The sequence below is a fragment of the Delphinapterus leucas genome, chromosome 11 (assembly GCF_059928025.1).
Source record: "Delphinapterus leucas isolate spDelLeu-1000000601 "Yukka" chromosome 11, BTC_Dleu_Yukka2, whole genome shotgun sequence".
Classification (NCBI taxonomy): Eukaryota; Metazoa; Chordata; class Mammalia; order Artiodactyla; family Monodontidae; genus Delphinapterus; species Delphinapterus leucas.
The window spans coordinates 60,490,257-60,544,973 of NC_143139.1; the positions used below are offsets into that span (position 1 = coordinate 60,490,257).

Sequence of the window (54,717 nt, forward strand, 5' to 3'; positions counted from 1 at the left end):
TTAATACTGGAGTATGTTTGGGGTATATTTTTAAGAGTCTAATTATTCTAGAGTCAGAATTCCATGGGTGCTCCACAAGATACCAGAAAGTTCTCCACGGGGTAGGCAGTGTTCACAAATCAGAGTCATCAGACACAAAGATAGGGGATACAAATGGGGCTATGAAATCATCGGAATAAATACAATTTCAAGAAGATATTAAGAACTCAGTTCTTGTAGTTTAGGGCATAGCAGAGCCTGGGGGCCCCTATGTGAAGAAAATCCCTCCTGTGTTTGGCATCTGAGTGACTCACCCAGCAAACCATCCACTGCGTGCAGCAAAAAGGAAATGAATCATGAAAGCTTCTGACCTTTGCCCTTGTCATCCCGGTACAGGGAAACCACCCACAGACAGTCTCAGCAGAGCTGGAGACAGGGAAATCAAACAAGGCACACAAAAATTATGCAAATCTATTGGCAGAGGAGAACAAGACAACCAGGTCTGGATAATGAAGCTCAGAGGTTGAGGATACAGGATAAGCAGTGATTTTCTGATACAAAAAAAACCTAGCAGTTGAACTGGGTACAGGGAAACCCGGTACAGGGAAACCACCCACAGACAGTCTCAGCAGAGCTGGAGACAGGGAAATCAAACAAGGCACACAAAAATTATGCAAATCTATTGGCAGAGGAGAACAAGACAACCAGGTCTGGATAATGAAGCTCAGAGGTTGAGGATACAGGATAAGCAGTGATTTTCTGATACAAAAAAAACCTAGCAGTTGAACTGGCATTGAGGACAATTCGGCAGGGTCCACTGGCCTGTTTTCAGCAGTTATTAGAACCCCTTCCATTTGTAGCTAGGATGGGGGTGGAAGGGACAGCATGGAGGAGAGCAATGACCTGGATGCCCCTTGGAATCTCCATCTTTTTTTTTTTTAATTAATTAATTAATTTATTTATTTATATTTGGTTGCATTGGGTCTTCGTTGCTGCGCGTAGGCTTTCTCTAGCTACGGCGAGTGTGGGCTACTCTTCGCGGTGCGCAGGCTTCTCATTGGAGTGCCTTCTCTTTGTTGCGGAGCACGGGCTCTAGGCACGCGGGCTCAGTAGTTGTGGCTCGCAGGCTCTAGAGCGCAGGCTCAGTAGCTGTAGTGCACAGGCTTAGTTGCTCCACGGCATGAGGGATCTTCCCAAACCAGGGATCAAACCCGTGTCCCCTGCATTGGCAGGTGGATTCTTAACCACTGCGCCACCAGGGAAGTCCCGGAATTTCCATACTAAGTTTGGCATTTGGAGAATTTGCTTGGCTTGCTTAGAAGAAGTACACCAAACTCACACGAGTATGAAAGTTGGAATGAATTTGACAATCATTTACATTAAAGAAGATGGGAGCCCAATGAATGCATTCAGAAAGGCAAAGAGTTTATAGAACTGGCAGAGGAGTCCTAACACAATCTGAAGAATAATCTACAGTAGTAGCCCGGTACTTCAGGTGGTGATTTCATTTTTAAACAAAAGCAGGACGCCTTCAAAATGCTAATCTAGAAGCTGAATAGAGTTCATCCAAAAACGTGCACAGAGTAGAAAGGAAACACCTAGAGACAAGAAGAAAGGTCTCTACTGGCCTACATTACTGAACACAAGTACATTCAAGGGCTGTCCATGGAGGCGAGATTGCTCTCAGCCTCTCTGCTCACCCATCAAAGGAATAAGTGACTACCTGCTGAGCTGTAGAGTTCAAAGTCATTTCCCTCCACTCCACGGTGCTTTCTAATGCAATCTCTCTCCTCCTATGGGTCTAGAAATGGTAGTACAGCTTCCTACTACCTCATTGTATTAAAAGAATATACCATCCCTCCAAAAACATCACCCAAGTTTTTGCCCTCAGGATGAACTTGGCTAAGAAACCTTGCCCTGGCTGATTAAGAACATGGAAATTAGGCACTCATATGTCACACAGCTTAAATCAAAGCTCTGACCTCTGCTTGGGGACTCAAGTTGATAGAAGACACTGGATACCAAATGATGTTCCAGTCACAGGTCAGGAACACAGACTGGGGTTGACCTTAGAGCCTTTCCTCTCCCTACCACCTCCACTTCCCAGTCTGGCCACTTTCATATTCTCTCTTCACACCCACTGCAACATTATCCTACTTTATTAAATTAGAGAAAGGAGATTAGTCCCTACTAGGTAGACGGTCAGGATTTCTTGGTCTGTGCCCTGTTACTGCCTTCAGCAGTTACTGGTAGAAATGGAAGTGATTCAGTCCTCTCTCAGAGCACAGACTTAGAATATGATCCTTTGCACACTGTTAAATGATTTACATAAAATTGGTATCAGGGCGTCCCAGTAGCATCTTACCACTCCCTTTATGAACTTCTATCCCCATTTCTTCAGTATTTACAACTAACAAACTAGTATATTTTCTGTGATAATAATAAAATTTTTTTAAAACAGCTACCATCTGTACAATACTCACCACATGCTAAAGGTTTTACAGACATTAATCCTTTTAATCTTCAGAGTAACCTTATTATGATAGGTACTATTTGCATCCCTACTTTATAGATGGGAAACCACAAATTAGAGCGATTGTGTCACTTGCCCAAAATCAAGCCAGTAAGGGAAGTTGCCAGGGTTTAAGCCCAGAGCTGTTCAACTTCAGAATCTGAGCTCTTCACCATCACGTGATGGGCCCTAGGAGGCTGGGGTAGAAGAAGAAAGAAGTGAATTGTATTTGTTGCCTCATGAATTTTGCTCACCTTTTCCTTACATTCAGGTACATAATTACAGCAGGCAGTAGAGGGGAAACATAAGAAACATATTTCCATGTGAACATCCCACCTGTCATCTGTAAGCATTTTTTATATTTCTTTCTTATGTGTAAGAAATGAGAAAGAAAGACACCTAGCAACAGAAGTCCTAGCAGTTTCTAGCCTGATTTCCCTATTCCTTGATAATGGGAAATTTGACCTTTCTGAAAAGATGATCTTTCAAGCTTGACCAATAAAAGCCCCATCAGAAACACCTCATCAAGCACACGTTGAAAGGGGTCAATCGAGTTCAGCTTCCCATGTGGAATTCATGTTCCGACCTTCTGCTGGGAGCAACAGTAAACAGAAGACAAATGACTCGCATCTTCTGCCTCCACGCTTAACCTGAGCTAACCTAACAACAGTGTGCTGTGCAACCGGCATATGCGTTTCGATTATAACAACCACTGTGTAGTGATCACGGAAGAATTAGATAGTCTGCCTTTAATGAGTACCTGTTCCCCATAGCTTGGCATTTAATAGCTAGTCTATTGCTGATGTATATAGTACAGTTGGTTTCTGATTTAGGGCCTCACTATGCTCAAAACAATATTTTCTTTTAATTAGCAGCTTAGAGATTTAGGATCTGTTTTGGCTAATCAGGGTTCTGACTTTGGGAGTAGAGAAAGAATATTGCCACGACAATCCAACTTTTAGATTTCAAATGAGTTATCACAATAGTTGGAAATATTCCAGAGAAACTAAAATTTATCTTTGGAAGAGAAAAAAAGGAATTGTCTTGATTCTCTTCTGATTTGGTTTAAACCCCATATTGTATCAGAAGTTTTGCCCTTAAGAACACAGGTTTTAGAATCAGACAGATCTGGTTCAAACCCTGCTTCCCACACTTACCACCTCTAACTTAGGCAAGTTATTTCTCTCTGTATGGACCAGTCTCCACCTATAAAATGGGTTGTGAGAACTAAATGCATCCTCTCTGAAAAAGACTAGCACAGTGCCTGGCACAGAATGGGAGCTTAATTCGTGGCAGCTTACGAAAGAAAGGAAGGAAGGAAGGGAGGGAGGGAGGGAGGAAGAAAGAAGTCTGTGTTATTTTTCCAGTCAACCAGTTTGAAAACTGTCGATGCCAATGACAGGATGACCTATGCAGCAAGCAAGGTAAGTTGTAGCAGCACAGTGAAGATTCATCACAAAAATACTGGCTACAGAGCAGATTTTGCTGTAAGAAAAGTCCCTTTAGGATCTGTTCACAGGGGCCTTAAGGCACTTCTTTCCAAGACAAATTCACCCATATCACATTCCAACAGACCTGACAGGGGACACCAGTGGCTGAAGACTGAGAACTCGCCCCTTCACTGAGCTCTAGAGGGAGAATTTACCAAGATAACCAACAATAACTGGCATCAAAGAAAAAGGCTTTTGAATTCAAACCCAGCTAATTGGCAGAAAGAGAGGATCAAACAAAGGAAGCCCAAGAACCATTTGGAACTAGAGTCCGAGTTCCAGTTAAGCCAGAACCATTAAACAACGTAAAGCAGGTGACTTGAACCACGTAGGTCTTCTACATCCAGAAATCTGGATCAAATAACGTCTTCCCCAAATAAAGCCGGGAAGCTTTCGAGTGGAGTTTGATAATCTTGAAACAAAACATTAATGGCGATTGTTACATATTTTATCCTAGCTGGCAGTCTCATCTCGGACTTGGCAAGGGGAGAGTCACCAAAACTTCCCCAAATGAAGTTGCATTATTAGGGGTGCACAACTGATTTCTGAATGAAACTGAGAAACCCACAAGTGACATAATGAAGGTTAAAAAAAACAAAACACAACGACAACAAAAAAACTCCATTCTGAGCCTTGTCGATTAGAGTCCGAACAAAAATGCAAGCCAAATCTCAGTATATAACAAGCCATAAGTAATGAAATTGGGGAGGGGAAAGGGTGGGGGGAAAGTAACAAAATGAGCCAAAGAGAAAATTGCCAAGTTCTCACAGAATCTACAGAGAATGGGAGGAGAAAACATAGCGGCTGAGAGAAAGATTCAAGGAAACTGTGGGAAAATGCGAAAGTGCCTTGAGGAGAAGCCAAGTTTTAGTGGGTGGGAGAGATGAAATGATAACATCTGCTGGCTGCCTCAGCTCTGACAGGAAGAATCAGGAGCCTCCTTAAGACCCTGAAGGAAGGAGAGGGCCTCTGGAGCCAGCCAAGTGGCTGTAGATGGGAAGAGCCTCAGTCACCTCATGGCCATGGGCTAAGGACTATGGTGGTGAATAACGACCATGCCAACAATAAACATAATAAGATTTGTTCAGTCCCTCCAGAGAGATTTTGTTTTCTTCTGAGGTCATCTGTAGGGAGAGTAACTCCCATATCTTTTTCTCACAACTACTGTGTGCGGAGAGAAGGTGGCAGGAAGGGCTGAGCTGGCCGGGCTGCAGGAGACTGAGGTGGTGGCAGTATTCAGCGACTCAGCTGGACCTTGGCAGCTGGAAGCATGGAGACACGACACGCGGCTCCGCTCCACCATCTGCCATCTGAGGGCTCGGAGGGCCTGTCTTCGCCTGGGATTCGAGAGATCGCCGCACACCGGCAGCTGCTCTTAGCGATGAGCTTCCAAGGATGATCGCGATCCTCAATAAAGCCCCCCAAAGCAGGGCGAAGAGCGTCGATTTCTTCTAAACAGCCATTCCTCACGCTTGCTTTCATTTCCCTTTGGCACTCGGGTGAAAGGGTACAATTCCAGACTGTGCTGTTTGAAAAGGCGCGTCTGACTGCTGACTTGACATTTCCACTCGATAACTAATAGCCATCGCAGGCTGAACTGCCTATCCTCCCCTCCCCCGCTCCAAAACGCTTCCGCTCCACCGTTAAGTTCCCCCCTTTCATTCAGCGCAGTCCCTTCTCTCTGGCTCGCACCCCACCTCCAGTCCCCCAGCAGGCGCGGCTGGCTCCCTATGAGAATAGACCCAGACTCTCGCCACCTCTCACGCCCTCCACGACCTCTCCCCTGGATTTTCGCAACAGCCTCCAAACTGGCCTCTGTGCTTCTGCTCCTGTCCTCCTCCGTGAAACACAGCAGGCCAGCTGGTTCTTCTAAACTTTAAGAAAGATCACAGCACCTCTGTGCTCAGACCCTCCAAGGATGCCCAGTCTCAGCTGGAGTAAAAGTTAAAGTTTTCCCGGTGGCCAAAAAGGCCCTGTGCACTCAGGCCCCCAGAGCCTCTCTCTCTCTCTCTCTCTTTTTTTTTTTTTTTTAACATCTTTATTGGAGTATAATGGCTTTACAATGGTGTGTTAGTTTCTGCTGTATAACAAAGTGAATCAGCTATACGTATACGTATATACCCATATCCCCTCCCTCTTGCATCTCCCTCCTACCCTCCCTATCCCACCCCTCTAGGCGGTCACAAAGCACCGAGCTGACCTCTCTATGCTATATGGCTGCTTTCCACTGGCTATCGATTTTACGTTTGGTAGTGTATGTATGTCAGTGCCACTCTCTCACTTTGTCCCAGCTTACCCTTCCCCCTCCCCGTGTCCTCAAGTCCACTCTCTCCGTCTGCGTCTTTATTCCTGTCCTGCCCCTAGGTTCTTCAGAACCAGTTTTTTTTTTAGATTCCATATATATGTGTTAGCATATGGTACTTGTTTCTCTCTTTCTGACTTGCTTCACTCTGTAGGGCCATCCACCTCACTAAAAATAACTCAGTTTCGTTTCTTTTCATGGCTGAGTAATATGCCAGGACATGGCAGCAACCTAAGTGTCCATCGACAGAGGAATGGATAAAGAAGATGTGGCACATATATACAATGGAATATTACTCAGCCATAAAGAGCCTCTCTTACTTGGTCTATTTCTACTTTCCCTTTTTCTCCCTCCACTCCAAACACTGGCCTCCTTTTACTCCTTCAAATACGTGAGGTAGTGTTGAGTCGCCAGATTTAAGAAATAAAAGGACATTTTTTTAGTATGAGTATGCCCCACAAACTGCAGGGCACGTATTTATATTTCTAAATTATGTACCATGTATCTGACATTCGTATTTCCTGTATTTTCTCTGGCAAGCCCAAGCGTACCTCCACCTCAAGCCCTTTGTACCTGCCTATCCCCAATGCCTGGATACCCTTCCTCTGATATGTGTGTGACTCACTTCCTCACCTTTTGTTCAAATATCGCCTGGGGGACGCTGGCACTGGTCACATGAAAAATTACAATCTGCTTCTTCCTATCCCTTTCCTCTCTTTCATTTTCTCTAAAATATACTTCTGCATTGTTGGTCTCCCCCAACTAAAACAGAAGCCCCATGAGGGAAGGGTTGGTTTTTCATTGTTGTTCTGCTTTGTTCACTGCTGCATCCCTAGCACCTAGAACATCACCTGACACCTAGTAGACCGTCAATGAATATTGTTTGAATGAATGAATGAACAAATGAAAAAACCTCTCTAAGCTGCCGAGAATGAAACGGCCAACACCAAGTTGCCACTGATTCAAGGATTTTTAGAATCTACCCTCCACCCACTTTGAGATGACTAAAAGAAGCTCGCCCCATTCCCAGGAGAGCCACCCCAGAATAAATCACCTTTCTTGGCTCCGCACAACAGGGAATGTCTCGTTTGATATCGATTTTAAATAGGAAAATGCCAAACTTCACAGAATGTATAACAGTGCATTAGCTTACCCTGCTTAGCACTTTACAGTTTACAAAATACCCTCACCACATGAACTCCTTTTTGAAGACCTTAAATGTAACAGAACCAAATTCAAGAGAACCAAATAGTTTCACAATGGAAAAATGTGGTTTCCATCATAATAATTACAGTTGCAAAGACAGTAATACCCAACCCAACCCAAAATAACTCAGTACAATCTCTGTCTTATTCACCCTGCTGAAAATGTCCTCTTTAGAATCCGGCTGAAACTGTTACTATTGTGATTAATAACTTGTGAAAATATATTTGCAGTGGATAACAGCCTGACTTTGTATCTGTGTGTGTGGTTTTAAGAGACAAACAGCCTGCATCACCTACCCTGAATAAGGTGAGCCCAATTAATTATGGAACATGTGACGGTTTTATAATCATCAAAGTCTCTTCAGTGTTTATGTTAGAGCATGAGAAAAGTATGCATTGCTGTGTGCTTCAGGGTGAGCCAGTATACAGCCCCTCTAATTTTCAAGTGGAGGGAAAAAAAGCCACTTAGAAACTTAACTCATTCACATCCTGTAAGCCAGGTTCCTCGAGTCCTGGAGAAAGCTGGTGAACACAGGTGTGTCCCTTAGGCTGTTAGTGCAGCAGCGGTTTGCAGCCTCAGCTAAACACTGGAATCACTTAGGGAAGTTAACAATTACTCACCGATGCCCAGATCCTATCCCAGAGTAACTAATAGAATTGATCTGGGGTGTAGCCTGGATCCTGGGAGTTTTAAAAAACTTTCCAGGTGAGCCTACAAACCAGCCAAGGGAATTCCCTGGCGGTCCAGTGGTTAGGACTCCGTGCTTCCACTGCTGGGGGCCCGGGGTTCGATCCCCAGTCAGGGAACTAAGATCCCACAAGCCATGCAGTGCGGCCAAAAAGAAAAGAAAGAAGAAAGAAAGAAATAAAAGACAGCCAATGCTGAGAACTACTATTTTAAAGTTTCCTAAAAATGCACAGTGAAATAAACCTTTTTTGGTTTGGGGTGAGGAACCATGTTTCCAGGTTTTCAAAGCTCCTCTCCAGATTGGAAGTTGAAAGGGGAAAAAAAAAAAAAAACCTCTCAGATTTTATCTAAAATCAATGTGTACTGTTTGAGGAAAAAAAAAAAATTATCCAGGCTTTAATATAAACAAAGGAAGTTTCAGTTCAGCAGCCCTGGGAAACTCCCCAATTTAACGTAGCCTTTCAACGAGTCTCAGATTCTCACGTGCCATAACTGTGGCGGCAGAAAGAAGAACTGACAATGTGCTCTTTATTCACACCAAACACGCCAGTGGACTTCAAAAGAAAATCAACATTTATAGTTTAATTACTGTTTATTTCCTGTATTCAAATCAGCTTTCTTTGGCTGCCCCCTTCTAAATGCTTGAAGGGGATTTAATCATCTGATCTAATTCTTCCAAAGAATAGAAAGTTATCATTATGACAGCACATTGAAAAAAAAATTCATTAAACAAATGCAAAATAAATTGGTTGAAGCATAACCACATTGGCTATCTTTTAAAACCTCTGTAAGATAAAACATTTTCTAATACAAAAATTTAGGGGTTAAAAAGCCTGATTCCTATGTCATAACTGAGTTTCAACCTATTACATCTATACTAGCAGAATGAAATGCCTTCAGTGAAAAATATTAGTGTTTATAGTCAATGTAGTACCATCTACACCAGTGCTATCCAATAGAAATATAATGCAAGCCACTTCTGTAATTTGAATTTCCTAGTAAATGTATTAAAAAGTAAACAGGAACAGGTGACATTAATTTTAATGAGTTATTTAGCATTCATCCAATATAACCAAAATATTATCATTTCAATGAAATCAATATTAAAAAAATCATCAAGATAGTCTATATTTTTTGTACTAAAAAAATGTAGGGCTTCCCTGGTGGCGCAGTGGTTGAGAGTCCGCCTGCCGATGCAGGGGACGCGGGTTCGTGCCCCGGTCCGGGAAGATCCCACATGCCGCGGAGCGGCTGGGCCCGTGAGCCATGGCCACTGAGCCTGCGCGTCCGGAGCCTGTGCTCCGCAACGGGAGAGGCCACAACAGTGAGAGGCCCGAGTACCGCAAAAAAAAAAAAAAAAAAAAAAAAAAAAAAATGTAGACTCCAGTGTGAGTTTGATATGCACAGCACATTTCAGTGCAGACTAGCCAATTGCTCAATTCCTCAATGGACCCATGTGGGTCCATGTGGCTACCATATATTGGAGAGTACAGTTCTGCATTAACCCAATAGCCTGAAAATTAAAGTGAAGATTCTCTCTTCTGGTTTTTACTTTTAGGCAAAGCACCTTTAGCTGTGCTAAACAGAATCTAGGCTTCATGACAAATGACACATGCTGAGTACTTTCTACCCTTTAAATTTTTTTTGTGGCTTTGTTAGAAATGAAAACTATAGTTTGGTCCTTTTCTGCACTATCATAATTCATGTTAGCTTTCCATTAGCCAAAAAGAAGAAATCTGCTTGAGCCTGGCTCTCAAAAAATCCCTAAAAATTAATAGCAATTTTCACCAACATGTGGCCTATCCCTGTAGACACTTGTTTTAAGACCTTCTTTCCCTTTGTTAGTAATATTTAATGATTACACTCAAATGGCTCACACTACCTTTACTAACTGCAGTATTTGAAAACTGTTTCACCCACACCTAGGAAGTAGGAGCAAGCATTTTTCAAATACTGGGATTTGAAATTTTATTATAAGATCCTGACAGCAGAACAGACTTGTGGTTGCCAAGAGGGAAGGTGGGTGAGGGAGGGATGGATTGGGAGTTTGGGATTAGCAGGTGCAAACCATTATATACAGAATGGATAAACAACAAGATCCTACTGTAGAGCCCAGGGAACTATGTTCAATATCCTGTGATAAACCATATGGAAAAGAATATGAAAAAGAATGTATATATATATATATATATATGTATAACTGAATCACTTTGCTGTACAGCAGAAATTAACACAACACTGTAAATCAACTATACTTCAATAAAATAAATTAAAAAAATAAAAAAGATCCTGATAGCAAAGTCAGCCTCTCACACCGTGCAAGGGACTACCATTGTAGACAATGTTTTTACAACACCCAAGACACTTAAGCTTATTCTTAACTTTCAATGACCTATCCAACAGGACTTGTTCAAATTTAACCTAAGTCAACTTCCCATAATATCCAGAAGAGATCCAGGCAATCTTTATCTAGGCCTCTCTCCTTACACTCTTTGAAGTTACATTATTTCTTAATCACTCTTCAGCCATTGGTAAATACTCTGCCTTCTCCAAATCAAACAAAAAGTCTCCATGTTCTCCAGCTAGTAGATGATGTCAGAAGAAAAAAGTGAAGGAAACATTTATATTTATGCCACAAGTCAATGCATCGTGACCTTCACCTCAGCCTTTAAAAAAAGCAAATCAGATAAGGAGAAATGGCAATGAGTCTGTCACAGGAATGGATTTTAAGAACCCAGTTATCAGTTTTGCCATTTACTAGGATCACTGGAGTGCAGTCATTGTGCGCTGTGCAAATATAATTTGCCTTCTTTGTAATGGCTTCATTTTTCCATGCACAAACGTTTTAAAGAATCTTTGCACATAGCAGAGCCCTTATAAAAAGGAATGGAGAATTCTGAAGGCTGAAAGGCATATCTTTTCCTCTCTGCTGAAGAATACAATCTCACTATTGGAAAGGATTTCTATTTTGATGTATGCAGTGCCCGAAAAACCAGAACAAGAATCTGCCATGAATGCCTATTACTTATACACCAAATCTGAACTCCCTCCGTAGCCTGACCTCACACAACCCATCCTTTTGTCTCACTACTTGCTTTTATATAATCCTCCCTCTTATCGGGATGGTTTTTTTACTGCCCCGTCCACCAACCCCTTAACTCTCTTCACCCCCCAACACCACATACGTATTCCTGCCCACCTGTCTTTACCCATTGTTTTCCATACACCCATTGTTTTCCATACCCATTGTTTCCATTCCATACATCCTCAATGAACAAGTGAACCCACAAACAAATATCGATAAAAGTACTGCACTTTATACCTTACCACTTCTAGGTTTGCAAGACTAAAATTCCCAAGGCTCCTTTATCCCCCCATCATAGTAACCATTGCCTGGCTTGACACTGCAATCTAATTAACTAGGATTCCCACAGGAATGCTTGACTGAATCTGACAAAACGCTTTTTATTCTCAACTATGCGTTATAAGGAAAGAAGCTGTTTATTCAAGGGAAAAACTCATTGCATATGCATGTATTTTTTTATGTGAAATGTCTGGGGTTTTTTATTCTGCTAAGATATACATGTCATAAGATTTACCACTGTAACCATTTCTGAGAGTACAGTTCAGCGGCATTATGTACAATCACATTGTTGCACAACCATTACCACCATCCATCTCCAGAACTTCACCTTCCTAAACTGAAACTACCCATTAATCAATAACTCCCCATTCCTCCCATTCTATTTTCTGTCTCTATGAATTTGACTAGGTACCTCATAGAAGTGGAGTCATACAATATTTGTCCTTCTGTCTGACTTTTTTCACTTAGCATGTCCTCGAGTTTCTTCCACGTTGTAGCATATATCAGAATTTCCTCCCTTCTTAAGGCTGACTGACATTCCATCATATGTATATACCACACTTTTTTATTCATCATCCATTGATGGACATTTGGGTTGTTTCCACTTTTGCTCCTGTGAATAATGTTGCTATGAACATGGGTGTACAAATATCAAGTCCCTACTTTCAGTTCTTTTGTGTATAAACACAGAAGCAGAACTGCTGGCTTGTATGGTAATCCTATGTTTAATTTTTTTTTTTTTTTTCGGTACGCGGGCCTCTCACTGTTGTGGCCTCTCCCGTTGCGGAGCACAGGCTCCGGACGCTCAGGCTCAGCGGCCATGGCTCACGGGCCCAGCCGCTCCGCGGCATGTGGGATCTTCCCGGACCGGGGCACGAACCCGTGTCCCCTGCATCGGCAGGCGAACTCTCAACCACCGCGCCACCAGGGAAGCCCCTATGTTTAATTTTTTAAGGAACTGCTATACTGTTTCCCACCGTGGCTGCATCATTTTACCTTCCCACCAGCATATGCATATATTTTTAAACTATAGCAAAATACAAAGAACTAAAGTGTAGGACTTCACTCGAAGACACCATACTGTTTTCAATCACTATTTAATTTCACTCTAATATTATCAAGAGATGGTAAAAACAAAACTTTGCCACGAATCCCGAGCCGTTTGAGAACTTTGGCTCTTTCATAATACACATACAACTTTAGTCTGGAAGGGGCTGAGGGTGTGTTAGCATCAAACACTTGTATCAAACACCCTTGCAGGCAGATTTCTTTGGTCTTTGGGGTTTTTTTTCTTTTCTTTTTTTTAGCAGAAAGCAACTTTATCTGAGACAAACTATCACAGGAGAGGCTTCATTTGCCCTTTGAAGCTTCTTCTTCTTAATCTCTGGTTCCCGTCTCCCTCATGGCAAAGTAGAATTCCCATAATTTATTTTTTTTTAAAAATCAGAAGTTTTCATAGTAGCGTGCTATTAAAAGTTCACACGTAGGTCTTTTAAAAACTTGGAAAGTATTCTAAAATATTTCCCTACCTCAGCTATCTCCCACTCTCATCAGTCTTGCATCTGCTAACAATGAATTGAATTCTGCTTTAAATCCTAGACACACTCAATACTCCTGCTCTCCTTTGGTACAGGACTAGGATGTTACTGAAATTCCAGCTGGTGACAGAAACTAATTTCTTTTTTTCTTTTTTAAATAAATTTATTGATTTTATTTATTTATTTTTGGTTGCGTTGGGTCTTCATTGCTGCGCGCGGGCTTTCTCTAGTTGCGGTAAGTGAGGGCTACTCTTCGTTGCGGTGCGCAGGCTTCTCACTGCGGTGGCTTCTCTTGTTGCGCAGCAAGAGCTCTAGGCGCGTGGGCTTCAGTAGTTGTGGTTCACAGGCTCCAGAACACAGGCTCAGTAGTTGTGGCACACGGGCTTAGTTGCTCCGCAGCATGTGGGATCTTCCCGGACCAAGGCTCGAACACATGTCCCCTGCATTAGCAGGCGGATTTTTAACCACTGCGCCACCAGGGAAGCCCAGAAACTAATTTCTTAAATCACAAGTAAAAAAACACTGAAGTCAGGCCCTGATCACTTCCAAATTATATTATCTCTCTCCTTTAACTGATGTTTATTATTATTATTATTTTAGGGCTTTGCATGACATGTAGCACTTAATCCTATTCCATATTACTATTCCCTTGATTTCTGTGTTTTCATTTTGTCCTCCGAGCTACAATGTAAACTCCTTCAAAGCTGGTTCTGGATCTTCTATTTCTTTTTACTCCCTCACTATACCTTAACATGACTCTCATTCATTTCTCCAAAGAAAATGCTTGTCTGACTATTTAATTGCCTGAGGTAATTTACGTCAGCTCACATTGTGGGTGCCCAGTAAAATATTAATCAACAATCTCTTTCTCTATAGGTTCAAAGGAATCATACTTGAATTTCACACTTTCTTTCAATATCCTGACTCACTAACTCAAATATCTAACTGGTGATCTGACCATACTCAGAGTGACCAAGCAAGGGCACAGGTGAAGCATGCTTCTTGCTATCTTACACCTTGGGTGTGCTGCATTCCTGAAATGATTTAAATAGATTTCACCATCTTGAAATCACCAAACAACAAGCAACCAGCAAATGGACAGCCAGGGAGAGGGGAGACACTGGAAATACCAGTAATTCTGCAGGGAGGGACCCAATTTTAAGTGAGGAACAAGTCTTCAACAAGTCCACTTCATGGGCAAGAAAAGAGTCAGCGAATGCCAAAGCACATAGGACTGAAGTGAACGGAAACTGTGTACGTTTCCATGGCATAATCTATTTGCCCTCATGTGATGAGGCAGCCCATCATAAATGGAAAAGTTCTCTTTACTCACAGGGAAGGATGATGACAACCATGACAACAATTGGCAACAGTGATCACAGCAACTGCTGAGCACTAATTGGTACCAGGCAATTTTCCAAGTCACTTTTTTTTTTATAACACGCCTGCAAGTCAGGTATTAAAATACCTACACTACAGGTGAGGTTATTTAGATTAAATAGCAGCCCCATTTACTTAGGAGCTGTCCTGGTATTTAGTCCTAAAGCTGCTGGACTCCAAAGTCTGTACCACATACCTTATCAGTCAGACTAAGCCAGAGGGGCCCTGAGAATGTGCTCTAACTTATCCTTTTCCTTGGAAGAGAGGTTAGCACTGGCCTAATACCCTTGAACACTCTGCTTTATGGCCTGGTATATCAAGAGTTTGTCTAAAGTACCATGAGAACGTCACCTAACCCTAACATGACTATATAATTTGTCATCCAGACCAGGTCTCTATTGTCTCGGATAAATGCTTAACCAATTGGGTCACCAGGAAAAAAAGCATTAACTTGCACTGTCCAAGGCAAACTAAGATCTACTGACATACTAGGTGCTCCTACCTAATCCAGCTGTTTCTGATAGCAACACTGTAAGTTAAGTGACCAACTATTTGAAGTATTAAATAGCTAAAGTATTTTTAAAGCTGGGTCAACTGAACTATAATGTGCATACCGCAAAAATTGACTCTTAGGTATACAGTTCTATGAATTTGAACCATCATGAGTTGCATAACCACCACCACAATCAAGATACAGAACATTACACTGCCAACTTTATAGTTAATCTTCTCTCTGATCCCAGTCTGTCCCTATAGTTTTGCTTTCCCCAAGAGTTATATTAAAGAGATCCATGAAGATAGCTTTTGAGCCTGCTTTCGGTCAGTTAGCATAACACATCTGAGATTCATCCATGGTGCTGCACGGACTGGTAGTCCATTCTTTTTTAAGTAGTTTCCATAGTATGAATGTACTCCAGTTTGTTCATCTGTTCATCACTGGATAGACATTCGGGTTGTCTCCAGTTCTGGGGTGATTTTGAATAAAGCTGTTTAGTAAACATTCACATATAGGTTATTGTGTGGACGTATGTCATCATTTCTCTTGTGTAAATATCCAGGAGTGGGAATGCTGGATTATATTGGTAAGTGTAGGCTAATTTATAAGAAACTGTCAACTAGTTTTTCAAAGTAGTTGTCCTTTTCTGTGTTTCCACCAGCAATGTATAAGAGTTCCATTAGCTCTAATTAGGGCCAGCATGCTAGAGAAGTGCTGTCGCATCTGCTGTTGTGTCCTCAGTGCATCGTATCAAGTTATTGTCTCGATTTTCAAGGTGAAGATTCTGAGCATCCTAGAAGGGTACACAGTTGGTAAGTGGTAAAACTCAGATGCGAAAACAGGAATTTGCTTTTGTCTCTGTCACTCGCTGCCTCCGTACAGGACTTGGGTGAGAAACATTTGGAAAGGGACTTTGTGGAAGGCAGTGTGGGAGGCTTTTGAATGCCAAACAGGTGAGTTAGGGTGCTACTCTGCAGAGATCAGGTAGCTATTACGGATCCTGAGCAAGACGGTAAGATGTCAAAAGCAGCATCTGGGGGAGATTAACTTGACCATCGTATAAAGATTGGAAAAGGGAAGGCTTAGTGGCAGGTGAATCAGTAAGCCTTTATCTAATGAGAAATCCAAACACAAGGTGATAAAGTCCCACCAGCTTTTCTCCAGGTGTGGCCCAAGGAGCAGCCACAGCAGAACCAGTATCAGGCTTTTTTTTTTTTTTTTTTTTTGCCACACGGCTTGTGGGATCTTAGTTCCCCAACCAGGGATTGAACCCGAACCCTGGCAGTGAAAGCGACGAGTCCTAACCACTGGACCACCAGGGAATTCCCATATCAGGCTTTTTTTAAGTGCAGATACCTGGGCCACATGGAAACATCTGTTGAACCAGAATCTCTGAGTGTGGGCCCAACTATTTACATTTTAAACACGCTCTCTAGGTAGTTCTTATACACATTAAATGATTTAAATAATTACAAATATAAGGAAGAGAGATCAGCTAAATCAGGGATCAGCAAACTTTTTCTGTAAAGAGGGCTTTTCAGGCCACACAGTCTGTGTCGCCTGAACCAGCTACATGATTTGTGGGCCCAGTGAAAAATGAAAATGCAGAGTCCCTTGCTCAAAAATTATTAATAGCTTCAAGATGGCTACAACAGGATATTAAACCACGAACCAACTGGTAACTTAGGGAAATGTGGAATATAATAAAACCTGGGGTCAGAAAGACATGTAACAAGGTCTGTCACGATTTCTTTCATTCATTCCTTCATCATTCATTCAACAGACATTTAATAAATGCTAAAATTATGCCAGAAAAAAAAAAAAAAACAAGAACCAAACCCTTCTACCTGGGTCTCCCTACAACTGCTCACGTTACACGCCTATGATGCTGCCCTGTCAGAACTAGTCAACTCTGCAAATACAGTCGACTCTTGAACAACATGGGTTTGAAATGCATGGTCCACTTTTGTTTTCTATAAATACAGTACTACATGATCTGCAGTCCATTGAATCTGAGGATGTGGTACCCAAGACATGGAAGGCCAACTATGACACTTGAGCATCCATGGGTTTTGGTATCCACAATGGGTCCTGGAACCAATCCCTGAAGATACTAAGGGATGGGATGACTGTTTTGTCTCTGCCACCATAACACAGAAGCAGCCATAGACAACAGGTCAATGAATGGACAGGTGGCAGCAGGATTTGTTCGAGGGCTATAGTCTGCCCACCCCTGAGCTTGATCATCTTTTAGCATCTTGGCATGCTTACTAATGTTCAGAAAGCTAATGGATAGCTAATAAAAAATAGAAAAAAAAATAAAACGAAATGAAATTGCATATTTACTGAATAAGCACGATTCCATCCAGGGGTTAATTTAGCTAGGTAAATCTTATTTAATATTCTTACTTAATGCAAGAGAATGAACAGGTTGCACTGACTGAATTAAGAAAACAGGGGTGCAGTTCTCAACTGAACATCCTGCAGTTCAGGACTTCTCAGATGCAAGCCTTGTTCCTGGTTTATCTATCATCTCTAAACCATAATTCAGCTAAACTCTACTTCAAAGAAATCTATAATCTGTTCAATTCTAGAAGATTATCCAAAAAGTAAGGACAGTTTTTGTGTTTGTGTCAGAAATAAGGTCATAGCACTATGGGCTTTTCTATCAAGGTAAACTAAGAATGATTTAGAACTCAACTGAAATTGGAAAAAGAAATAGCAACTTCCAACTGGCAACATCTAATCAGCTTTTTCCTGGATGTAACAATCCAACTACAGCATTAGATGTGTCCTGCTTGTCTGGCTTCATGTTACTGTCTCCTACCACGCAACATTTCAGACCTTAGCCTCTCTCTGCACCAATAAAATTAGAATCACTCTTAAAAACCAAGATGGTATATCTACATGGGATAACATTTATGAAAAGCAACTAGCTCAGATATATAGTAGGTGCTCAAAAAATCTTTGCTCTTTTCTAATGATAAAACCATACAAAACCAAGAAATAAATGAAAAACATTATCAGTTCATCAGAAGAGGGGAAATAATGCTGGCATTTTTTCCAGCCTTAATTGTTCTGGTGCCTGTGGCCATGACCGTTTTAGCAAAACATATGCTGCACAGCTGCAGATGCAAACCTGATTACCTCTAAATTAATAACATGTAGGACACAACACTTGCAGCTGTGAGAGACAGCCAAAGAGAACCCCAGTGCAATACAATCCCGTTCACATTTGTAACTGTTTATTTTATCATAAATATCTTTAAATAATCATAATAAAAATTCAATCCCTGGAGGTAAAGAAGCACAACAAAAGCAATCAATCTCACCACAGCCAGTTCTTTGCTCTTGACTGGCCGCTTGGGGTTAATTGTCATCTGAGTCCCAGCTGGTTTTCTTTCTTGAGCCTCTGGCTCTGAGGATGTGGAATCCTTCAGCAGCTAAAGGGATCACAGAGGGGAGACTGCAAGTACCTTTCAGCGGTCAAGGAGCTAGCATGTCCAGCCTATACACCTCACGTCAAATACGGGAAGTTGGAGAAGAAAAATCACAGCTGGGAATTTCTGCAAAAGGTTCATTTTTCAAGAGCAGAACTAATGTACCATGTAATGGGAGGACTCGGGGAGAGGGGCTGGGGAAGCTTTGGACAAAGTGCACAGATACTTCCTTAAGACACAGTGTTTCTCTTAACATGCAACAAGGGAAAGGAAAAGAAGGAAGTCTGTAGGTAACTTAGGGTCTGAACAATCTTGGGTTTGGCCTGGATAAAGGCTAACACCTAAGTTATAAAGATCAGTCAGCAAATTCATCAATAATTAGTTTTGTTAAGTTCAAGTAATCCTGACGTTCCCCACCCTATGTAAGAACCTTCAAACGATCTGAAAAACATATAGAGCTCCCACGTTTGACCGGGAAGCTTTAACTCCATTTTTATTGGAGAAGCAAGATATGTCCTTACGAAATCAGGGAGGACTGAGTACTAACTGACTTGGAAAAGAATCTAAATGCTACAGGATTGGAGGAAAGAGGAGAGTAGTGGGCAAGTTATGACTTCACCTCTCTGTGTTCAGATCCCTCATCTGTACAATGAATATAATAATGCTCGCTGCACAGGGTTGTAAGTGTAATTGTAAAAGTGCCTGGCACACAGTAGACCCACGAGCATCAGCTAAATCTGAATCTGAAGGAAATGTATGGAGGGTCTGCTAGGAAAGAACCTGAGTCTGTGAACATGACATCTGTATTTGGCAGCAAGGAAAACTGGGCCAAAAAGCAGCAAAGAATTTGTGTTGGGCTATGTGTACCCTGAGGTTCAAGGGCAGCAGTGGTTGTGGAGCCAGGTAGTGGGGTCTGTAGTTGATCATGAAGGCAGAACTCACTGGTGGTGTTTGAGGTGGTGTGACAGAGACTACCAGCTCTTCTCCCATCTTTATGGTCTCCTTATCTCCCTGGGCACAGGTAGACTACCTTCCCAGATTCCCCTGCAGCCAGGTGTGGCCATGCAACTGAGAACCAGCCAACAAAACATGGGTGGAAATAATGTGTCCCACCTCAAGACCTAACCCATAAAAAGCTTTTATACGTATTCTTCCTTGCACTTTTCCTCTTCCAGCTGACTTGGACGCAACCCCAGGGGAGCTTTTAAAGTTACGTGTCAGAAATGCTAGAAAGCTCAGGGACTTTGTGAAGCAGAACCCCACCTCCAATCTGGAAGCATCCTGGACTGTTACTGACAATTCTTTTTCATTGTGCTGATACATTCAGGTCTTTTTGTTACCATAGTTTAAAGTAACAATCCTATAGCTAATCTAGCTAGAGAGCTGCATGGTGAGAGCAGTGCTTTAACAAAATGGCATACCTGGGATCAAAGAAAGAATAATAAAATAAGAACCAGCATTTAGGGCTTCCCTGGTGGCGCAGTGGTTGAGAGTCCGCCTGCCGAAGCAGGGGACACGGGTTCGTGCCCCGGTCCGGGAAGATCCCACATGCCGCGGAGCGGCTGGGCCCGTGAGCCATGGCCGCTGAGCCTGCGCGTCCGGAGCCTGTGCTCCGCAATGGGAGAGGCCACAACGGTGAGAGGCCCGCGTACCGCAAAAAACAAACAAACAAACAAACAAAACCCCCAGCATTTATGGAGTAACTATTGAATGCTCTATATGATGATAATAATTTATACAATGTTTAATATGTGCCAGTAACTGTTCTAAACACTTTATTTATATTACATATATTAACTAATTTTAGTTCTCTGAACTCTCTTAGCTGGACACTACTATTATCCACATTATCCATTTTTCACAGATGGATAAACTGAGGCAAAAAGTATTTAAATAACTTGCCCAAGATCATACAGCTGTACATAAGATCTCATTTGGTTCTTCCATCAATGAACCCTCTGAGGTAGGTATTATCATCCCCATTCTGCAGGTGAGAAGACTGAGACTGAGAAGACCAAAGTATATTCGAGGACACACTGCCAGCAAGTTGGAGATGCTGGGCTTGGCACCCAGGAACTTCCAGAGCCCGTGTCCTTTCACCCTGCCTGTCTCCCCAGAGTCTGGAACTCAGGAAATCTGCTTGCTGTCTTCTTGAGAACCGAAGAGGCTAGAGGAAAGACTTTATTTACACTTTATTGTCAGAGCTAATTATTCAGTGGGTTGATCTACCTCTCCATCTCTCAGTACTCAGTACTGCTTTTCAGTAAGATAAATAACAAGCTTGAATTTCTCCAATCTGTGCAAATCACATACGCGTTACATTTCCTGAGGGGTATCCAAGGCTCCTTTTAGCTTCCTCCTATGGGAATGGCTGCGATCGAGACTGGGGGCCTCCTCAGGCAATGGATTAATAGAGACATGGGTTGATTAACAAATCCTTTAGAATCTACTTTATAATAAATTGCACATTGTTTTTTTTCAAAGAAAAATCAGTGCCAGCAACACAAAAGGACACTGCAGCCAGGCAGGATAAAAATGTCCCGCAACAGCTGCCCTTCTGAAGGTGGCCAGAGACAGTACAAGGCACCAGTGGGAGGTCTGTCTTCTACTCGGCCTCTTTTTCTATAACTTCACCTCCTCTCCTGCAGTCATCACTGTCCACCTATAGCCCCATCCTGTATCCTATATTTCAATTTCAGTCACACCGATTGAGCACATAGTAACCTGAATGCATTTCAACCTATCACTTCAACATTTGTATTTTATAAGATGTTTATCTATTTCTAATTCGGGGGCAAAATCGATGGTTTGCTATAAACTGAATTCCATATAGCCTTCTGACAGGTATAGAGCTAACCATCTGAAAAGCCTCTATGAGACCCTTCAAGTGAACGTCACTTATTTGCTCATTTATTTGTCAGTGAGTTCATTCAGTTTTTATTCACTCAAGTTTTTAGCACAGCCCTTATCAAAGTTCCTGGCCAGTAGGAAATATTCAGTAAATGTTTGTTGAATAGACAAAACAATGAAATATTGATTAACATGTATTCAATGTGTATTGAATGAATATGAAAAATGAATAAATGAAAGGGGAGCAAGGTGATGCACTAGAACCACACAACAGTGGTTTTCGGACCCTCAAGTACTCTCAAACACACACATGCACACATACACACACACACACACACACCACCACCACCACCACCACCCACAAACACAGTTTCCTAAGGCTTGGCTCGGGAATAGCTACAAGAGAGCACTGCTTGGGGTAAGTGGTGACAAGAGCCACTAGTCCCTGTCATTAAATTCTCTCAGTAGCAAACAGATTAGGAATCCTCCCATCTTCTCCCCACCCTGACCGGGGCAGGGGAGGGCTTCTTCCTGTGTCTCCCTGAGCCTCAAGTCACCTCCAATTCTCCTGTCGCTCAAGACATCCAGGCATAGATTTCATGATTTTACTGCACTTAAATCCCCTTCAGTTAATACTGAAAGTCTTGCTGGCCCTTACTCCTGTCATCCTAAATTAAATACTGCTACCTTGTCTCTTATCCTCACCTCTGGTAATGGAGTCTCTAACAAGGGGTTGTGAAAAGCCACTGTGTAATTAACAGAAGTATTGTGGTGGCCTTCACAATCAAACTAACCATGTCCTGCATAAATAACAATAGCAAGAGTGACAGGCAGTATGTATTAAGCCATTACCAGATGCTAGGTTTTATGGGCACCTCCTTGTTTAATCCTCCCAACAACTCTTTGAGGTATTATTATATTATTTTTATTTATTGTTATCCCTTTTTATAGATGAGGAAACTGAATCTTAGAGGCACTGAATTGCCCACAGTCACACAACAGGGAAGCTGGGACTAAAATCCATGAAATCTGACAACAAAGTAAATGTTCTTACTACCAATATACCAGTTATTCTTAATACATCAATCATCTGGGATAGCCGAGTGAATATTAGAAAAACCCTGGTTTGAATCCTGATTGTGCCACTGCGTACTTTGGGCAAGTTCCTTGACTTCTCTGTTTCTTTATCTGTAAAGTTCAGATAAGACCTAATTTATAGGGGCTTCCCTGGTGGCGCAGTGGTTAAGAATCCACCTGTGAATGCAGGGGACACGGGCTCGATCCCTGGTCTGGGAAGATCCCACATGCCGCGGAGCAACTAAGCCCGTGCACCACAACTACTGAGCCCACACGCCACAACTACTGAGCCCGTGTGCTGCAACTACTGAAGCCCGCGGGCTCTAGTACCTGGGCTCCGCAACAAAGGAAGTCGCCTCAGTGAGAAGCCCGCGCACCACCAACAAAGACCCAACGCAGCCAAAAATTTAAAAATAAAATAAAATTCAACTAAAAAAAAAGAACTTTACAATTTACAGATTGATTGTCTGAATTAAAAGAGGGAAAACACATGAAGCCTCTTACCATAGTGTCTGGCCCAGGAATGGATCAATAAATATCTCCATGTTTTCCACCCCAGTTTGTAGCCCTCATCCAATGACTAGATGTCAAACTAAAACATGTTAAATCCTCTGTCTGTATCCCAAGAAAAGTAGCTCACCTCAACCTGCTAGCCAGATAGAAAAACAAATTTTTATGTCGCAGGGGAAGCACAGAGCAGGTAGCCTTTACAAGACACCCTGCAGGAAAGCAGGCAGAGAGCACAGACGTCCCCCTCCCGGCTGGCTAGAGATACCCCATTTAGAAATTCTTGTTCAGCTGGTCTCTCTCCCCCTTCTCAATTAGACCGAGGCGTTCTGTGTGAGAATCATCAAAGCTACGGATTCCCCCAACAAAATGCATTGGTGCGCGATGTAGCAAAAGCTAATGCTTTTAGCCTCCTTACAAATATGGTCTAGAACAGGAAATGTTTCCTTTCTGCTTATTAAAGAGCCCAGGAATTCTGGTTAATGGAAGGTGCCATAGAAACAGAGTCAAGAAAGATTACTTCAGATAGTAAAATAATTTAAACAGCTGATACCTAATACTTGGGTTTCAATCACTTGAGGTTTACGTAAAAGTAGGGTTTGTTCTGTTCTGCTTTGTTTTTCATCTTTTAACCCCTAGGTTTTTAACCTAGTCCAAAGAGCCAACTGTCTCAATTCTTAATATCCATATAGAAGTTTAGAAATAGGATTAACACCTGCCGGAACACCATATTGTTTCTTGGCTCAAGTACAGATAGCTTGTGAAATATGAGTTAATTTCAGGTAAGCAGATGCAAACAGAAATGTCAATGTACTCAAACCTCCCTTCCCTGGCAATATTCTTATTTAACTAAATTGATATGTAGCAGCACTCCACTGTATTAAGAACTATCAGGGGTTTTTTAAGTTTTATGATAGAAGTGGTGATCACAAAACGTATGTATTCACAGTATCTATTAACCCAATACCCAGCATATGGTAAGCACTCACTAACCAGTCGCTATTTTACAATACTTGCAAGAAGTACTAGAAGTAGTAATAATAATAGTAGTATCTATTTCCTACGTGTCAGGTGCCAAAATATATTTGTTTATGTACATTTATAATTTCAAAATAAGGCCTATCCATGAAACAGGAATGATCATTCCCGTTTTACAGATAAGAAAACAACTGCAATAAAGTATCAAGTCTACTGAGTGGTAGAGCTGAATATCAACTCTAGGATTGTCTAATTCCAAAGCCCACGCATGCCTTGCTCTGTGAGACTAGATTATGACCACCAGAAATCTGCCCTGGGTGGACATCAGAGGAGATCCAGGAACCCAGCCACCTTGGCTTCCATCCCCTTTTCTCATGTCCCTGCTGTCTCTCTTCTTTCCAACCTCAGGGAAATGTGGCAGAGAGATGGAACAGGCTAGGGAAGGGTGTGCTGGAGGCTGCAGTTGGGGTTTAAACATGGCCCTGGGCAACAGAACACATGCATTTGCTTGGTTCAAGTTGGAATACTCTGGCATAAGGGATGCTGAGTTGACAGAAGCCAGGAAGGCATTTTTCTCTTTGCTGTCTATACAATGCTACTCTTTGAAGCTCTTCTGCTTTGTTTACAGTTATGCCCTAATCATTAGCCAACAGGGACTTTGGGAGTAGAGTGCTCTGGGAATACTTCCTGTCAGGTTTTTCCCAGACTCTCTTTGGAATGCCTCTGCAATCCACTTTGTAACTCTGGGGGTGGTCCAGTGTGCCCAGAGGGACTCTGCCTCATATTGCTCAAAAGGATCCCAGCACTCAACCTCAAAAATAGCTCAGGGCCTAAGGAGACCTCACGCAAACGATTTTTGCTTAAAAACAAGTCCGGCCTGGTATCTACAAGTCACACATAAAGAAGTCTTTTGCTACTTACTTTTTAAATTACACGTCACTATAGGGTATTAATCTGTGTGCTTGTTTTGGAAACTCTGAAAATTGGGACAGGCTACCAGGATTCCTCTATCTGTGTGAAGAACTCCTAAGCCTCCCAGGAGAAGCAGCAAAGGGACATTGGTCTGGACAGTAAGACACCTAGGAGACTGGGACTAACCCTCCTGAGCAAAGAGGGTCAGGAGATGCTCTCCTGATATCCTGGAAGAGCAGAGGAGGAGGTAAGAAAGGAGATGAACTGATTATCAGGGATCACCCCGGGAGGGAAGGCAGCTCAGGGCAGGTCCGGCATGAGGGCCTATGTTGAGACACCTGAATATCACGTTTGCTGTCAAATGACATCTGGCCCCGGCACAGGGAAGCCTTTCTAAGGTCCTCAGTGGATGACTCAACTCCAGGAATCTCAAAAGGTCCTGGTGGCCACGGGAGGGACAAACTGAGACGGCTATGACAGAGTCATGCTGATAATGGCTTTGACTGAAGGGTCAACACCAAGCATCCAACAAGCTGTCTAGACCTTCAAAGGAAAGGAGGCGAGAAGGGAAAGGTAAGTGGGTAGGAAGCCAAACCAAACACCACTGTTGCCCAACCAAAGTTATCTCTGCCATCAGGGGGATCTGGGGACATTTGGATTTCTTAACAGTACCATGACACGAGGACAAGATCAGCTCCTCTCCCCTTCCAGCCACCCGTGCTGACTCCCACCTGCAGTTCCCCACTGGGCCTCAGTCTTTTCTCAGCCATTTGTGACTCTGTGACTCTCATCTCCACCCCCAGCCTCTTTCTTTGCTGGTGATGCGCTATCACACACGCCAGCTGTACGTGCTTGCTACCGAGGAAAACGGAGCTGCTCCGTTCCTGGAATCCTGGCCCTCTCAAGTCCCAGGCGTTCCACGAGAGAAGCCTCCTTCTGGGAACTGCCCTGAGCACCCTCGTGGTAAGTGGTCAGACGTGGGCCAGAGCTGATGGCATGGAGTGGGCCAGGAGAGGCTCAGACTGTAGGCAGGAGTCAGAGGTGAGGTCCCCGTCCACACAGTAGGTGGGCTGTTCAGACATCAAGGGCGAGGGCCTTGGAGAGATGAGGCTGCAGGCAGACCAAGGTGTGGCGGAGTGGGGAATACAGAAACACAGCTCTTAGAAAGATGCTCTCTGTTGGGCAACGCCATCAGCTGCTCTAGGAGGCACGGATAGAACCAGGTAAAAGTGTGAATGCTTCCTCATTACGTTTCTGGGCTCTTCGCCCTTCATCTTCTCTTGGCGAGAGCTGGGGTTTGCATCTCCACTCAAAATCTCTCCCCTTTCTGCTTCCCGGCAAAGTCTGTCCTGCTTTTCACATCTCTGCCCTTTCTATAACTTCTACATTCCTTAGAAAACTCATCCTCCTAGGAAAACGTCTTCCACACCCCCCCCACCTCCTCCCAAAGGGAGACGGAAGGGGTCCTTTAGGGCAAGCAGGTGGCTCTCAGACCTGGGGAGCAACATGTATTCCAAAGCCTTGCCTACGCCTTCAGCCTGCAGACTGAGGGGCAGCTCGGATCCAAGGCTCCGCGCGGTCTCTAAAGGCAAATGAGACACAAAGCTGGAGGGAGATGGCTCTGTGCTCCCACACTGAGCCTCAGCACCCCTTCTGTATGGGTGGCAGCACTGCCTTCACCTCCTGGGCCCTGAGGGTTAGGCCTGAACCCAGTAATGCCCAGGAACCATGAAGGAGCTGGTGGAAACCGACCTCAGGGGTCTCCCAGTGAAATCACTGTGGCCGGAGCACCTGCCTGTGGGTAGGATGCAGTCAGATGAGAGCCAGAGAAGGAGGGGCTACAGGACAGCATCACATCTGCGATGCCACAAAGACCCTCAAAGTGCTTATCTTCTTAGAAAGGGAGAAGCAAGAGGGCCAGAGGAGACTTTGATAAATTACAAAAAAAAAAAACAAAAAACCTAATGAAATCAAGTGATGGTGGGAACCAGGTGAAGGCTGAGTGGTGAGTAGGCCAGCTCTTGAGTCCCCATCCCCCTGCCTCGATTTGAGCTCCTTTCTGCTTGGATCCTGTGCCGGTGTCCTCACTCCATTGGCTGGACAGTTGTCCACCAGACTTTCCGTTCACCGTGATTTATGTGTTTTCCTCGGTTATGGCCCAAGGTTGAGCCTTGGCAAGGTGGGGGTCTCTGGGATGACAAGGAAGTAATCCTTGTCGTTGTAGTTGGAAGACAAGTCATCCATTCCATTCCTTATAAAGGCATGTGTTTTTCTTGAATAAATGCTAAGTGAAACTAGTCTTTACGTCTTTTCCCATTGATCCACAACCTCGTCATTCCATAAATAAAATGATGCCTTCAGAGAACACAGACTGCTTGGCAGGGTGGTCTGGGGAGAGAATCTGCGAACTGTGGGATGGCCTATGACAAGGCACTCTCCTCCAGAAAATCACAGTGGCCATGAAGCTGCCGTCTGCCAGGCCCCACTCTCCCTGAGGAAGGTGAGCCCTGCTGGGCTTGGACTCCCCCATTGCTCTCACTCTGAAGGGCTGGAAGTTGTGGAAGGCTTAAGGGCCTCTGGAGTCTCCCAGATCTGCATCATTGACTTCTTTATATTTATTTATTTATTTTTGCAAAAATATATTTTTTTTTCTAAATTTTTCTATTTATTTACTTACTATTTTTGGCTGCGTTGAGTCTTCGTTGCTGTGCGCGGGCTTTCTCTAGTTGCAGCGAGCGGAGGCTACTCTTCGTTGCGGTGCGCGGGCTTCTCATTGCGGTGGTTTCTCTTGTTGCAGAGCACAGGCTCTAGGCACACGGGCTTCAGCAGTTGTGGCACACGGACTCAGTAGTTGTGGCTCACGGGCTCTAGAGCACAGGCTCAGTAGCTGTGGCGCATGGGCCCAGCTGCCCCGCTGCATGTGGGATCTTTCCGGACCAGGACTTGAACCTTATCCCCCGCACTGGCAGGCGGACTCCCAACCACTGCGCTACCAGGGAAGTCCCGTATCATTGTCTTCTGATCTTGGGGATTTACTTAACTTCCCTCAGCTTCTGTTTTCTTATCAGTAAAAGGGAGATAATTACCTACACCTCATAGCACTGTTATGATAAAGAACCTGTCATAAAATAAATGCTCAGAAAATAGCAACTATTATTGTTCAATTTGTGCTACTCCCTCAATCGTTATTCTCCCTGGTTACATTACTGAAGTAAAATGTAGCTCATTAGTGTGTTCAAAGTAATAGAAGATTCAGCTTAAACACATTTTTTGCCTACATCAAGTCATTCAGAAGCACCCATTTTCATTTCAGGCCATGGAGTAGAAAATAATTCTAGATCATGTGAGAATACATTCCAACCTTAGAGTGTTTTCAGGTAGTTGGATCATTTAGTATCTGTCATCACTCCGATCAGTAGATCTCGTTGTACCATTGGGTTTTCATTGGATAGGAGTCGGAAGAGGTTGAGTTGAAGGCACATTGGGCTGTCAAAACAACAAAACCAAAACCAAACCCCCCCAGAGTAGCATGCCTTGTTGTAGTTTTCTTTTCCCCAAAGGAAGAGTGGGATAAAGCACAGAATAAAGACAGATGGTTTTGTAAGTTGTTAGAGATTTTTGCTGTCTGTGGTTCCAGGGGTTGAAACGAAGAGGTCATGAGACAGGGATGCTCTTTAGCTGACACTGGAGACAAACTCTTCCTAGATGTTTTGCCTGAATAGACACAGGCTTCCCAGTGGGGAAAGAGGTCTTTGGTGTTGTATCTAAACTCACTAGATGAACTGAAAAGAAACATTTTTTGATCTATGGGTACAAACTGTAAACCCCTTCCTTTCTTGTCTCTCTCAATGCAGAGAGGACAAAAACTCTCTCTCTCTCTCTTCTTTATTTTGGTATAAAGTAGATATTAAGCATTAAGCACTAAAAAGGAAGAGCTAGTATGGGTTAATGACATTTATTGATCACATTTAGTGATCATATGCTACTGTGAAAAGTGCTTTCACGTATGTTATTTATTTCAACCCTCACAATAGCTCTATGGGACAGGTTTCATTATTCCCATATGACAGGTGAAGAAGCTGAAGTTCAAAAACGCTAGGTGACTTGTGCAAAGTCACACACTTTATGAGGGGCTAAGCTAAGAGTCAAACTCATGTCCTCCAAATGCAAAGTCTGTACTCTTTTCCAAAGGCAATTGAGGCTAAAAATATCTAAGGATTATAAATATTATGCTTGAAAGGGAGCAATTGAGACATCTTTACTTGAAAGATGAGGAAACTAAAGTCCTTACTATATATAAAATAAACAACAAGGGCCTACTATATAGCACAGGGAATTATATTCAATATCCTGTAATAAACCATAATGGAAAAGAATATGAAAAAGAATATATACATTCTTTCAACATTGTAAATCAACTATACTTCAATTTAAAAAAACAAAACAAAACAAAACACTGACATCCAGAGAGGCAAAAATCATCTAATTAGGCTCTCACAACTTGTTAGCAGCCAAGCCAAGCCTAGAATCCAGGATTCTTTCTACTACTCTTTGCTGACCCTTGAAGGAACTCCCTAAAGAATAAGAAACTCTCAGGGTAGAGTAAACACTAAGGTACTCCTCCTGTTTAGCATGAATAAAAAGTATTCATTTCTTCTTCTATTTCCCTGATTTGGATCTTGTCATGGAATCTATGAACGGTGATAGACAGAGCTGCCTGCTGGAAAAGCACCACTGATGGAGACTAGCTTTAGAGCTCCAGATTCCTGAGAACCTTAGATCTTTCTTCTCTCTCTCCAATGTCAATATGACTCCGACATGAAGACACAGAAAGCAACTACGTATTTCTGTTTTAAAAATCAGTTGTGGGCTTCCCTGGTGGCGCAGTGGTTGAGAGTCCGCCTGCCGATGCAGGGGACACGGGTTCGTGCCCCGGTCCAGGAAGATCCCACATGCTGTGGAGCGACTGGGCCTGTGAGCCATGGCCGCTGAGCCTGTGTGTCCGGAGCCTGTGCTCCGCAACGGTAGAGGCCACAACAGTGAGAGGCCCGCGTACCGCAAAAAAAAAAAAAAAAAAAAAAAAAATCGGTTGTGTTCTATTTAAATTGCTCATATGTAAAAAAGAACCAAGTGAAAAAAAAAAAAAAAGAAAGAACCAATTGAACATCATTACAACAGTACCATATTTGAAAGGAAAATGTTAAGACCTTAGTAAGAATGGTGAAAGTATGTAAAAGACTTTAAGCTAATATTTCTAAGCATCTTCCCATCTCTGTGAGAGGTCTATTTGCATTTTCATGCCAGCACATGGGCACAGTTTGCATCGGGGTCAAACACAAAGGCAGTGGAATTAGACTCCTGGATGACAATCCTGGTCCCACCATTTGCTGGTGAATTTCTCCAAACCTCAATCCTCAATTTCTTATCTACTAACTGGAAGGTTGTAAGAACTATGGCAGAGACTGCTAGTTTCCTTCCAAATAACCATTCTCCTCTTCTTCTTTGCTCACAGAACGCTGATTTTGTCTGGGATGGCAATGTGCCCAGCTGAAGGAATACATTTCCAGCCTTCCTTGCAACTTTGGACAGAAAATAAGCTGTAATTGGAAGTCATCATATGGGGGCTCCAAAATTTCTCTAAAAAGAATTCTTTATCTCCAAGGTGTTCCCTTCTGCTCTACTCCCAGTTCCTCTTTTTTCCAGTCTAGCACTCAGATACAGTGTCTGGAACTCCAGCAGCCATCTTGGACTGTGAGGATACAAGCCCTGTACACCAAGGATGGTGGACGAGAAAGGTAAAAGGAGCCTGGGTCCAAAAAGTCACCATACCAGCTCTGGACAACCCACCTCCGGATGTCTTTCAGATAAAAGAGAAGTAAATCTTTATCTTAATCCACTTATTTGGAATCACCTGTTATACAAATCAAATCCAATTCTGATCTTTATAATAAATAAATAAAATAATCCATATGAAACATGTGGCATAGGACCTGGCATTTAGTAAGTACCCAATAAATGTTAGTTGCTGCTACTTCTATTACCAATACTCCATGAAGTACTATGATTAGTACTACACTGCTGATAGGATTATGTCTCATCTTCCCTTTGCTTCAGATGTAAGTTCCTGGAGAGCAAACCTTACAACTTACTCTCATTTGTATCCCTGTAGGCCTGCCACTGTGCCCTGCACATAATTTTTTTTTAAAGCACCTTCTACTTACAGAAAAAGTAATTTTAAGTTTATTTTTCAGTTAAATCTGCTGAGTAGAATCAGGCTTATTAATACGATAAAACCTGAAGAAATAGTTCCAATTCTTATATAGGTGTCTGTATTTCCTAATTCTTATTTTAAAGTGCCTATTTTATTTATATCTGAATTAGCAACCAGTTTTGTTAAAGTGTGTTATGAATAAAACATTATCTTTTTTTACAAAAAAAAAAGGTGCAAACCAACCATGGAAAGTCTGGCCTCTGGCCCCAAAAACTGTCTTACACGCCCCATCACACACCTCGCACTGTCTCATTGTTATTGTAGCCGTTCTCTATGGAGCACTTGCTATGAACTTGGCACTAGGATAAAGCACTTAGGTACCTTGCCTGAATTAATTGCTCATATCAATCCTGTGGGAGAGGTATGATTACCGCCGTACACTACACTCCTTATTGTAAGGTTAGGATCTAGAAGGAAATAGTCTAATGACTGTTATATTTTCAAACTCAAATCAAATTACAGAAAATGTTTCTTAAGAGCTTTGAGCCTATAGAAAACTCGCAGAAGTTTCACTTTATTCTGTGTTAATTTCCTTTTTCAGAGACCGACTTACAGAAGAAACAAAGTCTTCAAAAGCGAGAAGAAAGCTTAATTCTTCACTCCCCTTTTCCTCTAAGATATTTTCATTTTTTAAAACGTAGTGTTCTTAATCAAAGGTCCATAGGAACTTTACATCCTGAGAAAAACAGAAACTTTCATTGCTACTTGGGGAAAGCAAGAATTGAAGAAGTTTTTTAGAAAAATGTCTTCCTTTCCCCTCCATTTTCCTGCAAGATCTCTTCACTTCCCAGGCCTGCCTGGGTCCCCCTGCCTTGCTTATCAGGAGGGTGGAATCCTCTTGCCAACCTTTATAACTCACACCCTCCCATTTCAGATCTGATTCTTTCCATATTTTGAATTCACAAACACTCTTTGTCTCTCATTCCTGTTCTGTTGGTCAATTTCTGTGCAATAAGTTTGAAGTAAGAGTTTTGATTTTATATGTCAAGTTAAATAAATGCATATAAATAAGAGGGTACCCTGATTATGATACCAACATCATCATGAATTTGTTTAGCGGCACCAAGAACCAGCTAATCCCACAAAAGTTGCTCTGCGGGGGCTTCCCTGGTGGCGCAGTGGTTGGGAGTCCGCCTGCCGATGCAGGAGACACCGGTTCGTGCCCCGGTCCGGGAAGATCCCACATGCCGCGGAGCGGCCGGGCCTGTGAGCCATGGCCGCTGAGCATGCGTGTCCGGAGCCTGTGCTCCGCAAAGGGAGAGGCCACAACAGTGGGAGGCCCGCGTACCGCAAAAAAAAAAAAAAAAAAAAAATCTGCTCTGTGTACCTATTTTATGTAGTCATTTGGTTCAACTGGATATTGTTTTTTTAAAGCCACGTTGAAATCAACGTGTTTTCCCAGGCTCTTGGAGTGCCCGGGTCAGGAATGCTGACAATCTGCCGTCAGAGAGAGGCTGTCAGCATCGCCCGCTATCAAGCCCTCCCAGTCATCACTTGCATAAGAACAAGCAGGCAACCCGCTGCCTTGTGACAAATGCTGTGACTCCGGAGCCAAGTGCTATGAATGAAGTCCTGTAAAAGGTCATTTTACGTAAGAGGAAATAATGGCGTCACCCGGGGTGCATACATAATTTTGAATTAAAAACCTGTTCACTGGATTCTGGAGTACATACACTTATTAGGGATCCCTCTCCTTTTTTTCTCCCCCGTCATCTCATTAAAGGTTACAAATTCTGAAATCTTGTCCAAGTTGTCTAGTTTGGGGTATTTCGTGTCCTAGGTAGGTCATAAACTGTTATTTATGATTGAATTCTGGGCTATGTGAATTACATTCACCTAATTCCCTGGAAGGGCAGCAACAAGTTTTACCACCCGACCTATTAGCATTTCATGGATACCTATGGATCTATTACCCTCCATAAACATTTTTCAAGGAATATTTCTCCTGACACCTACACAGAGCAGCTAGAAAAGCCAGTGAGCTATTTCCTCAAGTACCCGTATAAACATTCAAATCATTTCAACTTCTCAGCTCCAGAGATAATTTCAAGACCTGGGGGGGTATGTGGAGGTGACTAGTAACACCAGAAACATTCCATGAATATTTTAGGAGCCAGGTGATAAAATAAACTGCAAGCAGTTTTTTAGCCCAGGTTCTAAATAAATGATTTTCAAAAATTTTTTGAAAAAGAATATATTCTAACAACTGTATTTTAAAATATGCCCATTTCAAAATATTGCTTTCTTTTGTGAATTTTCTTCCTGCTTAAGGTTTCTTTTAACCCACATGGATTATATTTGGAAAGACTAAATCACAAAGCACGTTTTAAAACAGTAGAATTGGGCTTCCCTGGTGGCGCAGTGGTTAAGAATCCTTCTGCCAATGTAGGAGACACGGGTTCAAGCCCCGATCCGGGAAGATCCCTACATGCCGCAGAGCAACTAAGCCTGTATTCCACAACTACTGAGCCTGCGCACCACAACTACTGAAGCCCCCGTGCCTAGAGCCCATGCTCCGCAACAAGAAGCCACTACAATGAGAAGCCTGCGCACCACAATGAAGAGCAGCCCCCGCTCGCCGCAACTAGAGAAAGCCCGCACGCAGCAACGAAGACCCAACACAGCCAAAAATAAATAAATATTTAAAAAAATAACAGTAGAATTAAACAGCTTATTTTCAATATCTATAAACCCCTTAAGACAGTTTATATAATTTAAGTAAAAATTTATATTTTGGGGGGGAAGAGATGTGATGTCTGAATACTTCGAGTGATTATTTGCAAGAATAACATCTTGAATTTACATAAACTATCTTCCAAGCCTCACAAAGTAGTGCCACAGTGGAAAGAGCGTTAATTAAGGATCAAGGGAGCCGGATTTGGGTTCTAATCCTGTCTTTGAGTTTAATTGGCTGTGTGACCGGGGGCAGGTCACTGGCCCTCTTAGCTTCATTTTTTTCCTCTGCAGAAAGGGGAGAGATGAATGAGACTTCATCAAAACTCCTAAAATTCTGTTTTCAGCTCTGATCTCAACTTACCATTTATACAGGTAGAGAAGAGGTATTACTGCTTACCACTGTATAGAAAGCAAATACAAACCAGGGTCCACAAGCTGTCAAGACAGCCATGCAGCTCAGGTCTTGTGGTAGCTACGCGGCACTTTTTACAGGCATCAGGGATTTTAATTAGAACCCTAGGCAATAATTACAATTATTCTATAGTGAGCCAGTGCATTGTGGCAAGGATAAGATTCACTCTCACGCCTGCAAACACAACTCACACTGTTGTCTACCTTAAGGATCTCCTTTGCCGTAAGAAACTAAGACTCAGTCACCGAATCGTCTCCCACAGAGACCCGTCATTCCCTCCAGTGGTGGTGTCGAAACACGGCAACAGGAAATTACAAAGGGGATCTGGCACCACCACAGACCACTGCTTTGTAATAGTGGTTTAGGCAGGGTGGGGCTAACCCTCAAAGCAGGATGCTCCAAGCTCTGAGGAAGCCAGCTCTTCTCAGTACAGTTTCAAATCCTTCAGATGTCAAGTTCCACAACAAAAAAACTGACCATCCCACCTTCACGGGCCATGAACATCACTAGCAAGAAAAGTGTATATGTATGTACAAATACACACACACACACATATATACATACATAGATGTACATACCCACAAATGTATATATACTGGGAATTACTTGGAAGGATCATTAAAGACAGGTATGTGTTTAAAAACTGGAACCAAGCTTTGTAAAAATGAACATCTCTCCAGCAGCTAAAAACTAGAAAGAGAATATGCCTAAAACTATTACAAGTTTGGCCTCTTTGACTGTGATGACTCACAAAGCCGGTCTGCTCTTTTGAGGTGATGAGTCAGCCCTGACAGAGTAAGCCACACCACTCGGTAGAATTTGTTACAGCAAAGTTCAAAATACTTGCAACATAACTGAACTGTCAGCTTCAATAGGAACTGAACTGGATGAACTGTCAGCTTCAGGAGAAAGCCAAAGGAGGACAGTGACTTAATTGAAACTCTGAAACTCCTCAAGAGTCATTTCCTGTTGCTTTCTGTACAGTAGTTGAATACTCATTTATCAGTTACTTCAGAAGCACAGGTTGTCAGGTCTTAAAGGACTATGGAGTATGTTTGCCCACTCTGTTAGAAATGAATTTGGCAGGGTTTGAGAGCATGCAAATAACCACATCGACTATTTTTTCAAGTGTTCATTTCTGGCATCTAACTAACCATCCAATGCTTCAGGTGAATGCCCGGGGCAGGGAGCAAGTGACTCCCACATGGACCCTATCTCAGAGCAATCAGTTGTGACTCTGCATCAAGGGGTGACAAAGCGGTCCTTTCTGTCCTCAGGTCCTAACAATCCCTTCAAAATAAAATCGGATTTAGAACAACCTTCAGACCAAGGAGACCTGCCTACATCTATAGCCCACCCTAGAGCATCTAAATCTTCAAAGCCCTCTTGCACCACCTGTGCCATCTTTGATAACCTGACTCACTTTGTAGGCAGGTAAGGCCAGGGGTCAAGAGCACCCATGCCATGGCATTTATTGCCTTTCTATGTGGTGAAGATTTCCAACAAGGTCTTTGAGAAAGAAACAAAGCAAGGAAGAACACCTTGCTAAATAGATTCATGTGGCCAGTGAGTTCATTACTCAGGGTTTTCTGTGTCAATAATTCTAGACAGTTGTAACGTTGTATTCGTATGATTCCTTCCACTTAAATACAAATATAAATTTGGCTCAAGTTCTACAAAAAACTAGGGATTACTGGATGCTATTTTTCTAGTTGTGATAACATCCTATTTCTTAAATCCAAATTATTTGGATTGGAATACACATATGTGTTTTATACACACATACAATATATATATCTAGATATGTAAGTATAATAAATATATAGATATAGTATCTAACCCCTCTTAAAATGGTATCCGGATAATAGTATTTTCATTTGCATAATGCTTCACTGTGAGTAAGGTGGTTAAATGGTGGCTCTAGGACTTGAACTCATGTAGATTTCACTGCCACTTCACTGTATGTCCATAATAGCTCCCCAAGGGCAAGGCTGTCATTCTCACTTACAAATGAATAGACTAGGCTCAGAGATTAATGTCAAAAGACTAAACAAGGTCAGAACTAGAATCCAAGTCCACGTTCTTCTCAATATGATGAATGCATGAAGATATTTATTGCAGGAGTGTTGAAGACAGCATGAGAACAGAAACTCACTAGATGACAACAGGCAAATGACTGAAATAATACGTCGACTCAATGGGATATTATGCTGTCATTAAAATTACCACTTTAAATAATAACGAGGGTGATAGCTACCATGTATTGAATGTTTACTTTGTGACAGCAACAGTGACAGCTCATTACTAACTACCTAATTTTGGATTCACAACTCCATGAGACAGGCACAATCACTGTCTTCATTTTACTCATGAAAACTGAGGCTAAAGTAAATTACATCACTTGCCCAAGGGAATTCAGCCAATAAAATCAAGACTTTTTGATTTTAAAGCAGGGTTTCTCAACCTTGGCACTACTAACATTTTGGGTTGCATAATTCTTTGTTATGGAGGACTGTCCTGTGCATTGTTGGATATTTGACAGCATCCCTGACCTCTACCACCAGTTATGAAAACCGATAATGTCTCCAAACATTGTCAAAGTCTCCTGGGGGAGAAAATCGCTCCAGGTTGAGAGCAACTACTCGAAAGCATAAGGTTAATCATTATGCTGTAGACCCCCTTCCAACACCACCAACCTTCCTACAGAAGCATGGTGGTGGAAATACACACACACACACACAGAGTCATAGACAAGATCCCCTGAGAAACAGGTTCTTGACACTCTGATGTTTGACTGCAGGAGGTTTTGGGGGGTGTTCTTGAGAGCCTCACCTGTGAAGGAGCAAGGGAAAGAGGATTGGGCAGAGGGAGAGTTGAACTACAAGGCCACCTCCTTGTTGAGACAGGCCTCAGCCACTTCTCCAGGGAACACTGGAGCTGGGACGGCCCTTTACAGTTGTCGGACTTGAGACAACAGGGCCTGGTCTTCAGCCACTCCCCATAGACCAATCGCACCCAAGGAGGGGGTATGTCCTAGGGCAAGGTAGCTCTCCCTGAGACAAGGCTGAGGACAATTCCAGGGAAAGGGCTAACTGACATCATGACAGCCACCAACAGTCTCATATCTGGGGACTGAGTACCCTCTCTGTCCTCAGGTGGCAATCTGGGTGGAACACCACAGCATCCTCTCCAGACGCATATATGAGAATTCTGATTGTTTCATTGTAACTCACTTAAAATACATAAGCATGTGAACGGAGACTGGAAAGTGATAAGCAAATGAAAATAGTAGTACTATAAATAATGCCTTTTTTGTGTTTTTTCAAAGTTGAAAACAAGAATGTTACCATCATACTGTTCTTACAATTTAAAAGAAGGGCTCAGGTATCAGAAAATACAATTCATAGCTTTAAAACACCGTATATTATATATTCACATGGTTATAATGATCCCCAAACCTGCTTATGTGCCCTAAAATGCAGGGAGCTTCCTTTCATAGCTACACCAGGCACTGTTCTAAGCACTTTTACTAACTTATTAAATCTTCTCAATAACCAGAAGGTGGGAACCTTTATTAACTCCATATTACAGAGAAGGAAATGGAGTTTCTAAGAAGTAACTCAGGCTGTACATGGCCTGTAAGTGGTAGAACTGGGACTTGAACCCATGTACTCACAAATCCTGACTCTTACCAACCCTGCTTTACCGCCTGCTTCACACATTTATTTCACATTGTACCCCTGAAATTCCCTCACAACGGCAGTAATTTGTCTTCTCAGATTTCATTTCTTCTTTAAAAACAAAACCAAACAGGGGAGGAATCAAGATGGCGGAGGAGTAGGACATGAAGCTCATCCCCTCCCACAAATACATAAAAAATACATCTACAAGTGGAATGATCCGCACAGAACATCTGCTGAACACTGGCAGAAGACCTCAGACTTCCGAAATGGCAAGAAAACCTCCACATAACCAAGTAGGACAAATGAAAAAAGAAAACAAAACCAAACAAAAACAGTAAAGTAATAAAGCTCTCAATGTAAGACTATGTTAAGAGATAAAAAAATGCCTTCAAATTTCCTATTTTAAAGTCTTTGAAGATTTAAACACTTTTAGATGTCAATGGAAATTGTAAGTAAAGATATGGCATATTCCTTTAAAGAATCGAGTCTCGGGACTTACGCGGTGGTCCAGCGGGTGAGACTCTGCGTTCGCGCTCCCAATGCAGGGGGCCCGGGTTCATTCCCTTGACAGGGGAACTAGATTCCGCATGCATGCAGCAACTAAGAGTCTGCATGCCACAACAACTAAAGGTCCCACGTGCTGCAACTAAGACGTGGCGCATCCTAAATAAATAAATAAATAAATATTTTTTAAAAAGAAAAAAGAATCGAGTCTCTCTTCTGCTCTCAACACAAAACAGGAAGCTTTATAGATACCCGCTTGAAAGATGATTCTCCTAGAGTCAAGGCCTCACCCTCTCAATGGACCTAGGAGGAATCAAATCTCTCTGGAACTCAAGAAGGAATTGCCTCCAAGCTAATTCACTAGGGGCCATTTCTTCTCCTCTGGGCACTATGGAAAAATTCAACTCAAATTCATTAGCATTCAAAAAGCAATAATTATTTCACCAAATAACCTGAGTGAAATTCTATACCCTATATTCAAAATGACCAGGTAATTTTTAAAATAAATTTCCAACCTCAAAAGATCATCTTTTTCTTCCCAGAGTGGTCACGGCCTTTACAATGCCCAAGCCCTTTAGAACATTGCTCCCACAAGTACACGCAGCGCACGTGACTGGTGAACAAGGCCTTCAAAAGGTCCACAGGTCAGTCATCTTGACAGATACTTTATTTGAAATGGAATGCATTTTGAAAATACGAAAAATAAATCACATCTCTTCAAAATCATTTAAGAGACATATTTACACAAATGACGACCACTTAAGTTCACAAATGTGATAGTTTGTAAAGCATTTGGTACATGGTGATGCTTGCTTTTCAAAGCTCGTATTTGCATATTCTGAAATTTTAAGCAGAAGGTTGACAGGGGAATGTAACAATTGTTTTATCTTTCTTCTCAAAATAAATACAATGGTCTGGAAGGACCACCTGTTGTTAAAATCCGCTTCCCCACCACCCAGCTGATCACCAGTAGGCCAGCTTCAGAACAGGTAGCTTTTATGCAGCTGCATCTAATGGTCCAGGGCCCTTCTGCTTCCTTCATTGGACAATAATGACCTTTCTAGGAAACCCTGTTGGATCCTTTACTCCATTTGACAGATGGAGTCCTGCCAACAAAGTCACAGATCACTTTGTCATCCAATCTTATGTAAATCTGGATTGGCTGTTCGGCACCGCAGATCAAAATTCACCCTTTAGGGCTTCTCTGGTGGCGCAGTGGTTGAGAGTCCGCCTGCCGATGCAGGGGACATGGGTTCGTGCCCCGGTCTGGGAAGATCCCACATGCCGCGGAGTGGCTGGGCCCGTGAGCCATGGCCGCTGGGCCTGCGCGTCCGGAGCCTGTGCTCCGCAACGGGAGAGGCCGCGGCAGTGAGAGGCCCGCGTACCGCAAAAAAAAGGGGAAAAAAAAAATTCACCCTTTAAACTGTGTCAAGAATTTAGAAAATAGTTCTTAAAAACCTATCCAACCCAATTCCACAATTAATACATCTTAGGTTGTTTTAGGTAAATAGGCGTATTTCTCTTGAAAGAATCACTGATGGATTCATCGAGCTCTGTAATTCCCAAATTTAAATTTTATTCTACTGAGGGCATTTTACTGGTAAAGCAAAAACGAATTAGTTTGACATTTACAAAAAAAAGAGGAAAACGAATGTTCACAGGCCCATCGTCATCCTACAAAGCTCTATTTTCTAGAGATTGCTCCAGTTTCATTCAAGTCTTAGATCCCTCTTGTAAACCTGCCACTGAACATGACACTGTAAACACTTGGAGCCAAACTAAAATCAAATCACTCTTCCTGGGGACAGAAAACAAGTGATGTGTTTGAACCCACACACTGGCAACAACTCATATAGTGTCAGACTTAAATGAAGAGTCTTTAAGAGAAATAGTGTTTAGAATATGAGAGCAATACAGCATTAAAACTGGCCTCTCAGCTTAAGCCAGACTTCCTAACGGTGCTAACGTGTTAAGAGGAGCTCTTTTAAGCAACAACTGGGCTTCGTTCTTTTTAACCTCCATTGAAAAAAATACGTGAAATGAAGTTATAAAGTTGGTTTGATTTCTACATGATGAGAGAATCCCCCTTCCTCTGAGGGAAATGTTCATTTTGAAAGGGCCCTTTATAGCCATTTGCTCTCTGACCTCAGCACTCCCCGTAGGGCATACGCAGATCCATGTGGATCTCCACTAAGAAAGTATGTCCAAGGAGTTCCGTCATGATGCATAGCCGGTCCCAGTGGTAGCTGTCCTCAGGGAATGGCATGAGAGCAAGTAAAGAAGGAAGCACTGTGTGAGGCCAGAGAAATCACCCTCCTGGGTGCTGGGGAGTTAAGACATTTTTTCCTTCTTTCATTTGTCCCAACAGATAGTCATTGAACTCACTGTGTAAGAGGCTTGGTGCCAACACAAGTTCAAAGACAAAAAGTTCAGTTTCCAGATGGGACATTCCTTTTAATTTTCCAACTTTTTACATTTTATGTTTATTTAAGGGGTGGGTTTTCTACTGGACCTCTCCTCTCCTTCTTCCCTTTCTTGGGTTGAAAGAAGAATCACCTTTCTCCATGAAGGTGATTTGTCAAGCCTCAGAATACCCTAGGTGGTTTGTATCATTTTCTTACAGGTAAAATAGAGCCACCAACACATTAAATGATTTGCATTTGTATTTTGTTTTGCTGAGTATTGTTAAGTATGCTCGTTTTTTGTTGTTGTTGTGCTGGAAAAATTATTAAGCCATAATAAGTGTTAAATAAAAACAAAATCCCATCCTACTCCTCTCCTTTCTAATTTCTGAGGTTTCACAGGTAAATGCTAAGAGGGGTTCAGACTAGAGAGTCACTAAGAGGGTCAACTCAGTATAAATATCACAGCAGAGCAAGGACTAAGGGCTGTGGAAAGATAATACAAGGAACCATGATTCCGGTGGCCACATTACAAACCAGAGCCATTGTGAGAAAGAAAAAAATTCTAGCAGCCACGAGGGAGCCTGGGCATACTTTTTTTTGACAACGCTACTTAGCCAGTATGTAAGCTAACAACATACAAGTGCCTTTAAAAGCCTACAAGAATCTTAATTTTAAAAGTATTTGGTATGGATTTTAATTTTTTTATAGCATGAGAATTTGAAAGAAAAATCCTTCCATCTGGAAAAAAAGGCTGTGGTTTAATTGGGGTGACATGATCTGCATGTATTAAAATGACAGTACAATGAGGCATTATTAAAAAGCACAGCAGTGGTTCCAAAGAAATCAAACCGAACTTGACTTAAGAACTCTTGAGATCTGCTCTCTGAGATGCCCATCATATATACATTTTTTCACAACTGCAACTTAGCCTCTGCAAGTGGGAGTCCACTTAAATTCTGCTTGCCATTTGGTTGACTTTTATTTCCCCCACCACTTTTTGGATTTGAGTTATGATCTCAAATTTTCATCATTTAAATATTGCACTGAGAAGTAATTTGACCTTGGAACTCCTTTTCAGATGGAGGGAGAATAAAGATATCTCTAGCATGAAATTCTATTTTCATTTCTTGACTACAGAACTTAGCAGTGGCCCAATACTGACCATTCCAATTTGGAAGCTGGAAAAATACTGATCAAGACTTTGCAGAAAAGATGATGGAAAACAGAGACCCGTTAGTAAAGCTAGGCAGATAGGAAGTGATTTTCAGCCGTAAGAGGATTTGGTAGCATCTATGGGCTCTTTTGAAACTTAAGTAGCATCTGCCCTTGTGGACTTTGACCATCCTTTTCATTTAACACAGAAGAGGGTTTGTTCTACCTTTAAAAGCACATGCTCTTCCCCCACCTCCCCCCGCCCCACCAACAACCCCCCAGACTCCTGAACAAGTCGCTGCTAAAACAAGACTGGGGTTGTTTTCTTACTGCAAATCCAGTGTTTACCCAGTCCTTCCTTTTTCAATTTCTGAGTTTAGCTAACCTAACAACAAAACATATAACCCTTGGATTTCTCACAGAGCAATAAAAAGCAAAACAGCTGGTGTCTCTGATCAACATTATTCTCAGAATGAAAACAAAAAGCTATGACTCCTAGTCCTTTGAAATATTTACAAACTGTATTTTAAACTATGAGATTCTAGATAGAATATGATTCTAGAACAAAGTAAAAGGGCCAGAAAATGTGGTTCACATCAAGTGTGCAAAGCTCTTGGAGAAGGGTAATGTCTATTGTGGCTATGAGCACAAATGTTCTCTCAAACAAGTGGAATAATTCTTTTCCCCCACTATGTTTTTTGAAATGAAACACCTAATGCATTCATACTCAGAAATCATAGAAAACTTCCTTATTAAACCCTTCACACATAGATAATCTAAGAAAGCCTTTTCCTACAGCAGACCCAGCCCTCCTTTGTATATTCAGGATATGATCATCTTGCCATCAGTTGGGTTATGTTTGAAATACTTTGAATCAGCTATCATTACTACTGATTTCCTTTTAGAAAAAGCAATTCGACTTTTATAATTACACAATTCTGAACGTTTAGCTTCTTTAAACTTCCATTCTACACAAAATATATGTCGAAGGAAAAGAAAAACTCAAAAGAAAAAAAAAGAAAGAAAACTCCACGTAGTATCACAGTTTAATTTCAACCACCTGGTATAACATTTAAGTATCAGACCTTCTGAAAATGAATTCTTGATGTGTTCCCCTTCACCGCCCTTTTACTTTCTTCTTTCCCAAGATTAGAACTTACTAGGGAATAGATTTTTGAAAATAAGTTTCTTTTTTGGAAAATGGCCTACATTCAGAAATGTCTCAGAACAAGCATTTTAAAAAAACTAATAAATAATCATAAATCAAAATACATTAAAATAACATTACAGTACATCATCGCTCCTAAAAGGTCCACCATACTGGAAGATCCTCTCAAAGGTTCATAAATAAAGCCTTCTGGACTCGAAATCATTTCCTGCATTGTGATGAAGAGTATGCAGAAAAACTAAGAGGAATCGCCAAGTTATCGGTCGTATTCTGTCCAAACTACTTGGTCTGGTGCGGGCGGGGCGACTGTTTTGTTTTCGATCCAAGTGAAGACAATAAAAAGGTGCTTGTCCCACTTCCTCAAGTCCTCACAACCTGGAAAGAAATGACACGGATTGAAGTGGCTCGGACTCCTACAAGACCCCAGTTCTCTTCGGGCCTGTCCCGTGGACAAAGCGAGCTTAAGGACACCGGGGTCGCTCCCTCGAGTCCCCAGACACACTCAAGTGGTGCTGGTGACAAGGAGAGAAGCTGCGGCGTCGCTGGGGAGCGCACCAGTGAACATGCGTGGGTCAGCGTGGGCGGACGGGCGATCAGGAGAACTTCCTGCGCGGCCCGAACCCCGCACCCTCCCCTCTCTGCCCCGCCTCTCCTGGCTCCAGCTTGTTCCCTTCTTTCCGCCTCCCAGAAACCTGCATTAATTTCTCATTTTTCCACCCAAGATCCGAACCGGGGAAAAGGCTTCCTACTGCTACCACCCCCAGCCCCACTCCTCGGAACCTCCCTCGGGAGCCGAGCTGCCGGGACCTTACCTCGTCTGGCTCGGGTGCTGCCCTCTTCAGGCAGAGTTGGAGGTGCTACGGCGAAGCCGGTGGCCGTGCGGCTGCGAGAGCGGTAGTGGGTGCGGGTGCGGATGTGGGTGCGAACGCAAGTGCGGATGCGGATACGGATGGAGCGGCTGCGGCTGCGGCTGCGGCTGCGGCTGAGGCTGGGGCTTGGGTTGGGGCTGCGGCTGCGGCTGAGGCTGGGGCTTGGGTTGGGGCTGCGGCTGCGGCGGGGCTTGGGGGTGGGACTGGGGCTGAAGCTGCGGCTGCGGCGGCTGCTGCTGGACCAGGTGCTGCTGCTTCTGCCGCGTGGACTTGACCGCCAGGATGGCCTGACGATTCTTGTACTGCACCATCTGAAGCGTGATCTCCGCGTTCCAGCCCTGGTCCTGCGGGCACCGAAAGTCGATTTCCTTGCCCTCGGCCATCACCACAGTGAAGTACATATACTTGCCTTTGCGCTCCACGCAGTCCACGGTCTTCATGTTGGAAAAGTGCAATTCCTTCAGCTTGACAGGCGGCTCGAGGCTGCCCACAGCAGGGCCTCCGGGTTGGGATGGCTCGACCGGCCCCTGCCCGGGCTGCTGCTGCTGGTGTTGCAGCTGTTTGGGCGGGATGAGCAGCAGCCCCTCCTCAGTGAGGATACAGCACTTTTTCTTCCAGAGCTGCAGCAACCCGTCGCTGCGCTTCTCCAACACACCCTCCTTCAGCGCCTTGCAGCCGCTGCTCTCCAACATCCTCCCGGCATAGGGGGGGCCGCCGCTCGGCTCGGCCTCTCCTCTTCCAGCCGCCCGGGCCCGGGGGGGCAGCAGCAGCCGCGCGCCGTCCTCGCCCCAACGGCTCCCGCGGCCGCCCGCCCGGAGCGCGCAGAAGAGGCTAACGCGCAGGAAGCAGAGCGGCGGCGGCGGCGGCGGCGGCGGGTGCGGCGGTTCCTCGGGGTCCGGGCAGCAGGGCAGCCGCGTCCTGATGCGCCACAAGGTCCAGGAGCTGCGAGCCGCCGGGCCTCTGCCGTCCTCTTGCGAGCGCTCACTGAAGGGCTCTGGCCGGGCCCCCTCGCGGCGCTTTTGAATGGGCCATCCCCCCCACCCCCGAGTGACACCCAGCGGAAAAGGCGGCTCCTGGCGCCCGCGCCGCGGGGGAAAGCCCAGCTCCGAAAGGCACTCCGCCGCCGGCGCACGCCTCATTAACTTGGGGGCTTTCCAAAGCCGGCCGCGTCCACGCCCCCCGCGTCCCTTGCTCCGCCTCTTGCCACCCACTCGCTTCCGCGCTCCTTCCCCGGGATGGCTGCAGGGACCCGAGCCCCGGAAACTCCTCTCCTCCGCCGGGGGCCACAGCCGAGGACGCCCGAGATGGCCAGCGAAGAATGCCGAGGCGCAGAGGGCGCTAAGAGGCCATCCCCAGCCGTCCCGCCTCTCCTCCCGGTGGGGCTTTCTGCTAACAGCCTCAGAAAATGAGGATGGGGCTGCGAGGACGGGTACAGCTACCAGACAGTGCCTGGTACGCCAAGCTGACCCTCTGCCCTCGGGAACCCAGCCCTGGGGATTCGCGCCGCCTGGGCGAGCAAGGGGCGAGCAAGGAGCCTGGGGGTGAGGCTCGCGAGCCACGGAGTCCCGTGGAAGCGTGCCTCCCCCGGACACTACGTAAACATCTTAGTCCACAAAGGCCGAGAGGACACGGTGTCTTTACACTCACATTCGCTTACGGTCACTAACTAGCTCTTCTTGGAGCCGAAGGGGCGATTGTTAAAGCAACAGCGCTACCGTCTGTCCCGTTTGGAAGGGGTAGAGGAAGGGGACCACTTCGGATGGCATCTCGCCTTCCTTTTCTCGAGCCAGGAGCGCAGGCACTGCCTATCTTTACCCGTGACACGAGCGCTCTAGCTTCCTTCTTGACCCATCCGTACAGCCCGCAATATCTCACAACAGTAATTCAACTCTAACGACAAATTCAGGTAATGCCCGGTCCCAACACTTTAAGGCAGTTTAGCCTTCCAAACGGCAGGCTAGCCTCCGCGGGTCCCTCTCTTTGCAAACGCCAAACGGGTCAGATCTCTTGTAATCTCATTTATCTGTAACCTGGGGCAAGTAATGCGGTACTCGCCCCTAGCTCCCTCCTACTCCATTTAAACAATTTCTATAGAAATTCTGGGAAACAAGGCAGAATATAGAGCCTAAGCCGAGACCAAACCTCTTGGGGGAAATGTATTAAGTAAACAGAGAACCCCAACTATGTACCGACCCTGAAAATACGAAGAATTAACACAAAGAAGAAATAAACCAGGGGTGGATAAGTCAGAGTTGGCCAAGGTAAGAGGAAAGGCTGCTACTTGAACTCAAGAAGGAAGAAGGGAGAGCTTAGCTCATCTGTAGTTTCATCAGGCTGGTACAAAGAATTCAAAGGGGAAGAAGTGAGAGATGAGCTTGGAGAGCGGAGCAAGATTCAAATTCTTTGTGTGTCACGCTTAAGAAATTCCAGGTTTATCCCAAGGTAATCGAGAACAAAGGATAACTTTTAAACACGGGAGGGTCCTGAATCTTAATATAAGGAACAATGTTTCAGCAAATGGGACAATTCCAGCACAATCCTGAGACCCACTGAATTGCACTTAGTGGGCTCTCGGCCTTCACATTGTTGATGGATTAGTCTTTTAAGGAGAAAGGCAAAGTCATGTAAAGATTTCTTTACATGATTACATTTTAAAAAGTTACTTTTTAAAAAAATTCTGTATACCAATGAATGACAAACACTGCACCTAACATCTCAGTTTTCCCCCTGCCTTTGCAGGACAAGTGAGCATTCCAGAGAATTTCCACATGACCAGCTGTTCATCTTTTTAACAGAATGCCATTCTTCAGCTCATTTAGAAAGGATACTTCCTTTAAATGTGTAATTCAGAGTCTCTGAGGGCAGGTGTAGTTGGGAAAGACATTTCATATGGAAAATTGATACTATACAAACCAAACTGGGTAAAACATTAAGATGGATTCTGGAAGCCCAAGCCATTTTCTTGAGAAACGCAACATTTAGTGTTTCTATCCTTCTGCAGTTTATCAGGATGCAACAAATGCACTCTACCTAAGCTACTTCACAATGTCTGAACAACCAGCAGCACGATTTTCAAAAGCACTTGTTATTAGAGACTTTAAAACTCAGAATTTCAGTTGGGTATTTCACAACTTAGTGACTTTGTGAACAGCTCAGAAGTACACAGTTTGCCTTCTCCAACCATAGTGCCACTGATTATTGGAAATCTCAGTAGTATAATATAGGAATCTTGTAGATAGATGACAACTTTGCTTTTAATTTCACCAGTCACCACCAACTCACAAAAATGGCCATATTACCATTTTTAAGACAAATAAATTCACAGAAAATGAATTACAGGAAATAACTGCCCCCCCCCAAAAACCCACAACTTCAGTTGTAGATAATGAAAACCTATGAATGTCACTTAAAAATGACTAAAGTTTAGAAAGCTAGCTAACAAGTCACTGCTTTGGTAAACAAGTCTGAAAAGGCTTCAAAGTGTATATTACGGCCAGCTGCATCAAGTTGTCTATCAGCAGCATCTGAGCGTTGACCATCTTCTGCTCTAGGACAGTTCACTGGCTTCGAGGACATCACTTAGCTTTCCTTCCACCTCCCTGGTCATTGTGTCTCCTCTACAGGTTCCTCCTCTTTCCAATCTTTTGAGTGCCCCAAAGCTCAGCCCTTGGTTTTTATCTACACTCACTCCCTTGATCTCATCCAGTCTTATTATTTTCAATAAGATCTGTATGCCCAAGACTCCCAAATTTATATCCAGCTGCTTGTTGTCAAAGAATAAAACAAAGACTACCAAAGTTACACCCCCAGGCAAGGGAACACATACTGGTGAAGACATGCACTGAGTAGTTCGCTAGAGGGAAAAGTCTGAGGGGTTTTTCGATCATAGAAAGCAGGGTTCATGGAGCTTTTGCGAATAAAAAATAGCATGCTGGATAGGATGGAGTCCATAGGCTTATATATGACTGGTTAAAACAAATGCCTGGGTAGAACTGGTTCAGTAAGGGTCTGAAGTCAAAGTTCATGGTTAAAGAGCCTTAGCTGGTTAGAATGGCTGTAATGAAAAATACCCTTCAGTTTTTATATATTCCAGGCCACTGTTACTGTAAATTGAATTTTTTCCTTTTCCCTTTCTCTACAGTACTATTTGGGTGTCTATTAGAGAACCAGAATATATGCACTCCCAAACTTATCTCCTCACCCTGACCTGTTCTACTTACCTGCAATCCCCCTCTCAGGTGATGGCAACTCTATCTGTACAGTTGTTCAGGCCAAAACCCTTGCAGCAGTACTGCCCTTAGAACAAGACAAAAGGAGCCCTGTGCTTTGAAGAGCCAGTACTACATGCCTATCTGGAACTCATACTTGTTCTAGACTATACTGCAGGTACTCACTCCAAATACCCTGCCTAAATGACCTCGGCTATTTCAGAGTATCACATGACCATTGTGTGCACTAGTGTGTAAGGTAGGTGGACAGATTTTGAACATGCAGGCTAGGAATGTCCACACAAACGTGCAGGAGGCCCCTTGCCATACAATTCAGAGGCAGGAATGGGAAGACAAGGAAAGTGGGACACAGGCAGAGGATCAGCTTCCTCACAAGGAAGCTTCTGGCACGGGAGTTTTAAGGATCTGAATTTCAAACCTGGACCTCCAGGTACTTGTGAAGGTGTATTTGACAGGATAGTAGTGCGGGACGTATCTTCATTGAACAAAACTTTAAAATATTTAATCACTGGCGTCTCCATTGCACTCCTACCCCAGGACGGCAAATGTTTAGAAGCATGCCTGCCTTGCAAAAATCCTTTACTCGCTTTCCAGTACCCAATCCACAAATTGAGTCAAGAAATCCCAACGGTTATGCCTTCAAACCATATCTATATTCTGTCCATTTCTCTCCACTTCATCACCACGCTGATAATCTCTCCCCTGAAATACTGCCATGGCCTCCGAACTTTGCCTCCCTGATTCTACCCTTGTCTTATCATCTATATTATAATCTATTTAAGACATCCCAATCACTTTCTTCAAGTCTCTGCTCAAATGTCATCTCAGTGAGGGCTCTCCTAATCACTCTAAAACTGCAACCACCCCATTTCCCTTCATTTTTCCCATAGCATGTATTACCTCCTAACATAACTGAATAATTTATCATTCCTATTGCTTATTTCTGTTCCCATTCCTAGAGAATGTCAGTTCTTCCGAGAGGTCAAAAATCATTGTTTTTATGTGTCCCGATCACCTAATACATTTCGTGGCACACAGGAGGAGCTCAACATATGTAGAAATTTTAAGACTCAAAAGCCCACATCTGTCATAAAAAGAAAATCAATGTCTTCAAAGGCTTGACAGATTTTTCATAATGCATCCTACTTTTTAAAGTTTTCAAACTGTAACAAGAATTTATGAAAAGACTTCTAAATCTTGCCATACCAATACATGTATTTGGTAAAATTTTTTTTTTTTTTTTTAAGTAAGTTTATTTATTTTTGGCTGCGTTGGGTCCCTGTTGCTGCAGTGCGCGGGCCTCCCACTGAGGTGGCTTCTCCTGTTGCGAGCATGGGCTCTAGGAGCACGGGTTTCAGCAGCCGTGGCACTAGGGGCTCAGTAGTTGTGGCTTGCAGGCTCCAGAGCGCAAGCTCAGCAGCTGTGGCTCACGGGCCCAGCTGCTCTGAGGCATGTGGGGTCTTCCCAGCCCAGGGCTCAAACCTGCGTCCCCTGCATTGGCAGGCGGATTCCCAACCACTGTGCCAGCAGGGAAGCCCTGGTGATAGTTTTAAAAAATGGAATTAACAACTATACGTGCTAGGCCTCTCTGAACTTTAAATGCTACTATAGTCTATAAATGCTATCTAAAATACATCCTACAAACCTTCCTTTTCCTGAGCAGCATGCAGCTTAATATTGAGAGGCATTTATACATCATCCTATTGCTTGCTAGTAAGAGTAATCAAAAACAGAAACAACACAGTAATGGAACTGAATTGATAGAATTTTCTTAGTTGGCAGATACCTGCTTAGAAGTTCATTAATACTGGCTTAAAGACATTTAACAGAAGTTAGAAAGTTATAAAGTGTTTACTTTCATTTACAACTTGACTACAAGATTATAAAACTTTTAATCTATAAACTCCCTAATTTGCAATATAAAGTAGAAACTCATGAAAAATATCATTATTAAAGATGTGGATAAAGTTCAAATGTCTTTAAAGAAATAGTCAAAAGCCAAGTAATCATGAAAATACAAGTCAGGTCACCTTCATTAGTGCATAAAGGTCTGTGTTCAGACTGCAATTTAGACTTCTTAGCCATTCATCTCTTCATTTTTAAAAGTTCTATTCAGTAAAAATATTTTATAAAGATTCTTATTTCCAAAATGCTGAGTTGAAAAGGTTAACAACACTTCAACTGAATACAGAACTATTTTTCTTCACAGATGCGTCCCTCTAGCTACCTTCCTTTTCGCCTAAAGTTGATGAACTGTGCCTCCTAGTGACCAATTTGCATAACACAGCTTAGAGCAACTGAGAATTGTGAAGTGTTCAAAACACGGCTATTACAACCCGTTTACAGATCAAACACGGTCAATCAGCTGTCTCTGTCCTTTCTATTGTGCCAACAGCCTAACTTTAGGTTCTCATTTCTCTCATTCATGCTCTTGTAACAGCCCAACCACTTGAATCCACACTATCTAATACACTGCACTGCTACCACCACTTCCATTCCTAAATTATGACAGAAAATTTTCGGTCTCCTCCTATTCACATAAGAGAACATCTCAACTCCTTACTCTAGCATGAAAAGCCCTCCACAGAAATGTAAAGCCCTACCTGCCCTTACAATTTAGACGCTCCTTCCACTCAACCCTAAGTGAACTCGTCACTTATCTACTTTGTGCTGTTTTTGCTTTCCCTAAACCTCAGTAACATTTGAGCAGGCAACAGTACTGATACTGACTTCCGGGCCTTCAGGGATGGCAGTAGAGAAACACCAGGTACTTCAGTGACTGACAGTGGAAGCATTGGAAAACTTGTTTGCAGGTTTACTTTGAGCACTGCCCTGGCAGATTAGCATCCAAGCCTCTGCCTTCCAGTAAGAGCCCATAAACACCTAATATCCTAAATCTACTTCTACTCAAACTAGGTAAATGCTCCTGTTGCTTGCAACTCAAGTATCTGACGGATAGCCAGTGGGCAAATCTCTCCTTTTAAAGGACTAGAATACATGGGGAAACTCCCTCTTTTGCAGTCTTCTTTTACAACATAGCACACAGTCTGAGAACAGACTTCAGTTTGATCATTGACACCTGCAAAAAAAATGAATAAATCAGTAAATAAGCAAAGGCCTTTTATAGGTGGTAGAGGAGGAAAAGTAAAAGCAGTGAGTGTACAGAATTCCTTCCAAAAATTCAAGGATACAGGAAAACAGGTGGTATGATAAACTTGCTTGGGTGCTGCTGTAAATGGCAAGGTTACTTAAGAAGAGGAACTCAGGTTTCAAAGACCAAGGCTGCAGGGTGGAGGGTGCATCACAGATGACAGCTGACAGAGAACCAAGGAATAAAAGAGATGGAATAAAAGAATTCTGTAGGGTGGCCAGGCCCAGAAAGATGGAGGAACACTTTTTACCAAAGATAGAACCCAGGAAACCTTTTTATGGCAAGCTTCCACACTGCCACTAAACCTATCAGGAAAAGCAAGGCCCCAGGTTAGAGGCAACAAAATCGCCACACAACTCATGACTACAAACTATTTAACAATCGGCATCCTTTAACAGATCAGAAACTGGAACATTTAGCAGTTCTTGCTTCTAATGAGATTGATTCTATTTACACTTTTGCTTAAGTCATTGTCTCAACTTCACTTGTGTATGCAGGGGCTCTGGGAAAGATTATCATGTAAGGAAAAGCGAAAAACCCGGAAGATGGATAAGACTCCAATCAGAATTCATCTTCAAGTTGTATTCCTAAATCACCTTTCTGGAACTGGTTTACTTATTTCTGAAATGCAGCTGTTTGCCTCCCGTTTTCCAGGATATCCTAAACCCTTTTCTAAACCTGAAGTTCTTCAGCATGCATGGCTGATGTGGCTGTGATCCCAGCCTTTGTTCTACCCAGGGTCTACTATATTAAGCAGCCCCACTTTTGTGCTGAAAGCACAAATCGTAAGCCCATCTCTAAAGATCGTTGGATGCCAGGAGTCTTTTGCGTCCTTCAGCCCCACCTGCTGCCTAAAACCTGCCAATAATGGGTAAGAGTGGCAGCAGCCACGTCAGACAGTAAAGCAACTTTAAAGGTGGAAGCCGTATGTCAAGGAAAACAAAGCAGAGGATGAAGCTCTCAGAGCAGGTGCGAGCACTGACAGAGGCCAAAACAGCTGACATCAAACACCTGACTCCAACAAAGATCAGCTGGGCAGCCCTGTTATTTACCTTTTACCCTTACATGTCGAGAGGGAATAATTACCATTTTCAAACAAGTATTAAGATTAAATAAAACATTATTTCTATTACCTTAAATGGCTGAATACACATTTGGGTGTTTTCTTTAATGCTGATTAAGATTTATAATGCAAAGTCCCACCTAGTCTGAAATACAAACAGTACAGCAATGAAGCTTTCTTCTGAACCCCAAACTATGTAATATACCCAACCTTTGAAAAGAAATATGTACTTAATGGTCATCGTATACTTACCATTTAAAGTTCTTTTACTAATCAAGCCTGACATTTTAATGATCAGAGTGAGCTAATTATGTGTACATTTGGTAATCTCAATTGTCCAGATAAATTCAAATGGTAAGATTCCAGTATGATAAAGTAAAACGTTCTTTCTCCATAAACAGGCATACAATATATAATTTAACCTTTCCTGATGTTTCATTTTGGGAAACTATTGTAGCCTTTGTTTTATCAATAGTATTACAGCTAACTGTATTTTCCAAAGACAAACTGTGGCCACTACAAGATTCCAGTTCCTCTCACCTTCCCCAAACTTTATCATTCCTCCAGCAAGATGTAGAGTCCTCTCCCATTAAACCCTGGTGGCTTTGACTATAACCAACTTCTTGGAACCCAGCCACCATAAAGTCTAGGTGGAGCTCTAGCCACAGCCCAGCTGAAGTCTCATCCAGCACTGACCACCTGTGCATGAAGAGCCTTCAGATGATTCTAGGCCCCATCCTTCAAAGCTGCCCCTGATGATGCTCAGTAGAGCAGAAATGAACTACCCAAGCACAGTCAGCAAAAAAAAATCTTGTTGATGCTTTAAGTGTGGGGAGTGGCTTTTTTATGCAATATTAGGTAACTGCAACAATTGATTCAACTCTCCACATTCTCATAGCCCCACTGCGTTCACAGAACAATATACACGGTCCAGTTTTGTGGTTTTATTGGTTTTCCCAAAATAAGCAACTCAGTATGCAGAAATGTGACAACTACAAAGGAACTTGGAGCATCTTGGTTGACTTAGGAGATTGAAATAATGAGAATCAGTCACTTGTTACATAGCCCCATACAGTATTATGGCTGGTAAATTGGAAGGAGTCCAGATAAACCCTACTCCATCTACGCATTGCAAGTATAAAAATTTCCTGTACAGCTACCATCTTCCTGGCTCCACACTGGAAATCAGAGAATCCAGCAGTGAACGAGCATTCCTAGAGTCCTTCTTGAACTGGCAATACCAGTTCAGAACTAAAGAACCAAAAAAAAGTACATGTTAATTCAATGAAAAAGAGACTTGAGCTAATAAGCTATGTGCACAAAAGACCCGGGAGAAGGAAGTGAAAGAAAAGACAGCCAAGCATAACTGAAACAGTACAAATGTAGGTTAAACAGGGCAGGTCGTAGATGTGCAAGTTGCTCTAAAGGTTCTGGGTCCACTCACCAAGCCAACTCAACAGCAAAAAGACAACTAGCCTAATCCAGGTCTAAACCCACATCTGGCCTGAAGACTGACAAGTCTCACTGTCCACCCCTAGACGGTCCACCCACAATGTCCAGGGATCCAGGTTAATAAATGTTTGGGATGGAAAGGGATGGGCTAAGTAATGACAACTTGGAAGTTTTGGAGCATGAGGTATCAATACAGTCAAACTTCATTTAGTTTTACCCTAGATGATTTCTGGACTTCACAAAAGGAAATAAATCAGCATTTTTTTAAAATGAAATCAGATTTTAAAGACTGATTTTAGGTAAGGGGGATCAATTATTCTTTTCTTCTATTTTTCTTATCTCTTTATAAAAAACATCAAACACCTTCAAAATGGGGGCATAGGTTTATATTTATTATCCAGTTTTAGTCTCAGGGTTCTTTTGTACAAGTATGGACACCTCTTAGCCAGGAGCCATTTTGCCTTTAGAATCAACAACAAAAACAGAACAAAAAACCCCCAACTAATTCTGAAATTAACTGCCAGAATCTATTATAAAAGGTGATCCCAACCACAAATTCTAGATTTTCTTATGTTTAGGAAGCATGTTTACTAATTGCTCATTATATGTATCAGGTTCTAAGTACTCCTGAACAACTTCAAGAACTAATGTGTTCTCTCATCAGTGCCCACTACCATCTTTCACAAGACATCAAAATAATGAAGCTAAAAGAACAAGTGGTAGATTAACTCCAAAGCTTATATTTAACCATTCTACTATCCAATGTATCAACTATTTTATTCCCGTATTCATTAGAAACAGATGGTAAGGGTCATTTGTCTAGGGCTGCCAAGGTTTCAGTCGAAAATCTTTTCCACTTTTATTCATGGTTTCTTATTCCTATAGAGCAACCTCACCTACAATTCTCAGTTGGATCAGCTACTACCAACCCCACCTGTTTGAAGGTAGTTACAAATATGTACTG

At 42.9% G+C, this 54,717-nt stretch overlaps 1 protein-coding gene across 1 annotated transcript; it reads right to left on the reverse strand.

Moving 5' to 3' along the window:
- Positions 1-38,909: 38,909 nt before the first annotated feature.
- PHLDA1 (pleckstrin homology like domain family A member 1) lies at positions 38,910-47,209 on the reverse strand. Its single transcript, XM_030763018.2, has 2 exons — positions 43,802-47,209; positions 38,910-43,364 (listed from the first exon to the last, which is right to left on the reverse strand). Exon 1 carries the CDS (start codon positions 44,995-44,997, stop codon positions 43,828-43,830), a length of 1,170 nt encoding a protein of 389 aa, XP_030618878.2. The 5' UTR covers positions 44,998-47,209; the 3' UTR covers positions 38,910-43,364; positions 43,802-43,827.
- Positions 47,210-54,717: the final 7,508 nt, after the last annotated feature.

Coding starts and splice junctions, on each gene's coding strand:
- PHLDA1 (XM_030763018.2), bottom strand. CDS start 44,997: ATGAGGCGTGCGCCGGCGGCGGAGTGCCTTTCGGAGCTGGGCTTTCCC.